At 48.2% G+C, this 71735-nt stretch overlaps 1 protein-coding gene across 1 annotated transcript; it reads left to right on the forward strand.

The window, feature by feature from the left end:
• Nucleotides 1–26364: 26364 nt before the first annotated feature.
• LOC127225626 (serine hydrolase-like protein) lies at nucleotides 26365–54880 on the forward strand. The gene is made up of 10 exons (XM_051189108.1): nucleotides 26365–26371; nucleotides 36695–36844; nucleotides 36925–37038; nucleotides 37398–37439; nucleotides 46109–46128; nucleotides 46439–46513; nucleotides 47851–47960; nucleotides 48953–49032; nucleotides 52095–52129; nucleotides 54794–54880. The coding sequence occupies exons 1-10, from the start codon at nucleotides 26365–26367 to the stop codon at nucleotides 54878–54880; spliced, it is 720 nt and encodes a 239-aa protein (XP_051045065.1).
• Nucleotides 54881–71735: the final 16855 nt, after the last annotated feature.

Here is a 71735-nt window from a genome sequence, read left to right on the forward strand (position 1 = left end):
CACAAACACCACACACACTACACACACACACACCACAGACACACCCACCAACCCACACACACACCACACCACACACACACACACCACACACAAAGACACACCACACACACATACCACATGCACACACCACAAACACACACACAGACACACCACACACACACAGATAAACACATATATATACCACACACACACCACACACACCACACACACCACACCACACACACATACCACACGTCACACACACACAATACACACACACACCACACACACATACACACCACACACACACAGACACAACACTTACATACACCACACACACCACACATACACACACCACACACACACCTACAAACACACACCACACACACATATACACATACATACTACACAGACACAACACATGTATACACCACACACACATATACACACCATACCCACACACTACACCCACACCACATATACACACCACACACACACATCACACACACATACACCACACACAAACACCACACACATCACACACACACATACACCACACACAAACACCACACACATCACACACACACATACACCACACACAAACACCACACACATCACACACACACATAGACACACCACACACACATACACATACCACAAACACACCACACACACAGACACACCACACACAACACACACACAGACACAGCACACACACCATACACATCACAAACACACCCACACTTATATCACACACATACACACACACACCACACACACAGACACACCACATACAGACACTACACACACCACACACATAGACACAACACATACACACACCACACACACAGACACACCACACACAACACACACACAGACACAGCACACACACCACACACATCACAAACACACCCACACATACATCACACACATACACACACCACACACACATACACCACACACAGACACACCACATACACACACTACACACACCACACACATAGACACAACATACACACACACACCACACACACATACACAAACCACATACACACACAGACACACCACACGCACACACCCACACATACATCACACACACACACCACACACAACACACACACATACATCACCCACACACATTACATACACCACACGCACAGACACAACACATACGTACATCACACACACACACACCACACATATATACACACACCACATACACACACAGACACACCATATACAGACACACACACCACACACACATACACACACACACACCACATACACACCCACACACACACACACACACACACACACACGGGGTGAGGGGAAGGATCTTGACCTTTGAGCACATGACCTTGAGACTTGAAAGTCAGAGAAACTTGCCAGTAAAGACACTTTAGAACTCAGCCTTGAGGACAGGAACTAAGTGGGAGGAGGAGGCAACAGGGTTGTCCCAGTTAGGACAATTGGTTTAAGTTGTCAGTGCCAACAAAAGGCAGTGCACGGGAAGAACAGGGACACGTTTGACATGACAACACAGAACAGGCTGCCCACCCCATCCCTGTAATTCTTTATGGTTAAAAAGCAAGCTGGTGGGGCTGGAGAGACAGCTTAGTGGTTAAGAACACTGGGAGTTCTTCTATAGACCCATTTGATTCACATGGCTCAGAGCTGTCTGTAACTCCAGTTTCAGGGGATCTGACACCCTCTTCTGGCATCTGTTAGTACTGTGTGCATGTAGTGCATAAACATAAATGCAGGCAAATACCCACACACATAACTTTTTTTTTTTTTAATTAAGTAAACAGTCCAGGAGTGGTAGCATGCACCTGTAATCCTATCCCTTGTCAGACTGAGACTGAATGACAAGTCTGAGGCCAATCTGGGCTGCATAGTGAGGACCCACCCCTTTCTCAAAAAGGAAATAGGGGGTGACTTTAACTTGTTTAAAGTATACAATTCAATATTTACAGTATATTTACAAAGTTGTGTGCCCATAGCCAACTTCAGACCATTCTATAGGGAAGTACTTTGAGCGTGGCTTTGGTAAAGACCAGGCCTGACCAAATGGCAGTAGAGCCAAAAGATGGTTTGGAGCAGAGTAAGCCAAAGTCACCAGCAATAGTGCCTCTCAGGGAGTGTAGCAATGGGGAAATTTACTATCTCTCATACTCTTCCTTGCCAGGAAAAGAACTGCTCTAGGTCCACTCAAGTCAGTTTTGCTGGCTATTTTAATGGTGCTCATACAAATCAGGGTGATACATTATGTTGTCTCTTTACAAAGAAAAATTGGCAGAGAGGCCACATGACAGAAAAAATGCAGGATTCTGAAGTTAATACAAAACGGGGACAGCCCAGAACACTGGCCTTCAGTTAATTCAGCAAAACCCACTTTGGCACCCCTGGCTGTGCCAAGGAACGCTCCCTGTCCTCATGGGCTCTGCAGGGACTTCATTCAGACTGATGTCGTGATCAGGTTGAGCCCAGTGTCTTGAACAGGCTTGCCTCTGTGTAATGCAGGAGACCCATTCAAGTTCAAGATCCTTCATTGGGGAAAGGGTCTGAGAGCTAAGTGCCCCCGCACCTTGGGGACTGAGGTATCTGGTGTCAGCATGGTGCTATGATAATCATATCAAAAAAATTTTTTTTCGAGACAGGGTCTCTCTGTGTAGCCCTGGATGTCCTGGAACTAACTCTGTAGACCAGGCTGGCCTCAAACTCAGAGATCTGCCTGCCTCTACCTTCTGAGTGCTGAGATTAAAGGCATGCAACACTGTCTAGTATATCAATCTATTTTTATTTCATATGTTTTGCCTACATGTATGTCTGCTTACCATGTGTGTACAGTGCCCAAGGAGGCCAGAAGAGGAGTTACAAATACCGTGAGCTGCCATGTGGGTGCTGGGGATTTAACCCTGTGTCTTCTGGAAGAGCAGACAGTGGTTTATCCACGAAATTACCTCTCCAACCCTTCCTTTTTTTTTTTTTTCTTTCTTTTTTTTTTAATTGCAAGCAGGAAAAACAACAACAAAGTAAGCCGTGAAACCAACTTTTATAGTAAAATGGATGCAGACAAAATTCCTTTACTACACTCACATGAACTCTATACCCTATCACACAAAGACATAGAAGTACTAGATAAAAGAAAAAATAGCTGGATAAAATAGAACCAAATAAATAAATAAATAACCTGCCAGTGCATGGCTGAGTTAGCAAGCAAGAAAAAACAGTATCCCAAGGGACCAGAAACAAAGAAAGGAAAATCTGAGAGGTGATCCCATGATCCAGCCCCACTGTGCAGAGAGCAGAGGCAGAGGAAGCAACTCAGGCACCTTGGTTCTAGAACCTGTGTTGAGACTGGAAATAAGATTTTCGGCTGACAGGAGGGGAAGACTTGAAACTATGCCTCATTGCAAAGCTAGTAGACTCTTGTGAGGGCTGATCTCTCAACAAGGAGTGGGTTAGGAAACCCCCCCACCTTCACCCCCCCTCCCACCCCTGCATGGAGAGATAACAAGGGAGCTTGTTTATCATGGCACAGGCAGAGAGCAATGGGGAGCTTAGACACACCCCTGGGATCCAAACCTCATTTGTGTGCTTGTGGGGGCATGTAAGGTCCAAATGTGTACTCAGGGGGAACAACCCCCCCTTTAGAATATCAGCTCTCAACCAGTGGTCATCTTGGATATCAATAGACCACAAATAAAGGTTAGACGCTCAAAACGGTGAGGTGCTAGAACAGTATTTTTGCTTTGGTTTCACTTGTCTGTTTTAGTTTTTCAAGACAGGGTGTCTGTGTGTAACAGTCCTGGCTGTCCTGGAACTTTCTCTGTAGACCAGGCTCGCCTCAAACTCAAAAGATCTACCTTCATCTGCTTCCCACTTGCTGAGATTAAAGGTGTGTGCCACCACCACCGGGTTGAGAAATATTAATTTTTATTTTTGGCGGCTGAGCCATCTCTTCAGCCCAAGAAATATTAAATTTTTAAATAAAAGAATAACACATTATTAAATGAGAATAAACAGACGAATTTTTTTTCTGTTTTGTTTATCTTTTGAGACACTGTGTAGCTCTGTCTGGCTTAGAACTAAGTAGACCAGGCTGGCCTCTAACTGCCTGCTTCTGCCTCCTCCCAGGTGTTGGGAGTAAAGGCATGTGCCACCACTGCTGGTCTGGTCTGGAACTCATCCTGTAACCCAAACAGGTTTCAAACTCAAGATCCTCCTGCCTCAGCCTCCCAAGAGCTGCCATTACAGACATGAGCCACTGCACTTGGTTGAGATTTGAACAATGTTAACAATGTTAACATCCTGTAGTGTGTTTGAGATTTTAAAATCTCAAAAAATGATCTTGGGCAGGAGCTGTGGAAGGGGCTGTGGGGCTGTGGGAGGGGGTTAGCAAGATCATTGTGGGTCTGAGAAGCTGCTGGCTACTGAGCACACGGATATTAACCATTCCATTATAATTCTATACACATATGACAATTCTCATAATAAAACCATAAAACAAACCATGTTCTAGAACTTCTAGATGCATGCAATTTTCAACTCAGGGCATAGGTGAATGAAGAATTGTGAGCTGGAGAATATGAAAAAAAATCCATAATGCAGAGTATAGAAATGATTATATTTTTTAAACTTCAGAAGATATTTTGAAACACTGAGTTTAGAATGGGAAGGCACAGTGGTGGCTTAGTATAAATCCCAGGGGTAGCCGGGCAGTGGTGGAGCACGCATGCCCTTGCTCCCAGTGCTAGGGAGGCAGAGGCAGGCAGATCCATCCTAACCATGAGGCACTGTTCTACGGGCTGAGTCAGGGGTCTGGATAAAAGGAGAAAGTGAGCTGGTATCATTCATCTCTCCACTTCCTGACTGCTGACATACTGTGACCAGCCACCTCCAGCTCCTTCTGCCATACTTTCCTCTCCGTGGCAAAGTTGTACTCTCGAATCATGAACCAAAATAACCCTTCCTTCCTCCCTCCCTCCCTCCCTCCCTTCCTTCATTCCTCCCTCCCTTCCTCCCTTTCTTCGGTTACTAACACACGCAGCATGCACAGAGCCCTGGGTTTGAGCCCCAGAACTGACTAAACTGGGCATGGTGTTGCATACCTGTAATCCCAGGACTCATGAGGTGGGAGTACAAGGATCAGAAATTCAAGGTCATCCTTAGCTACATAGCAAGTATGAGGTTAGCCTGAGTTACCTATCAACAAGAGACTTTGTCTCTAGAAGGGGGTGGGGAAATACTCAAAGGACTAGCCCAAAGAGTTTTTCCTTTGTTTGGTGTGTGTTTTGGTGATGGAACCCAGCATTTCATCCCTGCTAGGCTGATAGTGTAAGCCCTTTACCACCAAGCTACATCATTCCCTGGATGAGAGTTTTTGAGACTTTGGTTGAAGAGCTCCCTAGAGAGAAACCATGTGATGCAAAAGACAAAAAGACCACCACAGAAACAACTGGAAAGAAAGGTATGCCACCTACAGCAAGGATGCTGACTGGAGCCTCCCTAGCAGCCCAAACCTCAGAAGGCAACTGATAAAAAGTCTCAAGGGAAAATGGCTTGAATCTTGGCTTTGCTAAAAAACTGATCTATTCTTTTCCAAATTATTTTATTATTTTAAGTGTGTGCTTGTTTTGTCTGCATATGCACTACATGTGTACTTGGTACCTGTGGAGGGCAGAAGAGAGTGCTGGATCTCCTGGAAGTGGAGTTACAAATAGTTGTGAGCTGACATTCGGGTGTTGGGAATCAAACCCAAGTCTTTTAGGAGAGAAGCTGAGTTGTCTTACCACTGGAAAGTATCTTCAAATGAAGCTTGAGGCAGGTCCTTTCACTCAGAGCTGAACCAACTACTGACAGAGACTCTGGTGCTTCAGGAAGGGAGGAAAGATTGGGGCCAGCAATAGCAGCACACCATGGAGTTTCATGCTGATAATCCCAGGACTCAGGAGGCTGAGGCAGGAGGATCACCGCAAGTTCATGGCCTGCCTGAAATGAACAGTTAAGTTCAAGGCCAGCCTGGAATACATGGCAAACCCTGTCTCAACAAAAATAAAAATTGTTTACTGATTTCTTGTTTAATACTGAATGTACCTAACACTAGTCTAAGGATCTTGCTTTAAAGGAAGGAAGGAAGGAAAGAAAGAAAGGGAGCCGGCTAAAATGCCTTTAATTCCAGCACTCAGGAGGCAGAGGCAGGCAGGTATCTGTGAGTTCAAGGCCAGCTTGGTCTACAAAGTAAGTTCCAGACAGCTAGGACTACACAGAGAAACCCAGTCTTGAAAAACCAGAAACCAAAAACCAACCAAACAAAAACCCAGAAAGAAAGAGGTGGGGAGATGGCCATGGGGGAGAGCGGGAGAGCGCCCACTCTGCAAGCATGAGTACTTACTTGACTTTGAATCTCCAGCACCCATACAAAAAGCAGGTGTGGCTTCATGTGCCTGTAACCCAAGCATTGCCAGAAAGAAGCAGACCGACCCTGAGAGCTCTGCTGGCTGCCAGCCTAGTCAAAACGGCAAGCTTCCAGATCAGCGAGTGGGCTGGCTGATGTCATGCCAACCTGACACAAGCTAGAGTCACTTTGGTAGAGGGAACCTCAATTGCGAGAATGTCCCACTGGGTCGGCCTGAGGGCCAGCCTGGAGCGCATTCTCTTGATTAGTGATTGATGTGAGAAAGCCCAGTTCACTGTGAGCAGTGCTACCCCTGGGCTGGTGCCATTGGGTGCTATAAGAAAGCAGGCTGAGCCTGGTGGTGGTGGCACACGCCTTTAATCCCAGCACTTGGGAGGCAGAGGCAGGTGCATCTCAGTGAGTTCGAGGCCAGCCTGGTCTACAAAGTGAGTTTCAGGACTGTTGGACTGTTACACAGAGAAACCCTGTCTAAAAAAAAAAAAAAGCAAGCAAGCAGGTTGAGCAGAAGCAAATCAGTAAGCAGCACCTCTTCATGGCCTGTACATCCTTTCCTACCTCCATCTTCCAGCCAGGACTTCCCTCAGCAGTAGAATATGACCTGAGAGTTGTAAGCTGAAAATCTCTTCCCCAGCTGTTTATGGTCATGGTGTTTTACTGCAGCAATAGAAACCGAAACTAAGACAGTGAGAGACCCTGTTTCAAGGCCAGAAGGCAGAAGCAACAGAAGACAAGAGACAGATGGCCTCTGCATGTACACATGTGGGTGAGTGCACACTCATGTGCACACACCCAACACACACAGTTTAAGGACACTTCCAATGCATTTAATCCTCCTGACAACTCTGTGCAGACAAGGAAATTGAGGCACGACAGAGATCCAAAACCTGCACAGTGTCACAGAGCTGGAAGTGGGAGTCTCCAAGGCTGCAGGCTCATAGTCACTCCTTCCAGCAACAGCAGCTGGAGTCGGGGCTCTGTGGCGGAGATGGTGTCTCCCTGACACACTCTAGGATGGCCAGGGACAGGGGCCTTTAGGCACCCTGTGAGAGGTTAAGACTAGCCTCTGGGGATGTCCAGAACAGATTAATTTGATTATGCTAATTGATGTGAGAAGATCCATCTTAATTGTAGGTGAAACCACTCCCCACACAGGGGATCCTGGACTTCATAAAAGGAAGAAAGCCAACTGAGCAGTAGCAAGCATTCTCCTGTCATTTCCTGACAGTGGATACAATGTCACCAACTGCTTCAAGTCCCTGAGCCCTAACTTCCCCACCATGATGAACTGTCCCCCTGAACTGTGAGCAAAAATAAAATCTCTTTCCCCTAAATTGCCTTTGTCAGAGTATTTAATCCCAATGAGTGCAAAAGAGACTGAGACCCTGTCATACTTTGTGGAGAAAGGCAGCTCTCCTGTAGCTCAGGCTAGCCTCAAACTTGCTTCTATTCCTCCCATTTCTGTGGATGGAAAGGGATTACAAGTGTGTGCCGTTCCTGATGTACATGGTGCTGGGGAGTGAACCCAGGACTACTTTGTACCTGTGAACAAATAAGTACTCTAGCAACTGAATTACATCCTCAGCCCTGCCTAGTATACTTCAAACGTTAGAGTCAACCTCCAGCATCTCTCTCTCTCTCTCTCTCTCTCTCTCTCTCTCTCTCTCTCTCTCTCTCACACACACACACACACACACACACACACACATTATTTTTTTCCAGAAGGGTCTCACTATAAAGGCCTGGCTGGGCTATATAGACCAGGACAGGTCTGAACTCGTTTTGTCTCTAACTCCCAAGAGCTGGAATTAGAGATGTGAGCCATCACACCTGTCCCAAACTGGCAATTTAAAGATTTGTTTTGCTTCTAAAAATTATCTTTTTTCTTGGTACACCAACTGATAAAATTTATATAAAGTGTGCTGTGAAGATAGAGTAATTGGTAATTATCCAAACTGTGAAAACAACTCAATAGCAGAAAAAGCCATGGTCACACACTGACAGTGTGGCCATGGTGACATTACCAGAAAATGTTAACCCTTTAACTCCATACAATGGCGTTTCCTGTCCTAGGGTTCTTCTATTTTTTATCTTTTATTTACTCATTGACAATTTCATACATACCTTATGTGTGTGTGAGTCTATGTGAACATGTATGTAAAGGGGCCTGTAGTAACCAGAGTAGGACATGCAATGCCCTGGACAGGTGACTGGGAACCAAGCTCAGCCCTCTGCAAGAGCAGCAAGCGCTCTTAACTGCTGACCTGTCCTGCCAACCCCAATGTAGTTCCATCACATCCACCCCCACTTCTCTGTCCCACTCCCCTGCCCACCCCAACACAGACCCCTCCACCATCATTTCCATGACAATGTTTACTGATCTTTGGGCTTAAGCTTGTACAGCTAACCTTAGCTACAGTGAGTTTATGACTACAACAGCCATGTGGGGTCCAGAAGACAGAGTTCCACACTCTTCCCCACTGCCTCTCCCGGGCTCCCACCTTCTGTCCACCTCCTCTTCCCTGATGCTCTTCGTCCCCTTCAGTGTCCCCTGAGCCCCTGCTCTAAGTCTTTAGTTTTCTTTGTTTTTGCCGTGCTGGAAACTGAATTCAGTTCCTTGAGCATCGCTGGGCCAGACTACAGCCTTCCCACCAGTGTCCAACTTAACACCAGTGGGCTGCTTTGAACAGTCATGGTTCTACTGTGAATGTTAAACTTTAATTCTCATAGGGAAATTGCAACTGACTTTCCTGGAATTCAAGATTTGAAAAAAGATGAAGTTTGATCTAGGGTTCTAGCTCAATGGCAGAACATGTGTTTAGCATAGTAGGTCCTATTCAATCTCTAGCACAAAGACAGAGAGAGAGAGAGGGAGAGAGAGAGAGGAAGAGAGAGAGAGGGAGAGAGAGAGAGAGAGAGAGGGAGGGAGGGAGGAAGAGGAGAGGAGAAGAAGAAATTAAGAAATTGGGAAGGAGTCTGGCATAAAATGAATAAAATGGAACTATTCCACTCAGGAGGTTGTGGCAGGAGTACTACTTCAAGTTCAAAGCCAATCTGGTGGGCTCCAGAGAGTCACTGGCCAGCCTAGGCCACAGAATATGACTCTGTCCAAAACAACCAGCTAATCAGACAGACAGATGAACAAACCAAAACCAAACCAAACCAAAACACCAAACCAACCAAACAAACCCCCCTCCCCTCAAAAACAGGTCACTTGGTATTAAAAACAAAGGCACTGGGCTGCAGATGTAGTACAATGGTAGAGCCCAGAATTCACACACACACACACACGCGCACGCACGCACACGCACGCACACACTCATACATACACACACACACAAACACACACTCACGCACGCACGCACACGCACACTCATACATACACACACACAAACACACACTCACACACACACGCACGCACACGCGCACACACACACATACACACACACACTCATACACACACACGCACGCACGCACGCACGCACACACACACACACACAGAGACAGAGCCGATACTCACACACACACGCACGCACGCGCGCACGCACGCACTCACGCACGCGCACACACACACACAGAGACAGAGCCGATACACGCACGCGCGCACGCACGCACGCACGCACGCACACACACACACACACAGAGACAGAGCCGATACACACACACACACATACACACACACGCACACACACACACCTACACACACCACACTACACACACACACTCACACACACACACACGCACGCACACACACTCATACACACACTCATACACACACACGCGCGCGCGCACACACACACACACCACACACACACACACTGGTGCTTCTTTTGGTTTTGAGGAAGGGTTTCACCATGTAACTCTGGCTGGCCTGGAAATGACTATGTAGACCAGGCAAACTCAGAGAGCTCTGCCTGCCTGGATTAAAGGCCTGTAAATGAAGAAAGAAAAAAAAAAAAAAAAAAAAAAAAAAAAAAAGGAAATAAAAAAGGAAGGAAACAACATGGCTGCTCCTGGGTATGGTGGAGGAGAAAGATTATTGTAGATATTTGGGAGAGCCTAGCCAGAGGCAGGGATGTCTGGGGGAGTCCAGAGTGGACATGGCCTGGCTGAGTTGAGCCATGTGGGAAGAGGGGGAAGGGAAAGAGAAGAGAGGGGAACCAGATGCAGCATCCCAGGAGGCCAAAGGTCCAAAAGGGTGCGGGTAACCAAAATGTCTGGATTATATAGGGAAGAGTCTCTGGGGGAAGGGCAGCCCAGCCCCTGTGATGGAGAGTTCAGGGTAGAGGGTGCGATATGCCATCCATAGTCTGTAAGAGATATGAACTGAGGGATGCTGGGAGAAACTGGTGGCCAGGTCTGCTTTGATATGTTATATAGGCACCTCAGCCATTGAAACTTAACAGTGTGCACCATCTCACCTGCACAAAATGGCACCATTTAATCAATTTCCCTTCTTTCCTTCCTCTCTTTGTCTTTGAGACAGGATCTCATATAACCCAACCTAGCCTTGAACTCTTTCTCCTCCTGCCTCTGCTTCTCAAATTCTGCCATGACAGGTATGTGTTGTCACAGCCAATGTCCTAATTTGCTTCTCTGTCACAGTGATAAAACACCCTGACCAAAAGCAGCTTCTCTGACTCATCCCATCTCAGCATATACACCTTCCCTCGTAGGTCCAGGCTGACCTCACTCCACAGCTACTGCTTTCCTTGGCAAATGTTCCACAGTGCAGGCATCTCCAATATCCCGTGGTCTCCACAGCAACTGAAGATGCATCTTCACCAGTGGCCTCTCCTGGCCTCTTCAGGACCTCCCACACCTGTTACATGAAGCTATGAGAGGCCGTGAAGGGGTCTCCAGAATTTATTTAGGTATACCATAGGGACAAGCACTCATTGACACAGAACCAATTAGATGCCTCCGCTGACCCAGCTGCCATTGTCCGGTCATTCTGTCCAGAGGTGAAGAGCACCAACAGTAAGCCACCTCCCTGCCGCCTGCTCTACTCCAACCATGGAAGAGAGCTCAACATGCTCTCCCTCACTCAGTTTTTAAGCCATCACATAGGTAGATAAGACCACACCCTAGGGCTTGGTGCCTCAAAAGTCATTGGCTAAATGGGTTGAAATCCCATAACACACACCCTCTCCTGTCTCTTCAGGGTCTCCCACTCTACCACATGGTATCAAGATTAAAGCGGCTATCCCTTTCTTATTCACCCCTTTCCTGCCAAGGGATGGCACCACCCACAGTGGGCTGGGCTCTCCTACATCAATTAGCAATTGAAAATGCTTCACAGATGTGGCCACAGACCACTAAGATTTGAGTAATTCCCCCTCCTATATAACACTGGGTTGTGTCTTGTGGACAATATACACAGCCAGCTTGGTTTTCTATATGGGAAAAAATGAAATTTCATCTCCAGACATAGACATGGTAGCACATGCTTTTAGTTCTAGCACTTAAGCAGCTGAGGGAGGAGGAACAATCTGAGCTCCACACCAACCAGGACTAACAACACAGTGAGTTCAAGGCCAGCTCATACCACATAGTGACACCCTGTCTTTAAAAAATTAAATAAAGTTAGATTCTTACTTCAGACAGCATATAAACATCAATACATTAAAGGCCTAAAAATGATAAGAAAATGTACATTAAAACTTTTAGGGCTGAGGATATGGCTCAGTTGGTAAGGTACTTACCATACAAGCACGAGGACCTGAGTTCAATTCCTGAGCACCCACAAGATTCCAGACGCAGTAGCTTGTGTTTGTAATTCTAGTACTTGGGATGCCGAGACAAGTGGATTCCAGGTCAGTTCAGTGATTTATCCAGGTTCAGTAAGAGACCCTTTCTCAAAAAACAAGGAGTTGGGGCTGGAGAGATGGCTCAGTGGTTAAAAGCCCTGGCTGCTCTTCCAGAGGACCTGGGTTCAATTCCCAGCACCCACATGGCAGCTCATAACCATCTGTAACACCTGTTCCAGGTGAATCTGATACTGTCATACAGACATACATGCGGGCAAAACACTAATGTACATAAAATAAAAATAAATAAAGAAAATAATGAATAAAGAGATTGAGGAAGATGTTGTATATTGACCGCTGGCCTCTGCACACTCTCAACTGTCTGTAACTCCAGCTCCTGAGGATTTGGTGCCCTCTTGTGACCTCCTTGGTCACTGCCCACATATAGTGCATACATGTGAGGCACAAAAGTAAATACATTCTTAGAGAGAGGGAGAGAGAGAGGGAGAGAGAGAGAGAGAGAGAGAGGGAGAGAGAGAGAGAGAGGGAGGGAGAGAGAGAGAGAGGGAGGGAGGGAGAGAGGGAGAGAGGGAGAGAGGGAGGGAGGGAGAGAGAGAGAGAGCGAGAGAGACCGAGAGAGAGCGAGAGAGAGCGAGGGAGAGAGAGGGAGAGCGAGGGAGAGAGAGGGAGAGCGAGGGAGAGAGAGGGAGAGCGAGGGAGAGAGAGGGAGAGAGAGAGAGAGAGGGAGGGAGAGGGAGAGAGAGGGAGAGAGAGGGAGAGAGAGGGAGAGAGAGAGAGAGCGAGAGAGAGGGAGAGCGAGAGAGAGGGAGGGAGGACAGAGAGAGAGAGAGAGCGAGAGAGAGCGAGAGAGAGAGTGAGAGAGCGAGAGAGAGAGAGGGAGGGAGAGAGAGAGAGCGAGAGAGAGCGAGAGAGAGAGCGAGAGAGAGCGAGGGAGAGCGAGAGAGAGAGCGAGAGAGAGCGAGGGAGAGAGAGGGAGAGCGAGGGAGAGAGAGGGAGAGAGAGGGAGAGAGCGAGAGAGAGAGAGAGGGAGGGAGAGAGAGAGAGAGAGAGAGAGGGAGGGAGAGAGAGAGAGAGAGAGAGAGAAGAATGCTTTCAGTAGTATTTCTTGCAGTCAGGGAAAGCTGAACATGGGCTAAATGTTCCTCAGTGGCAGAGAACTTACATTTTATATGTAGCAAATTATCATGGAACAATAAACATAAATAAACAACAGCTTTATAAACCAATCTGTATATTTTGTACTTATATGAATAAATCTGTATGTTTGTGTACATATATGAACAAATCTGTATGTTTGTGTATATATATGAATAAATCTGTATATTTTTGTACTTATATGAATAAATCTGTATGTTTGTGTACACATATGAATAAATCTGTATATTTTGTACTTATATGAATAAATCTGTATATTTGTGCACCTAGATAAATAAATCTATTATTTGTGTACCTATATAAATAAATCTCAGAGACATAAAACAGTTTGCAGAGAAATATTTCAAAATGATGACTTTGCTTAAAATGTTTCAAAGACACAATGCACATGGAATGTTCAGGAACTTGAAATTTTAGTACTGTTTGAAGTAAAGATGAAGGGGGGCTCAAAGGTTAAGAGCACTGGCTGCTCCTCCAGAGTTCTACATAGTGGTTCACAACCATCTGTAATGAGATCTGGTGCCCTCTTCAGATGTGCAGACATACATGCAGACAGAACATTGTATACATAATAAATAAATAAATCTCTAAAAAAAAAAAAAAAAGTGAAGAGGAAAGCCAGGCAGCACTCAGGAGGCAGAGGCAGATAGATCTCTAACTTTGAGGCCAGCCTGGTCTACAGAGTGAGTTCCAGGACAACACAGAGAAGCCCTGTTTCAAAACAAAACAACAACAACAAAAAAAACATCATGTCAAGAATTATCATAGAAAAGAAAATGGGAATATACACAACAGAACAAAACACACAAAGGTTTGTCAGGGTTAGAGGAAACTGAGAAATCCACTATTGGTAGCTTGTTTGGAGTCTCTCTGATTTGAAGGTAAAATGTCCCCTGTGGGCTCGTGCACTGAGCACTTGGTTCCCAGCTGCTGGAGGATTCAGCTTCCTCCCTCTCAGCTTCCTTTCAGCAGTGAGGTGAACAACTGTCTCTCCATGCCCCAGCTGACATAATGTTCTGTCTCTTAGTGGGCCTAGAACTGACGGAGCCAAGTACGATGGCGGGAGCCCTCTGAAATGTGAGCCAAAATCAACAGCTCTTCCGTGGCTACATCTTAAGAGAGCCAGCAGATGGTCAGCAGGTAAATGCTTCTCCAGCTAAGCCCTGAGTTCAATCCCTGGGACTAACTTGGTGGAAGGAGAGGACTGTCACTACACACACACACACACTTACACCCCCACACACATAAACCATCTTTTAGAATATTGTTTATGTCACAATGACAGGAGGTGTGACCAACACACAATCTAAGAATCAAATACCAAGACATAATTAGATCATCAGACACTGGAGGGGGCTCTGAGGGGCAGCAGGGAGGGGCTATGGGAGAGACTGCAGAAGACTTGGAATCATCTGTGAAAAGACAAGGGAAGGAGAAAGGAAGGAAAGGGAATCTCAGGCTCCAGCAAGGCTCACAGAAGGTGGTACCCAGGCCAACCAACAGCTGCCGATTTACATGAGTCTGGTGCCAGTTAGAAATGGCCCAACTCCAGGACTCCCTGATGACTGGTTACTGGCTGGGAGCCACCAGGGCCAGAGGAACTGAACTGTGGTTTTGACTTAAATGCCTAAGTGACCTGTAGGTGTGGCAGTTGGTGGCTGTCAGCCAACTGTGCCTCCCTCAGCAGGAGCCTTTGAAGAGGCCCTGAGTAGCACAGTGTCCATGGCCACCACAGGTGCATCACAGACAGTCACACAACACACTCTCCACCTCTCAGTACGAGATAACTGAGCAGCTTAACATAGAGACAGTAAGATGATTGGACAGCAGCAGGCAAGTGTCCACAATCAGGACACAGGAAGTCTTAAACAAGTGTATATACAGCAGGTCACAGCACAGCTCTGAACACAGTACCTGATACTTGGCCACAGTGCTGTGCAATTAGCAATAGATCATAAAACTGTTGTAAACCCAGATTTTGAAATTGAAATTCATGAATTGCCTAGTGTATAAGTTAAGAATAAGCTGGTGGAGCAGCACACATCTGTAATTCCAGAACTTTGGGAGCTGGAAGCAGGAGAGAGTTCAAAGCCAGGGCTGGGGAATGTCTCAATGAATAAAAACACCTGCCACACAAGTGTAAGGACCTGAGTTCCAATCCCCAGAACCCATGTAAACACAAGCACAGTTATGTGTGCCTGCAATCTCGGTGCTCCTAGTGGGAGATGAGGGCCAGACAGTCCCTGGAAGCTCTTGGGCCAGCTAAGCCTGGAGTGTATAGCAACAAACAACATCCCGTCCCAAAAGGTGGAAGGCAAGGACGGACACCTAAGACTGTCCTCTGACCTTCAAATGTACATTGTGGCACACACACACACACACACACACACACACACGGACAGCCTTGGCTACAAAAGGTAGGGAAGATCTCATGAGAGAGAGAACAAGAAACTATTTAGAACTCAAACAGAAAGGTCATCACAAGATGAGCCCAGAAGGACATATTAAAGGAGGAGGGCATAGAGATGACACCTTCAGCACCCATGATAGAACCGAAGATAACTAATAACTGACAACCAAAAAGAGATCAGAAGAAGAGAAATTACAGAGAAAACAGATTCGTCAAAGTTAAGACCAAGAGATTATCAATGGAGCCATAGCTGGATCTTTGCAAAAAAAAAGACAGTATCGACAGATCTCTGGCAAGAGTGCCCTGTGCATTCGAGGAATAAACAAAAACCTCATAAGACAGCCACAGCAGATTCAAAACCAACAATAGCTCACATTTACGAGCTGGCTTCACGCCTCATTCAACAGCATACTGTCTATTTACAGGTGAGATCGAATCGCACATCCTCTCTGCAGATCCCCCCCCCCAACCTCTGTGCTACCAGCAGCCAGCCAGCCACTCCTGCCAGTCCCGCCAGGCCGCTTAGGCACTATTACTTCCATGCCTGTGGATAGGCTGTTTCCTGAACTGGGAATGGCCTCTCCGTCCTATGCAAACAGTAAGATTCACTGTTCCTGACAGTGTGCCTCTGACCATTCTGCCTTTCCTGTAACTAGGAAGACCCTGGTGTGTTTCAGGATAGCAACATGTTCCATTTCAAATGTCCTCAAGTGGGTGGAGCTGGGGGGGGATGGCTCAGCTAGTAAAGTGCTTGCCACATAAACATGAGAATCTTACTTTGAACCCCTAGAACTCAAGGAAGAAGGAAGAGGAGAAGGAGAAGAAGAGGCCATATGTGCAAGCCCATAGTCCCAGTGCTAGGAAGGTGGAGGTGGAGGGAGAGATCTCTGGAGTCTATTGGCCACTGAACTGAATGGAGTCTATAAGTCTCACTGAACTGAATGGATAAGCTTAAGATTTAATGAGGGATCCTGCCACATAAAAATAGAGAGACATTGAGGAAGACAGCCAGTGTCAACCTCTGTCCTCCACATGAATGTGGATATGTGTGTATGTGTGTGTCTGTCTGTCTGTCTACAGAGAGGATGTGCGTGCATGTGCACACACACACACACACACACCTGAAGACTTGGCTGGGGTGAAAGCTTCATGGACAGGAGAGCTCATTCCACAAGCACAGGGACCTGAGTTCAAATCTACAGTAAGCATGTGAAAAGCCAGGTGTGGCTATGCACATGCTTGTAATCCCAGAGCTAGGAGCAGGGTGGAGGTGGGGACAGGAGGACTGCAGAGGCTTGCTGGGGTCAGCCTAATTCAGGGTTCAGTGAGAGACCATGTCTCAAAAGAACAAGATAGAAATAGACAGAGTAAGCCTGGTGGTGGTGGCATATACCTTTAGTTTCAGCACTCGGGAGGCAGAGATCTCAGTGAGTTCAAGGTCAGCAAGGTCTACAGAGTGAGTTCCAGGACAGCCTGGGCTACACAGAGAAACTGTCTTGAAGAACCAAAATCAAGAACAGAAACAAACAAAAGAAATAGAGTAGAACACCTGGTGTCTTCCTCTGACCTCTGTGTATGTACATACACCGCGCGCGCGCGCGCACACACACACACACACACACACACACACACACACACACACACACAAGAAAACAAGTAAGTGATGATATAAAAGCATAAACCCAAGTACATACACAATTCTGCTCAAACCTCTGTGAGTTTTAGTAAAAGCCAGTGATCTTGGTGTGGCCTTCCAGGTCATCCCAAACCTGTCCCCTTCCATCTCCCAGCTCTAGAGATTCAGCTTCTAGACTTTACTTCTCTGGAACATACCACCTAGTTGATAGGAGTTTTTGTTTGTTTGTTTTATTTTTGAGACAAGTCTCTTGTAGCCCAAGCAGACCTCATACTATACTACAAGGAGCTTAGTTGGCTTCAGAAGAGAAATGAGTCCAGAGTGACTACACTGACCAAAAGAGAGGGGTAGTCCCCCTGAGGCTGGGAGGGAGGGAGACTGGAGAGTCAGATAAGCATTTATTCCTTTCTTCCAGTCTTTGGGTGTATGATTCCCATGCTCAGCTCTTTGTGGGGCAGGGTTCTAACACTCTGCAGTTCTTGTGGATTTGTCTTTCAGCGCTATTTGAAATCTGACTGTGGAACACAGGCAACAGCTATTCATAAATTAAATGAGCCAGTTCACCTGGATTTGTTTTCAAACTACCTGGAGTCAAAGAGATCAACGAATGAGACTTGAGATGGTCTTGGGTATTTTTACTGGGTCACAATGAAACAAACACTACCACCCACAGGCTCAACACACTTGTGCCCTGGCTTCCCGTGAGACACTGGCTGCAATGTGAGGCATCATCCTCTGGCCTTCCCAGGGAATGTTTCAGACTGTGGCACTTTAGACAGAACACCGAGGAGGTGACTGTGAAGGAGTGCAAGGGAAGGAGTCAGCGGCCACCTGGGGAAGTTCTGAAGTCCCCATGGGGGTGGAAGAGGGAAGAAGAGAGAAAGGCTAACCCTAACCTTAACCCTAACCCTACAGGCATCAGGAGTTAGGCTCCATGTGCTCTCCCAGCTTTCCTGCACTAATGGGTGAGCACACACCAGGAGGCTAAGAGGAAAACACAAGTGGATGCTCTCCTCTAGAAGCTCCCGAGGGCAGAAGCCAGGAAGGGATCGACGCACCAGGTCAAGGAAGGCACCCTCTTTCTTCTTCTAGAGCTGATGCTTCTCCGCTATTACAGAATGAATTTGTGTCCCTCCCAAAATTCCCTTATGGGCTGCTGATATAGCTCAGTGTCCTAATGATCTGAGCTAGTTGGGGAAGAGAAGCAACTCCTGCAAATTGTCCTCTGACCTACACACACGCACGCATGCATGCATGCACGCACGCACACACATACAATGGTAGTTTGAATGTAACTGGCCCCCATAATCTCATAGGGAATGGCACTATTAGAAGCTGTGGCTTTGTTGGAGGAAATGTGTCACTGTGGGGGCGGGTTTTGAGGTTTCCTATGCTCAGGACAGATGCTCAAGTGAGTCAGTCAACTTCCTTCTGCCTACAAGATACAGGACTCTCAGATGTTTCTCCAGCACCACATCTGCCTGTGTGCCACCATGTGACACCATGATGATAATAGACTGAACCTCTGAAACTAAGCCAGCCACTCCAATGAAATATTTTCCTTTATGAGAGTTGCTGTGTTCATAGTATCTCTTCACAACAATTAAAACCCTAACACACACACACACACACACACACACACACACACACACACACACATACACACACACAGAGGGAGAGAGAGAGAGAGAGAATAAATAAATGTAAAACAAAGTAAAATATGTTTATTTTTTTTTCTGTACTGGAGGAGGCCTCCAGGGCCTCTTACATGTTAGGCAAGTACTTTGCCACTGAGCTATGTCTCTAGCTCCGTCCAAAATTCATCTTAGAACCCCATATAATGGTATAAGAATTAGAGTCAGGTGGTGGTGGCACAGCTTTTAATCCCAGCTCTGGGGAGGCAGAGGCAGGCAGATCTCTATGATTTCGAGGCCAGCCTGCTCTACAGAGTGAGTTCCAGGACAGCCAGGGCTACACAGAGAAACCCTGTCTTGAAAAACAAAAATAAAAACAAAATCAGAAACTTTTGGAATAACCGAGTTCTAATGAGGTCTCCCAGGATGTCAATGCCATTACCTGAGGACAAATGGGAGACTTCCTCCTTCCTTCCTACCCTCCCAGCCTCTCTTCTACATATGAAGGCCCAATAAGAAAGCAGATACCCCTAAAGCTAGGAGGCAGGCTCTCACCATACACATCTGTCAGCACTCCATCTTCACCTTGCCCAACTCCAAGGAGAAATAATGTGTATGCCCTGCTCCTTCCTGACACAGCAGCTGAGCAGACCAGACTCCATGACCCTTGGCATTCCTTGGCTTGTGGCAGCATCACTGATCCCTGCTTTCATCTTTCTGTGGCCTCTCCTCTCTGAGGCCTCTTCTCATGACACCAGCCAGGCTTAAGGGCCACACACTAATCCAGTGTGACATAGTCCAAGCCTTGATACTGCTGCCAAGATCCTATTTCTAAATTAAGTTATACACTCTTGAGATTCAGGTAGACTTGAAGTTGGGCAAGGGATGCTGAGCAACCCCGTACTGTCATTTCCAGATGCCTGTTCTTGGTTAAGATTCCTCAGACTACTGAGCCCCAACATCTACTCCCTCATCCACCTGTACCCCCACCCACCCCTGCCTCCTTACCCCATCCCTTCACCCACCCCATCCCTCACCCTCTCCTACTCCCTCACCCACCCACTCCTACCCTCTACTCTTCTTCCCCCACCCACCCCTGCCTCCTCACCCACCCCTACCCCCTCACCCATCCCCTACCCCCTCACCCATCCTATCCCCTCACCCACTCCTTCCCCCACTCTTTCTTCCCCATCTCATTCCCACCTCCTTACCCACCCCTACCCCTTCACTCACCCCCACCCCCTCACCCACCTCCACCTCATCACCCACCCCTACCCCCACCCACTCCCACCCTGTCACCTGCCTCCATCCCCTCACCCACTCCTACTAGCAAACAAAGCTACTAGCTCAGAAAGGCTTCTCTTAGTTATGGCTCTGCACATAGGCAGCCCCTCCCCAGCCTTGGATTACCAAAGCACTTCTACCAGTTCATCCTGCAGCCCAGTTTGAGAGCAGACCACATACAGTTACCATCCTGAAGATGCCCCCTTCCAGCTTGCTTCTCCCTGCCATGTGCTTACCTTAGAAAATCCAACAGAATCTGCATTTATCTTGAGGATAATAAGAATCATCTACCAGGGTCTCTTCACCAAATGGTTCTGTTTGTCCCCTCGGTGTCTGCCTGACATCAGTGCAGCACAAAGGAGGCTGGGGCAAAGGGAAGCCACTGTGCTCCCTGAATGTTAGAGACTGTCCCCATGGACACTCAGTGTTCTTTCGGCCATTCAGGTCCTCTTAGAACCCCAGGCGGAACTGGCCTCTTCTACACCTCTCTCCCAGACAGAAGCGGACAGACCTCTGTGTTGTTTGAGGCCTGCCTGCTATACATAGTGACATAGAGAAACCCTGTGGGAAGGGAGAGAGCGCTATGCCCAGATCATAGAGTTCCCCCAAAACCAACAAGGAGACCAAATCCTCTATGTAAAAGCAAAAAGCCTTTATTCAAGCTCAAGCTTGGACTCTATCTGTCTGACACAGTGATTGAGAGCTCAGCCCAGGTGGGGTTTGTCATAGTAGAGGTTGGGGGGGTTGAGGTAATTTTTAGGGCTAAAGACTTTGATTGATTGACATTTGTCTAGGGGTGTCTTGGTAAAAGAGATTGGGTGTGTGCCAGGCTAAGGGACATGGGGTGATCCTGTCCACAACAGCTGGAAGTTAGGAATTGCTTTTGGACCATTAGGTACGTTTCCCTCGGATAGTCCATTCCTGGGTGGTCCCAGCCTGTGGTCTCTCCTGGAGTCAGGTGTCCCCCAGGGTAAACTGAAACTTCAGGCCGACTTCCTGGTTGGTCTCCACTGAGCCTTGGCACAGCAGCGGTGCAGCAAAGCGGCAGGAGAATACCAAGTTACCCTGGGCCCCACAAGAGCACCTATGGGCTCTTAATTGGAACCATACTAGGCGCATTCTCTTTGCCAGCACTGTCACCATGTGCATGCTGCTCCTGTGGCTCCTGTGGAATGTGTAGGTGACATGGAATGTGTGGGTGTGGCTCTGGTGGGGATGAGGATGCAATGGGGGTACGGCACAACAGTGGTGTCATTCCCTCTCTGTACGGAAGGTGGCGCTGCTGCTCCCCTTGAAGAAGAATTCAAATCCTGGCAAGCCTGTACTCCTCTACCTCCCTCCTCCTAAATGGCCTTGAGGCTTTGTGGCATCCTTGTCACATAGCATAGGCATCTTCACTAGTGTGTGAGAGACTAATGCTGCTTCCAGCACTATGTTCCTGAGGGGCACCCATTTCTCATGCTTTAAAAATCCCCCCCCCCGAAGGCCAACGAGATGGCTCAGAGGGCAAAGGCACTTGCCTTGTGTGGTGGTTGAAAGAAAATGGCTCCCAAAGTGAGTGGCACTATTAGGAGGTCTGGAGTACATGTGGTCTTGTTGGAGGAAGAGTGTCACTGTAGAAATGGGCTTTGAGGTCTCATAGACACTCATGATGCCACCCAATGACACAGTTCACATCCTTTTGCCCTCTGATCAAGAGGTAGCCAGCACCATGCCTCCCTGCCATGATGATAATGGACTGAACCCTGAACTTAAGCTGCCTTACAGTGTCTCTTCACAGCAGCAGAAACTCTAAGACATCAGGCAAATCTGACAGTTGGAGTTCAATCTCCAGAACCTACAGTGGAGGGAGAAAACTAACCCCTAAAAGTTGAGAACCAACTCCCCAAAGTTATCCTCTGCCTTCCACATGTGCTCTCTCTCTCTCTTTCTGTGTCTCCTCTTTCTCCTTTCTCTGTCATCTCTCCTTTCTCTCTCCTCTTTCACACATACACAGACAATAAATGAATTTAAAATTTTAAAAAGTTCCTGAGGATCCAGGCATAGTATCGAATACCTGTAATCTAAATACTCGAGAGAGCCAAGAGGATCAGGAGTTCAAGGTCATTCATAGGGTTATATGAGTTAGAAAATAGCAGGTGCTGCAGAAGATCTGCCCCAGAACAAACATACAAGGAGAATCCTGATTTTAAACAACAAACAAGAACACCCACAAATCCAGCCACCACGACTCCACCCTTGGTTGCCTTCCGTTCTTTGCTTTGAATTCACTGCTGAGCCAGCAGGGTCACCATGCCTGCTGATCTGCAAACTCACAGGGTCAGGGCTGCTGAGGTCCTTTGAGGGGGACAGGCCAGTTTAGTCACTGAAGCAGAAATTAAAACTATGACTGCTTAAAATGATCTCTTCATGCCAGGCACGGCAGAGGCCGGTGGATCTCTGAGTTCGAGGCCAGCTTGGTCTACAGAGTGAGTTCCAGGACAGCCAGAGCTATTACACATAGAAACCCTGTCTTATAAAAACATTAAAAAAATAAACAAATAAATACATACATTCTTGCTATCCTGCAAATAAAGCCTTTTTTTTTTTTTTTTTTTTTTTTTTTTATCCAGCTTCTGTATGCCTTGTGTGTGGTAGGGACAGGGGACTTGGGGGTAGGGGTAGAACCTGGGGTCTTAATCTGCTGGGTTGTGCTCTACCCCTCACCCCAACCCAGCCCCAGCCATTCTAAAACAATGAGACACAAGGGGTAACCCGTAGACAGCTCTTAGTTCAGTTTCTTGCCCTTCAACCTATTCTTACCAGTGTTTCACAGGTGGGAAGACAGAGGCAGACAGGTCCCAGTTGCCTAGGTTACAGGGAGATAAGAGACAAGGCTCCTTAAACACAAGAATCAAGAGAACAGCCTGGTGGCCCGGTTGCTTTGCTGTGATAAGGGATCTGATAAAAGTGACTTTAAGGGGAGGGTTGACTTTAGCTCACATTTCCAGAGGGATACAGGTCATCATGTCAGGAAAGACATGGCAGCAGGATGGGAAAGCAATGGTGATGGGGGCAAGAGGCTGCATGGCCACAGTTTTTCCTCCCAGAGAAGAGATCAAAGAGTGCAGCTGCTCAAGCAGGCTAGGCTGCCTTCACAGTCAGGGAGCAGGTACCACCCCCATAGCCAGTCCCAGTTTCTTTTCCTTCCTTCCTTTCTTTCTTCCTTTCTTTTTAAAATTCAAAACGGGGTATCCCTGGCTGTCCTGGATCTCACTCTATAGACCAGGCCACCCTTGAACTCAGAGATCGGCCTGCCTCTGCTTCCCAGTGCTGGGTGGAACTAAGGGAATGTGCCATTGCCCAGCATATTTTCTTTTTATTTTGTAAGACAGGGATTCATGTAACCCAAGCTGGAACACGCAATGCACACACACACACCAAACAAATGAGTAAGATGCTGAAGTTAGTAATAACATGATAATACTGCTTTGGGGGAAGGAGTTGCTTTTGGCTTTTGCTTGCTTACTGGGTGGTTAACATGGCAGAGGTTTTCTGTGTTCTGATAACTGATTAGGAGCTGGGTTCTTTCCTCCTCCTTGTTGCACTTCCTTTGAGCAACTCCATCCATCTTGTGTGATTGGCATATATGTACTCTAAGCCTGCCAGCCAGAGCGCCTCTCCCCAGAGACCCAAGAGATTGGATGTCAGACTGGGAGATAGTGGTGTGACATTGTTGCTACTGGAGCTTCCTCCCCAGCTGCATGGAGAGGAGCAAAGGGGATGGACTTCACAGGAGGCCCTGGACCCCAGTGTTGCTACCATATGTCCATCCTTGGAGGCCCCATTGTCTTCACTGAGACCAAACATAATTGGTGGATAATTTATAAAGAATAGTTTATTTGGTTCCCTGCTCCAAGAGGTGGGACAGCAAGCTGGAGGGGCAGCCCCTGAGGACGGCCTTCAGCCGAGACACACAGTGATCAATCGCAGAAGTGCCTAGTGTGTTTTGATCAGGACCCATTTTCTCCAAAACCAGTCTGAGACAATCACACAAGACCAATCCAGCTGGGTGTGCTGGTACACAGCCCTTTGATCACAGTGCTAGGGAAGTAGAGACAGGTAGATCTCTGACTTCAAGGCCAGCCTGGTCTACTAGAGGATTCTAGAGGCACATGAAGATATTCTGTCTCAGAAAGAAGAAAGGAAGGAAGGAAAGAAGGGAGAAAGAAAGAAAGAAAAAGAAAGAAAGAAAGAAAGAAAAGAGGGAGGGAGGGAGAAAAGGAAGGAGGGAGGGTAAAGAGGTGGGGGCTGGAAAGATGGCTCCATGGTTAAGAGCAGGTACTGCTTTTCCAGGGAACCCCAGTCCTTTCCTGGCATTCACATAGCGATCAGGAAACAGTGCTCTGTGACTCCAGATTCCAGGGGATCCAAAGCTTCTGGCCTCCATAGGCTCTGGCACTCGAAAGCACCGCTCCCCCCAGCACACTTAACATAACTCTTAATATACATTCTTAATATAGTTAAGAATATTTTTAAGCACTAATATGTTCATAAGAGCCCTGCCTTAATCACTGTCTGGTTTCCACAGTTTGATGCTGCAGCCCATAGTCCCACACCAGATGCCAGAGCCAGAGCTTGAAAACAAAATGTGTTCCTTAGATTCTCTGACTCCAAGCAGTCAGTGCACATCTGGAAAACCTCACCTGCGCAGATGCTTGATGCTATTTACTCATGTAGAGAAAGCAGAGCCCTTCTCGGCCTTTCTCTCTGAAGGGTCCAGGAACATAGAAATATAAAATTGTAAGCCTAAACGTATTTTGAAAAAGAAAATAAAGCCTCATCCACTGTTAACCTTTAACAACCACTTTCTGCCTTAAGAGCAGATGACACCCTGGCAGCCACTGTGTACAGAGGTAACTTTAACAGTTGTCTCCCGCCTCCCGGCTTCCCAGCAGACAAAGGTTAGCGTCTAACCATTTCCTCTGTGGGACCCTCTCAGTTGCAGTCCCTTAATTTTTAACTGTCCTCCTACGTGACTCTACGCTCTGCCTTGCATTCTTTCTGGAACAGTGAAAAGCGGATGTGTCAGCCACAGGCTTTCCCAAGCATCCTAAGTTAACATCCTACCGTCCACTAACCAAAAGTTGCAAAACTTAAAATGTAATGTGACTTAAGCCTGCCCTCAAGGTTGCAAAAGCTCTTTGACCACACTGGTGCTTGATTTTCCTATAAGAGGAGGCCCAAAACCAATCCCCATTGCAGTTTCAGAAGCCATATCTCTGGCTGTGGTCCCAGTTAACTGGAAAGCTTTTTGTGCCCCGAGGTGATTTTCCCCCTCTGGAATAAAGCTTGCTTCTGGTTTAATAGATTTTGGTGGTCTGTCCCCAAAGCAGTCATTGAGCAACCAGGACCCAACACCTCCAAATGAAGGTGAAACCACTGGACTGGAAGATACTGGCAAATTAGCAGCTAGAAGCACCAGGCTCTCTTGGGGGACAGGCCCTGAGGTCCCTCCTCCGGTAGTCTCAGACTGATGATAAACTTAAGGATACCACTAAGCGACCTGGCAGGCACCCTGGCCTCTGAGCACTTGTCAGGGCCAGCAAGGGACTGCACTCAAGACTGGTCCTGGCTGTGGGTGGTGGCTGTTTTGGGGACTCATCTTGCTTTCTAAATAGCAGCAGAGAGCCCTGGATGAAATATGTTTCTGGGGCACTTCTGAGGACTCCTGAGTAACTGTGATGCCTTCAGCCTCAGGCTTTTCCAGACTCTATGGAAACTGGCTGTTTGCTGGCTTGGAAGAACAAGTGCCAGGTGCCAGGTGGAAACATTTGAGCAGCTGCTGTGTTAAAAGCGGCCCGGGGATCACTAACTGCAGTCCTAGTGGCAGTAAGCCCTTCCCGGAGTGCCTCTAGCATAGGCAGGGGCCCTTGAATCTCAGCCCTAGCATAGTGGACTACTGTGGAGCTGGGGACAGCTGAGGGAGTTTAATCTACCTTGGTGTGTCTGAATTGAAGGTCCTCACTCAAGTTGCCTTTCTTTAGTAAAGGTTAATTTATCCAGGACCAGCAAGGACAAAGGCTTCTCTGGGCGCCATGACTGGTGAGGTGATGCCTCCAGATGCTATTTCCTCAGCCCCTGGGAGCCAGACTCCACATGTGGCCTGAGATTCAACTCTCAGAGACTCTGTCTGTGAGATGGACATGAGGAGGCTTGTTGGGCTCCTTTGAGGTAGAAGAGGATGCACATGTGTGGGAATGCAGCTGGTGTTCTTCAGGTTCTCAGACTTCAGGGTGCTCTGGAGTTAGGGTTATCCTTCTTTGTTATCCTGAGCCAAGGGCAAGGTCTGTGTTTTGTACCACTGTACCTACTGGTTATTGCTGTGAGCTGCTTTTGGTTGAACATATAAAACCCAGAGCAAGACTCTCTGTAACAGGCTGGGCGGTGGTGGTGCAGGCCTTTGATCCCAGCACTTAGGAGGTAGAGGTAAGCAAATATCTGTGAGTTCCAGGCCAGCCTGGTCTACAGAGCTAGGTCCAGGACAGCTAGAGCTATTACACAGAGAAACACAAAAACACAAAACAAAACTCCCTCCAGTGAAGGGCAGTTCCGGGAGAGCTAAGAGAACGTTCTGTAGTAGCTGAAGGAAGGGTTGTGGGTTGTTTCCCTATGGACCCTGAGCCCAGCTTTTCCACACTCCACCCTTCTGAATGCTTGACTTACTATTTCTTTGCTGTGTAGCTTGTAACGGCTTCTTTTGAAAAGGGGGGGGGTGATGGATGCTTCTTTTTCCCAGACAGGTTAGACTTGGAATATGAAGCTTAACTCCTAACTCCTGGGACAGAGACTTTGATCCAAGGGTCAAGTAGCCAACCCTGGTGACTGGTACTGCCTGGTGATAGTCACAATATATAAACGTGACTCCTTAGTGCCTGAATAGAATTTGTGACTATGTGGGTGGAAGGAGACAGCATCTCCCCCCAAAAAGAAGAAGTTCTATGAATTAGACACACATCGAAGGTAAGTTCTGTATTCTAAAAACAAAACAAAACAGTCAGCTTCCAGGCTGAAGAAATACCATCTGCCCAGGCACAGGAGTGTGAAGAGGTGTGACATGTTCGGAAAAGTCATACATTTATTCATTCAACAAATATTTACTGAGCACCTGCTATGCTCCAGACACGATCTTGGGCTGGAGGTACAACTGTGAAGAAAACACAGCCCCTGCCCTTGGAGAGCTGACATTCAAAAGAAACACAAGCAACAAACAGGTGGTAATTGGATGGCCGTAAGCCCCTTAGATGACCAGAAAGCCTTGGGAATGGAGGACTCTATGTGGCTGGCAAGGGTCAGTGTTGCCAATCCCTCAAGATCAGGGAATTTGGTGTGACAGAGGCATTTGAGCAAGTGGCTGCAGAAAATTACTGAGAGGGCCTGCTAAAGTGCCTGAGTTAGAGCTAGGAGGCTGAGGCCTTGCAGGAGTCCAGGGCACTCCAGAAAGCAGGGCTAGTTTTCTGAGGGCCTGGAGGACAGAAAACACTAGTGTCAGCTAGAGCTGGGATAGGAGACTAATGAGTCAGGGCCAGGATCACCCATCTCACCAGCATATTTCAAGTACAGGACGAACTCACACCCATTGTGGGGACTGGGAAGCAGACATCCTCAAGAACACTGAGTGTTGGGCCAGGGAATGAACGCCACCAGCCATGCCTGGAAGAATATTTTGTGAAAAAATGTAGCGACATGGTCTGAGTGGTTCCTTTTCTGAACATGATTGGGAAGAAAAGAAAAACCCGCCTCCCCCATTAGATGGTAGGAGCTGGAGATTCTACTCAGTTACCTAATCAACCATACACAATGCAAGTCTCCAAGGGTTACTGAGATGAATGCCCAGGATGCAGGATGCCTGCAAAGGCTGTGTCTGAAAGGCAGGGAGTGTGAGGCACATCAAGCAGCATGATGATTTGTGTGAGGTTTGTGCTATTATTTCTCTTTGGTGAAGGAACTAGGAGCAAAGAGAGTTACAGAAATAAGTCCATTTTGTTTGTTTGGTTGATTTCAAATTTATTAATTTATGTTTGGTCTGCAAAGACATCTGTGTACCATGTGTGTGCCTGCTGCTCTCTGATATCAGAAGAGGGCATTGGATCCTCTGGAACCAGAGTTACAAATGGTTGTGGGCCACCATGTTGGTGCTGGGAAACGAACCCAGGTCCTCTACAAGAATAGTCAGCGGTTTTGGCCACTGAACCATCTCTCTAGCTCTCATTGCACTGTTTTGTTTTTAATTATGTGAATATGCCTGTGTTGGTGCACATTGAGTACAGTTTCCATGGAGGTCAGAAGAGGGCTTTGGATACCCTGAATCTGGAGTTACAGATGGTTTTGAGCCTTTAAGTCAAGGGCTGTCTTAACCTATGGATTGCCCCCTGGGGATCAAATAACCCTTTCACATGAGCATCTCTGACCATCTTCACATCAGGTATTTACATTATGATTCATAACAGTAGCAAAACCACAGTTATGAAGTAGCAATTAAATGATTTTATGGTTGGGGGTCACCACAATGTGAGAACCACTGCTCTATGAAGATGATGAGAATTGAACCCAGGTCCTCTAGAAGAACAGCCAGTGCTTTTAACTGCTAAACCATCGAACCATCTCTCCAGCCTAGTTTTTTGTTTGCTTGGGGTTATTTTGGGATGAGGGGCATTGCCTCACTGTGTTGTTCAGGCTGCCCTACAACTCTTGGCCTTAAACAATCCCCCTGTCTCAGCTTCCTACATTGTGCCTCTCTCCTTTTCAGTTTTTGGAAAGTGCTGGGAATTGAACCTAGTGCCTTGAGGTGCTGAGCAGGCTCTACCACTAAGCTGCTAGCTTTTATTGGGACTTGTTGCTGTTGTTTGTTTTTGTTTTCTTGAGACAGGGTCTTACATGTATTCCTGGCTGGCCTGGAACTCACTATATAGACTAGGCTAGCCTAAACTTCACAGAGATCTACCTGAATCTGCCTTCCAATGCTGAGGATGAAGGCATAGGCCACTATAAATAGCCCAAGCCTTTGTTTTGAGGTAGGATCTCATGTATGCCAGGCTAGCCTTAAAGTCCCTACGGAGCCTAGGTTGGTCTTGAACTTCTGATTCCCCTTCTTTCGCATTCCCAAAGCTGGGATTAGAGGTGTTTGGTGCCCTGACTTCTGGTTTATGTGGTGCTGAGGACCAAAACTCCAGGCTTAATGAATGCTAGTCAAGCACTCTACTGAGCTACATCCTGAACTCAAATTTCCCCTGATTCTTACAAAATTTATCTCTGGCTTGTTGTTGTTGTTGTTTGTTTCTGAACAGTGATCCATCAAGTATCAGGTAGGACCACTAAATATTTTTTATCTAGAACAGCCAACCTCCCCCAACTTTCTTCTTGTGAGATCAGATCTGTGAAGAGATGTAGCCATTTACCTTAGGAACTTTTTTCCTTAACATTTATTTGGAAGGCTGAGAAATGGGGCAAAGGTGAAAAGTCTTTGCAGGATATTCACCTGAAGATTAATATTCAAAATATGTAAAGAACTTATACAACTAAACACTGGAGATCCAAAAAAATCTAACCAATAAAGGGACAAAAAGAACTGGACAGACAGTTCCCAAAAGAAGCAAGAATGCAGACCAGCCAGGTGGCAAAGCAGGGCTTGGGTCCCTGAACTCAGGTGGCTGAGGCAGGAAAAGCAGTGAAGGGAGGAAGGGGAATGGGCAAGTCAGTAGTATCTGAGAGAATAATAAGAGCCCCACGGGTATCACTCACAATAATCAAAGAAAGAGAAAAATTTAATCTAGAGCAAAGAAATTCACCAGACTGAGACAGAGGGTTCCTGACTATCTGAGACCAGCCTGGGCTACATAGTGAATGGGCCAGCCTAGACTACAGAATAAGACCTTGTGCTGAGAGAGGGATTAACACTTTCTTGTTTTGTGTCAGGGTCTCAGTATGTTCTCCAGGCTGGGCCTGAACTCACCAGATGGGCTTTGAGGATTCATGTATGCTCAAGCCATGCCCAGTGACTGTGGGCCTTTGGATCACTTCCTGTGGCCTTTGGATCAAGATGTAAGGACTCTCAGCTCCAGCACCATGTCTGTCTGCACGCTGCCTTGCTCCCTACCATAATGACAATGAACTAAACCTCTGAACTGTAAGCCAGCCCCAATTAAATGTTTTTCCTTATAAGAGTTGTCATGGTCATGGTCTCTTCACAGCAACAGAAACCCTAACTAAGACACACTTGATTCTGTTCCTTTGCTAAGAGTTTCTATCATTTCCTTCACTGTTCATGTGGTTTTTCTTATGACTTATTTCAGGGAAAGTGTGCCCCAAAATAATTTAGCACCCAAACTCCCGATAAGGTTTGTTTTGAGATAGGTTCTTGCTATATAGGCCTTGGCTGGCCTTGAACTCACAGTCTTCCTTCCTCACCGTGCCCTCTGAGTACAGGGATTATAGTCCCATCCCAAATACAAATTCTAGAACTGGTGCCATACCTGAGACTTAAAATGCATTGAATGAACTCAACAATGACCCAAGATGACAGAAGAGTCAATATATTTGTAGACAAAGTCATAAAAAAAATTATGCTACCTGGGAGTCATACATGCTGCTCAGTGGCTGAACTGAGTGCCTGATCTCCTGCCTCCATCCCTGTCAGCAGCAGATAAACAAACTACATGTGAAGATCATGGAAAAAGATGGAGTAAGGTGCACTTGTTTTGTTTGTGCATCTAAGAGTCTCAGGGACCACAGCACAGTCCCCTTCGTCCCGAGACAGTATTTGGGTCAGACTTTGGAACTATGGTGTTTTTGTTTTGTTTTGTATTTTGTTATTTGCTTGGTTTGGTTTTCGAGTCAGAGTAGTCCTGGTTGTCCTGTAACTGGATCTGTAGACCAGGCTGGCTTCAAACTCACAGAGATCCACCTGCCTCTGCTGGGATTAACCGTGTGACCACTACCAGGCTAGAACTGCAGTGTTTTGAGTGAGAAATGCTCCCCACAGGCTTAGGTATTTGGACTCTTGCTCTCTAGTTGGTGGCACTGCCTGGGGAGGCTCTGGAAGTTTTAGGATACAGAGCTTTGCTGGGAGAAGCACAGCATTGGGGTGGGCTTTGCAGGGTTACAGGCCGGCCCCCCCCACTGCTTCTTGATCTGTGAATGAAAATGTGACCAGTCAGCTTCATGCTCCACCAACCATGCATTCCCCACTACAATGGACTCTGTCCCTCTGAAACCATGAGCCAGACTAGACCCTTGGCTCTGAAGCTGCTTTGGTCATCACAGCAGCAGAACAGTAACTAATACAGAAGAAATCATGTTGGCTCACAGTTAGAGTATACAGTCTATCATAGCAGGAAGCAGAGAGAGATGGATACTGGTGCCCAGCTGCCTCCTTTTCATTCTGCCTGGAACTTCAGCCCATAGGTAAGGTGGGGGGTTTCCATCCTTAATCTAACTTTAGAAAATTCCTCACAGACATGCACAAATGTCTATTCCTATTATGACTCTAAATTCAGTCATGTTGAGAGTGAAGATCAACCACCTGAGACAACTAAGGTGATGAACACACAAGTTTTTTTTTTCTTCTCAACAAATAATCCCCCAATATAACAAGCCCTTTCTGACTAAACACTGTCTCAAATAAACAAATAAATAAGATTTTATTTTTTAAAAGTCTTCTCATTTGAATTTTTTGACTTGTCTTATTTCTTGAGATAGGGTCTCACCATTTAGCCCTGGCTGGCCTGTAACTCATAGAGATCCTCCTGCCTCTGCTTGCTAAATGCTGGGATTGCAGATTTGTGGCACCATATTTGGCTAAATTTGTTCATGTTTTGAAACAGAGTATCCCATGCTGAGAATATTCCTGGCTGGGCCCCTCAACCTCTGAGATTAGAGACTTGCAAGGCTCTGGTTTGAATTTCTTTTTGCAAAAATAAACTTAAATTTTGGTAGAATTTTAGATTTACAGAGGGGAAAAAAAACCTGCAATGAGAGTCCAGAACTTCTTTATACACCCCGCCCTCTCTTCCTGCACAGTTAGCCTCTTACAAGCCACAGTCAGTCAGAAATAAACACTGGTCTGCTGCTGTTAGCTATACTCTAGGCTTCATGTAGACTCCTCGGGCTCTTCTTCCAGTGTTCTTTCTCTGTTCCAGGATCCAATCCAGGATCCCACGCTGTGTTTAGTGTCAGGGGTGGTTTCCATTTCACAGACTTAACTGGGGCTTCCTCTTGCTGATGAAGAAGGGACTCCTGGGGAACTCTTGTCTCTCTCAGCTGGGATGTGAGCATTTATGAAATCCTTCCACCTCTCAGGATGTGCCTGCTATTCCAGTCCCGGGAAGCTTAAGCACCAGGTGAGAACCTTAAACGCATTCTCTCCACCCTCTCTGCACTGTTGTTGCTGCTTGTGTGAACCCCTAGGGAAAGCCTGGGGCAGCCTGACCTTAGTAGTTCTCAACCAATCCAGTCCTCAGTCACTGACTGAATCTGTCCTGTGTGCAAGGCCCTCTGGTAGATGTTAAGGGGAAATAGTTTTAAAATGACCATATCCCACTTTTAAGAAGCCTATGAGAGGTGGCGATGCACCCCTTTAATCCTAGCACTTGGGAGGCAGAGCTGTGAGAGTTAAAGGCCAGCCAGGTCTACAGAGCTATTTTCAGGACAACCAGAGATACACAGAGAAACCCTGTCTCAAAAGAAAAGAAGAAAAAGAAAAAGAAGGCAGCATGCAGAGAGAGAGAGAGAGAGAGAGAGAGAGAGAGAGAGAGAGAGAGGGAGAGAGAGAGAGAGAGAGAGAGAGAGAGAGAGAGAGAGAGAGAGAGAGCTGGACCCAAGTCCTGGTGAGAGGCAGGTAGCAACAGTGTGAACACAGGCAAGGTGACGTTTCCATCTGGGAGGACTGAAGAAGGCCTCTGGGGAAGCTGACTTTTGAGACCAAGCCTTGAAAACAGGGTAGAACTCACAGAGGAAAGGTGGAAGAGACAGCATTCTGGAGGGATGAATAGAAAGCAAGAGTCAAGTGCAGAGAATGGACTGTAGGGGGGCTATTATTTAAACTAGGCAAGGATGTGTTCCATTTGTTTGTGCTGTGGAATATTACTTTAACTGTGCAAAGCTGTGTTCCTTTTGTTGATGCTGAATTTGTTTAATTTTGTAAAGATGTGTTGCATTGATTTCGCCTTGCCAGCCTAAGGCACCTGATCAATCTAATAAAAAGTTGAATGGCCAAAAGCTGGTTAGGAGAAAGGCTATGAGAAAAAGAGAGGGAGGGAGAAAGGAAGGGAAGAATGAGAGGAAGAAGAGAGGAGAGAATGAGGAATATACACAGGACCAGAAGCCAAGCATCTGTCAGCCAGCAGATAGTAATACTACATACAGAAAAAAATAATTAAAAAAAGATAACCCTCCCAAGGCAAAAGGTAAAGAAAAATAGGATAATTTAACTTAAAAGAACTACCCGAAATGAATGTAAGCTAGGCTAAGTACTCATAACTAATAAAAAGTCTCTCTGTGTCAAGATTGGGGTGCTGGTTAGTGGCTGGTATGGTTGACAGCATAGGATTCTCATAGAAATAAGGGCCCCTAACATCACCTAACACTGCGGAAGGAGATGCATCTCTCCCCAGCCAGCATCGGAAAGCATCCGGGTTCTTACACAGAGATTAATGCAGAGAGCTGGGATAGGGGGAGCAGTGGGAACTTGTGGGATGGGATAGAGGGCACAGCGGGAAGTGGTTTGTGCTATAGGGCCATAAGTACTGAATCCAAGGGGATCACAGGAATGGAAAGGGGAGAGGCAGGCAAGAAAAAAGACTGGATAATAATGGAATGTGAGGAAGAGCTGAGGATGAGGATGAGGCTGGAAGGAGCGAGGGAGGGTGACTGAGGTCTTAGCCATCAGGACAGACAGCAGCCAGCTGAGGCCATGGCTGTTGAAGGATCTGGTTGGCCCGAGGCAGTTTTGAGGTCAAAGGTACAGGAGATGCCAACCCAGGAGTCAGGCAGCTGGAGACTGGTGCCCAAGTGCAAGTGTCTGTGGCAAAGACACCAGCCTGCCTGGCAGGCACCACGAGGATCTGTGCTCCTGCATAACTCAGTAAAGATCCATTTCCTCAGGGAATGAAACCATTTCCTCAACTCATAGGTAGCACTGCTTGTACAGCACAGAAAAGCTCTCATGGGGCTGGGGGTGTAGCTCGATTGCTAGCCTGTGTGCCTGGCATGCATTAACCCTGGGTTTGATCCCCTGCTTTGCATAAACCAAGCAAGCCTGGGACCCCAGTATTGTGGAGGAAGAGGCAGAAGGCTCACAGTCATTCCCAGCTACATAGCAAGTTCCAACCCTGTCTCAAAGAACAAACAGAACAGAAAATTGTCATTGTCCCAGCTCCCAACTTCCCCAGGGTCAACTCACTCAGAAAAGTCCAGGCTCAAGTGCTGTGACTCCTTACTTCCCAGTCTCAACCTTCTCTACACAGTGCTCTGCCCAGCCCCCCTTACCTCCTGCAGCCTGTGGTCCTCTATCCACAGGGTCTGTCCTGTCACCCCTTTGGGGAACTCCACACAATGATTTCCCTCAGTGTCTTGGTCTGTGGCTCACTGGTTAGGACAGTGAGCCCCTCTGTGCCTGGGATCACCTCCTGTTCCCTCCAGAGGTTGGCCTGGAAATTTTCAAAGGAGCACGAGGTGCGGATTTCTTCTTTACTGTAAAATGTGATGCTTGCATTTGCTCATTTGGGAGTGTTTTGTGGTTTGGGTTCCTAGGGTTTTCTTTCAGGGTGGATATGACAGGGTTGAGTCTTAAAGCATATCCCAGGCTGGCCTCCAGTCCCCATTTTCCTTTACCAGCATTCTGATTGTGCCATGCTCACAGCCTGACTCAGGGTTGTTCATCTTTCCTTGCCTGGGGGCAGTTTCCACAAACCCCTCAAATACAATACATTCATTTATTCATTCAATTATGAAAGCTTGATGGTGTCTGGCACTATTGAGGTACTGCAGACACAGTGGGTTGGGAATGACATGAAACACTGTGACACACACTCTACTTCTGTGGAAGGCAGAGGGGGATCCTCAGGATGCTTTGATCACCATGGGGCCACTGGGGACTTATTAAACACCTAGTACCACATAGGCATGCTCAGGAATTTTCCTGCCACCTACATGTCCTTCAGATCTTCTCTACTCTCTCCAGCACAGCCCCATCACAACACCCTCCTTGGCAGCTCAGCCTGAGCCAGGAGCTGGGCTGTGCCAAATCATTGTGAATCTCCCTGGCCAGAGACCACAGGAAGGTGGGGCCTAGGTGGGGTGGGACCAATGTGATGGGCTCCAGGACTATAGTTGGAGCTTGCAGAGGGGGAACCGGGATTTGGACAAGGACTGTCTGTGAGGACACCTGCAGGGATGGGGCAAGTATGGATGAAAAGGAAGTAGGCATGGATCTAACTGCTGAGCCCTTCCCATCCCTGTGACCTCCTGGACGTGGAGTGACAGCTCACGGACACAGAAATGGGTGAAAATGCCCCTCAGGGCCTCCTAGATCTGTGTGGGAAGGGGGAGGCCCAGCGAGATTCCCCCAAGCACCCACTCACTTTCTCTAGCGGGTGGAGCTGACACCGCCCTAAACTGCCTGACCAGGCCCAGGCATCAGAGTCTGGATTCAGCAGAGCCAGTCCTGAGGATCCAAATGAGTCACAAGGCTGCTGTGTTCAGATAGCCCATAGATTAGAGGAATGTGCTTATTGCTATTTGGGGTTGCACTTCGGGGCCAGCAGCATGAGAAGGTCAGCTCTGGGACACACCTGACCTGAGTAGGCCCAGCTGGAGTCGAGGAATCATGCTGACTAGCTTAAATCCTCTCTGAATGAGTTTGGTCATCTTCTGTATCTCCTTGTTTCTCAGGCAGGATGTGGGCAGAGATAAAGAAAGCATTGGTCCCATTCATTGTATGGGGTTCATTAATGCTTGAAGTTTCAGGCACTGATGGAGGTTCTTCAAAAGGGTGCCATAGTGAAGAGGTATTGTAATCTATTTACTCCAGTTTAACAGAAAGGGACTGATGATGGAGAGGAGTGAAGAACACAATCCAAGGGCATACAGCCCCAAGTGGCAGGGTTCAAGGCAGCAGCCACCAACCTACTCCTTCTGTTCTGGTCCAACACCAATTGGTACATCCAAAAACCCTATTCAGCTATATCTGTCAACCAGGGGACCCGCTTGTCTTTCCCTCCTCATAGCATCTTGCAGTCTGTCTGTCTGTCCAGAGCCAGGACATAGGCTGGTAGCACGAACGCCCATGCATGCTGGAGCATACACAGATGAGGGTCTGAGGAAGTCCTGGGTTCATGGATGCAGGGGCAAATGTCTGCTTCTACCTTACAGGTCTGTTCTCAGAGTTGAGGCTGGCTGTGCCTTGGGGCCACATTGCTGTCAAAGTCTGGGGCTCCCAGAAGAACCCTCCAGTCCTCTGCCTGCATGGCTGGCTGGACAATGCCAACTCCTTTGACAGACTCATTCCTCTTCTTCCACAAGGTGGGGCTATGGGCTGAGGGACTGTGGAGGGGTGGAAGCTGCCATGCAGCCCCTGCCTCTCCCTCCTCTCTCTGCTGCAGACTTTCATTATGTGGCCATGGATTTCGGAGGTCACGGGCTCTCCTCCCATTACAGCCCAGGGCTCCCGTATTACCACCTACATTTTGTGAGTGAGGTCCGAAGGGTAGCAGCAGGTGAGCGAGAGACAGAGTGGGAGTCATGTAGGAGTGAGTGTGTGTGTGTGTGTGTGTGTGTGTGTGTGTGTGTGTGTGTGTGACTCTGCCACAACCCTCTCATCCTAGGAGGTAAGATGCAGTGTCTGGGAGACAGGAGTGCTGGGCAGTGGATACCTGGGGTCTGGCTCCAGTTCTCCCAGCAACTGAGAAGAGCTTGCTTCCTCCACTAGGAGCTTCCCACAGTGGAGCTGAGCCCCTCAGCTGGTCTCCTGGGTGGGGTGCTGCAGGTACTTGGAGGGAGTCCAAGCCAGGAATAGGAAAAAGTTTAGAGTAAGGCTGGACTGTGCAAATATTCTCTTTGAATTTGTGTTTTCCAGCATTTAAATGGACTCGGTTTTCCTTCATGGGCCACAGTTTTGGTGAGTCAGCTTTACACTGGCCCTGGGTTCTCTGGAGGGCTATAGGAGAGAGAGAAAATTTGACACAGTGGTACCTGGTACCTTTCCCTGCCCTTCTAAGGAGGAAGGGAGTCCTCAAGCGCTTACCTTAGGGACTGGGCCTCTGGTCTCAGAGGAGTGTGCAGGGTGGCCTTACAAGGTTTTCAGGTGGAGGGACCTTTGTGGCCCAGGTAGGGGCTCCTAGTTGAATATGCTGAGTCCCAACCCCATGGTGGGAGAGGCGCTGGGGTAGGACAGAGCACAGGAAAGAGCTGGGGGAGGATTTGGAGCTGGAGAGGGGACACACAGACTTCAGTACTGTTCTCTTGCCTGGCAGGTGGCACTGTGGCCGGCATGGTGAGTACCTGGATCTTCTGGGGTCACCTGGGACCTTTCTGGGGGCATGGGGAGGAGACCAGCAGGAGGTAAGATAGGAAGAACCCCTTCATGCAGTGGATGCAGTAGCCAGCACCCCTTAGTCAGAGGCAACTTCACGTGTCCACTGTGTCCTGGGCATGGCTCCCTATGGAGTTTCTGCGTGTCTCATCCAAGCTGGCTGCGGTCTGCAGCTAGGTCAGGGAGAAGCGCACCTGGGAGCAGCAGGCTCCAGCTCTGCTGAGGCCTCTGCCTTCACACACTCACTTGTGGCTCTCTTGTCACTTTCTAGTTTGCCTGCATCTTCCCCGAGATGGTGGACAAACTGATCTTGCTGGAATCAACGCCACTTGTCCTGGACTCTAATGTAGGGAGAGGCTTCCTGGAGACTGTCATGGGGTCCCCAGACTTTAGGGAGGTTGCCTTCAGCTCTGTCTCCTGTGGACATTAAGGAAGCAGGAGAGTGTGGCAGAAGGGGACAATTAGAGGGCAGCATTCTGAAGCTTGTGATCCTGAGATTGTCAGGGGCAGGGCATGGGAACTCTTGGAAGGCCTGCTCTGTGGCCTGCATTCTGGAGAATGTGGGTGGATCCAGCATAGACTGTGAAACTCAGAATGAGGATGAAGGGGCAGCCATGGGTGGAGGAAGTTCTGGGCCACAGGAAGCTCCCTGCCCTAACATCTAATCCATTCCTTTGTGCTGTGCACATGGAACCCACTGTGAGTGTGGCTGATAGAAAAATACCACCACCAGCATTCACAACAGCCAGTACTGACTCTGTATGTGAGACTAGGTTCTGTCCTTTACCTACTGTGTGACCCTAAGGGAGTTAGTTTCCTCCAGAGGACTTCACTGTGTCCACTTCCACCTTCTCTTTTCTTACTTACAAAATGGCCACACGTTCCTAGAGAACAACTCATTCTGTCTTTTTTGATGTAGGATTTCATTCTGTAGTCAAGTCTGGCCATGAACTTCTGGCAATCCTCTTGCCCCAACCTCATAACTGTGTGGATTACTGTTCTTGTTTTTTGGTTGGGGTGTGTGTGTGTGTGTGTGTGTGTGTGTGTGTGTGTGTGTGTGTGTGTGTTTTCTGTTTTACTTAGAAAGGGTTGGTCTGTATGGCTGTATTGGAATAATGTCTGTAGATGATACTGGCCTCAAACTCATAGATATCCTCCTCCTGATGCCTGCCAAGTGCTGGAATTAAAGGTATGATAGATCTGGCTGGCTGGACATCGTATTTTATCCCCATGTCTCCCATCCCTGTACATTGTAAACACTTAGTAATTTTCCATTGCAAGAAACATTAATGCATGGATTAGTGTGGAACCCTATACCCAGGCTTTGCCCTTTGATCTCTGTAGTGTCCCACAGATGAAACAAGTACTTCGCCTTGGGACATCCTCCTGAGTGCTGCTGGGTGGCAGTGAGCCACCAAAAACAAGAACCTATGGTCTTCGCCACTGGGGACATGTGGTATGACAGATGGAATCTCAGACCCATCTACCTCAACTAGCAATGACAACATTGTGGAAGTCAAAGAAATACTCTACCCTTAGTGGAAACGTAGTATCACTTCTACAAAGCACTACCCTGTCTTTGTGCCATGCAAGCCTGTGCTGGATGAGAAAGCACAATGAGCAGGATAACTACCAGGGTCTGATTCCCCTCAGAGGGGCACCGAGGGCAGGGGCAGGACCCAGGAAGGGGCTGGAACCCCTCGACTGGCACGTTCTCTTGACCAGTTCTGCTTAATCCGTAGGAAACAGAGAACATGCTGACCTACAAACAGAGGAACATAGAACACATGTTGCAAGTGGAAGCTTCTCAGAATTCCTGGAGGGTGTCCAACATGGAAGACTTGTTACAGAGGTGGGTGCTGGCAGCAGGGGCAGGGCAGAGGAGGGCTGGGACAGCTGTGCCCTGGGTGGAAACTCTCCAAGTCAGGGAGAAGGTAGAGCCTTGTCCACTCCCCTGCTGCTTCCTCCCCTCCTTACAATGTCATTCACCCACTCCTACCCCTCTCCCCAGTCTTCCTTCCCTCTGGTTTGCACTCAGCACCGGCCTCCAGGACACTCCTCAGAAGCCCCTTGCTGTCACCGCCCCTCAGTACCATGCTTTACAGGGGTCTCTTTCTTGCCCCTCAGGTTCATGCTCTGTTGGCTCACCTCTGCCCTCTGGCTACCAACCTTAGCCTACTGAACAATTACCTGCAGTTCTCTCCCATCTCCTGCTGGAGCTGTCTGGTGGCTTCTACCGTGGACAATCCACACTGCCCTGTGTTAATGTCAGCCTCTAAATTCTGCACCCCTGGCCTGACTGGGAATGCCCTGGTCATCTTTGTAACCACTGCATCTGGCACTCTGCACAGTAGCACAGGGATTCACTCCTTTGTTCTTGTCTAGAGGAAAGAACACACACACACACACACACACACACACACACACACACACAGAATACCAGGCAGACACGCTGATGCAGCAAATACCCCACTGGTTCAGAAGGACACACAGTTCATGTAGCCTCCCTTCCCTCCATCTCCCCTTCCTCCTCACTTCCATACTTCCTGGAGTTTGAACCAAAGCCCTCAAGCACTTTACCCCTGAGCCACATCCCTGGCCGTTTCTGTTGTTTGTTTGTTCTTTTTCCAGGGATTTAGGTATAATTCAGGCTGGCCTTGAACTCAGATCATTCTGCCTCAGCCTCCTTAAGCTCTGGAATTAAAGATGGGCACACCACATCCAGCTGCCTGGTTTCCTTTCTTCCAAAACCCCCGGGCTTGATCAAGGCATGGTTCCCTTAGTGTCTTTCTGTCTCCCCAGGCTCCTGAATAAAAATAGCCACTTGAATAAAGAGTGTGGGGAACTCCTGCTACAGAGAGGAACCAGGAAGATGGGCACAGGTAAGGACTCACTGACTTTATTACTGAGGGAAGACATGGGGGGCTTCATGGGCCAAGCTGGTTCTTTGTGCCTGAAGTGTTTCCTTAACTCTTCCATTGCCTCTCACACGCCCTGTGAGAGCAGGGGAAACTGAGGCTGCACATTGCCGAGTGCCTAGTACAACGTCACATAAGCGTTGTAGAAAACCACACTCTGTGTGAAGGCTGGCAGCCATTGGCACTAAACTTGGTGATCGTCATGGCCAGGGTTGAGAGCTGTGCCCATCGCTGCCCACCACACTTGTTGTCAGCGAGGTCACAGAAGCTGCCCTCCCTGGGAGGCAGCTTTGCCACAGATCTCAGGCAGATGCTCTGTGTGAGAACAGATGAGACACTGGAGGCTCAGAGCTGATGTGGAAACCTTTGTTTAGAGAAGGTACCCATGGTGCTCTTAATCTGAGGAGCAGGACAAGGAGTGACTTTGCTGTGTGTGTCTGTGTGAGCACGTGCAATGGGCATGTGCAGGTCAGAGGTCAACGTCAGGTGTAGTTCCCCAGCCACACTCCTCACAGCCATTTAGTATCTATTTTTTGAGATGGTCTCTAACTTTCCAGAGAGGCTAAGCTGGTGGCCAGCACACTCCAAAGATCCTCCAAGCCCCCTCTGCCTCTTGAGGGTGACATTGTAGGAACGTCACAACATGCCCAGTTGTTTGAAATGAGAAGTCTTAGGATTGGTTCAAGTCTTGTCACGAGGACTCTACAGAGACATTTGTCCACGCCAGGAGTGAATGTTTCATGATGTGTATTAGACTGGGTATCAGATACTCCCCAGGGCCCAGTACAGAACATCCAGGCCCTCTGCCACTGACTGCCAGCTGTACTGACATCATTATGTACCTTTATTAACTGTATCATTTCTCCTAGGGAGGCTCCTGATCCTAGCATGCATATCACACCTGCCATGCATGTGACCTACAGTGTTCATCAGTAGCTGCCCACTCTTCTTATGAGTTATCATTGTTGTTTTGATGCAGCTATGGGAGATGAAACTTGGTTCACCTTTTTTAAGATACCCACATGGAGTATATTTGGGAAATATAATTAGCAATAGAGGTGAGGGAGTAGTAGCACACACCTTTAATCCAAGCACTCGGTAGACACGGGCAGAACAATTTTTGTGAGTTCAAGGCCACCCTGGGCTAAAAGAGATTGAATCAGTCAGTCTAAAAGAGAAAAAGAGCTAAAACCTTTGATCCCAGTATTTGGGATCACACACCTTTTAAAAATATTATTTATTGTCCTTTGGGTTTTGCTTGCTTGTATATCTACATGCAAATGTCATTTGCCCCGCAACTGAAGCTACAGACTGCTGTGAACTACCATGTGTTATTGGTAATTGAGTCCTGGTCCTTTAGAAGAGCAGCCAGTACTCTTAACCAGTGATTCAACTCTCCAGCCTGGGATCACACACCTTTAATCCTAGCACTAGCAGGTGAGACAGGAGTGATATGGCTGGGCAGAGAAAGGAATACAAAATGGGAGGAGACAGGAGTTCAGGGCATTCAGTCTGAGGATTCATAGGGACAGGAATGCCCCTTTGGTCTAAGGATTTAGTAGAGATAAGACCTAGTTCTTGGCTGCTCTGCACTCTGATCTTTAGGCGAGCTCTATTTCTTACATGACAAACAAAATATCAGCACAGAAGGGCATGGCAGGAAGTGGTTTGTGTTATAGGGCCATAAGTACTGAATCCAAGGGGATCACAGGAATGGAAAGGGGAGAGGCAGGCAAGAAAAAAGACTGGATAATAATGGAATGTGAGGAAGAGCTGAGGATGAGGATGAGGCTGGAAGGAGCGAGGGAGGGTGACTGAGGTCTTGGCCATCAGGACAGACAGCAGCCAGCTGAGGCCATGGCTGTTGAAGGATCTGGTTGGCCCGAGGCAGTTTTGAGGTCAAAGGTACAGGAGATGCCAACCCAGGAGTCAGGCAGCTGGAGACTGGTGCCCAAGTGCAAGTGTCTGTGGCAAAGACACCAGCCTGCCTGGCAGGCACCACGACGATCTGTGCTCCTGCATAACTCAGTAAAGATCCATTTCCACAGGGAATGAAACCATTTCCTCAACTCATAGGTAGCACTGCTTGTACAGCACAGAAAAGCTCTCATGGGGCTGGGGGTGTAGCTCGATTGCTAGCCTGTGTGCCTGGCATGCATTAACCCTGGGTTTGATCCCCTGCTTTGCATAAACCAAGCAAGCCTGGGACCCCAGTATTGTGGAGGAAGAGGCAGAAGGCTCACAGTCATTCCCAGCTACATAGCAAGTTCCAACCCTGTCTCAAAGAACAAACAGAACAGAAAATTGTCATTGTCCCAGCTCCTAACTTCCCCAGGGTCAACTCACTCAGAAAAGTCCAGGCTCAAGTGCTGTGACTCCGTACTTCCCAGTCTCAACCTTCTCTACACAGTGCTCTGCCCAGCCGCCCTTACCTCCTGCAGCCTGTGGTCCTCTATCCACAGGGTCTGTCCTGTCACCCCTTTGGGGAACTCCACACAATGATTTCCCTCAGTGTCTTGGTCTGTGGCTCACTGGTTAGGACAGTGAGCCCCTCTGTGCCTGGGATCACCTCCTGTTCCCTCCAGAGGTTGGCCTGGAAATTTTCAAAGGAGCACGAGGTGCGGATTTCTTCTTTACTGTAAAATGTGATGCTTGCATTTGCTCATTTGGGAGTGTTTTGTGGTTTGGGTTCCTAGGGTTTTCTTTCAGGGTGGATATGTCAGGGTTGAATCTTTCCTTACCTGGGAGTAAATTCCACAGAGCCCACAATTACAATACATTCATTAATTCATTCAATTCACTGTCAGGTGAAATTGAGGGGCTGCAGACACAGCAGACATGGATCACATAAAACACCATGGAAACACAGTCACTACACTTCTGGAAGGCAGAGGGGGATCCTCAGGGCTCATTGATCTTCACGGGGCCACTTGGGACTGTTTTAACACCTGGTACTGTGTGGACCTGCCCAGGGAGATGTCCTGCCACCTAAGTGTCCTTCAGAGCCCTGTCTACTCTATCTAGCACAGCTCTGTCACAACACCCACCTTAGCAGGTCAGCCTGAGCCAGGAGCTGGGCTGTGCCAGAGTCCTTGGGGATCTCCTTGGCCAGAGACCTCAGGAAGGTGGGGCCTGGGTGGAGTAGGGCCAACCTGAAGGGCTGGCACAAGTAGGTGGTGATGTGGGGGTGGAAATGGGACTACAAAGGAGTCACCTGCAGGGCTGGCCAAACCTGGAAGAAAAGTCAATGAGAAAGGATCCAGCCTCAAGTCCTTCCTGCGACCATCTGGACGTGGAGTGACAGCCACAGGGACACAGCAATGGGTGAAAATGCCCCTCAGGGCCTCCTAGATCGGAGTGGGAAGGGGGAGGCCCAGCGAGATCCCCCAAGCACCCACTCACTTTCTCTAGCCGGTGGAGCTGACACTCACCGCCCTCCCCACTGCCTGACCAGGGCTGGTCATCAGTGCCTGGATTCAGGAGAGCCAGTCCGTGGGATCCAAATGAGCCACAAGGCTGCTGTGTTCAGATAGCCCTTAGATGGGAGAAGGGAGCATATCACTATTGGGGGTAGCACTTTGGAGCCAGCAGAATGAAAAGGTCAGCTCTGGGACACACCTGACTTGAGTAGGCCAAGCTAGAGTCTGGGAATCACGCTGTCTAACTTAAATCATCTCTGAAAGAATTTGGTCATCTTCTGTATCTCCTTGTTTCTCAGGCAGGATGTGGGCAGTTAGTTTGTATGAAGACAGAGATAAAAAAAAAAAAAAAAAAAAAAAAAAAAAGCATTGGTCCCATTCATTGTATGGGGTTCATTAATACTTGAAGTTTCTCAGACACCAATGGTTGTTCTTAAAAGGATACCATAGTAAAGAGGTACTGTAAAATATTACTCCAGGTTAACAGAAAAGGATTGAGGATGGAGAGGTTTGAGGCAACCAGTCCAAGATCATACAGCCCCAAGTGACAGGGTTCAACCAACTCCTTCCTGTTCTGGTCCAACAACAATTGGTACATCCAAAAACCCTACTCAGCTATATCTGTCACACAAGGGACCCGGTTGTCTTTCCTTCCACAGGGCATCTGGCAGTCTGTCTGTCTGTCCAGAGCCAGGACATAGGCCGGTAGCACGAACGCCCATGCATGCTGGAGCATACACAGATGAGGGTCTGAGGAAGTCCTCGGTTCATGGATGCAGGGGCAAATGTCTGCTTCTACCTTACAGGTCTGTTCTCAGAGTTGAGGCTGGCTGTGCCTTGGGGCCACATTGCTGTCAAAGTCTGGGGCTCCCAGAAGAACCCTCCAGTCCTCTGCCTGCATGGCTGGCTGGACAATGCCAACTCCTTTGACAGACTCATTCCTCTTCTTCCACAAGGTGGGGCTATGGGCTGAGGGACTGTGGAGGGGTGGAAGCTGCCATGCAGCCCCTGCCTCTCCCTCCTCTCTCTGCTGCAGACTTTCATTATGTGGCCATGGATTTCGGAGGTCACGGGCTCTCCTCCCATTACAGCCCAGGGCTCCCGTATTACCACCTACATTTTGTGAGTGAGGTCCGAAGGGTAGCAGCAGGTGAGCAAGAGACAGAGTGGGAGTCATGTAGGAGTGAGTGAGTGTGTGTGTGTGTGTGTGTGTGTGTGTGTGTGTGTGTGTGTGTGTGACTCTGCCACAACCCTCTCATCCTAGGAGGTAAGATGCAGTGTCTGGGAGACAGGAGTGCTGGGCAGTGGATACCTGGGGTCTGGCTCCAGTTCTCCCAGCAACTGAGAATGAGAAGAGCTTGCTTCCTCCACTAGGAGCTTCCCACAGTGGAGCTGAGCCCCTCAGCTGGTCTCCTGGGTGGGGTGCTGCAGGTACTTGGAGGGAGTCCAAGCCAGGAATAGGAAAGAGTTTAGAATAAGGCTGGACTGTGCAAACTTTCTCTTTGAATTTGTGTTTTCCAGCATTTAAATGGAATCGGTTTTCCTTCATGGGCCACAGTTTTGGTGAGTCAGCTTTACACTGGCCCTGGGTTCTCTGGAGGGCTATAGGAGAGAGAGAAAATTTGACACAGTGGTACCTGGTACCTTTCCCTGCCCTTCTAAGGAGGAAGGGAGTCCTCAAGCGCTTACCTTAGGGACTGGGCCTCTGGTCTCAGAGGAGTGTGCAGGGTGGCCTTACAAGGTTTTCAGGTGGAGGGACCTTTGTGGCCCAGGTAGGGGCTCCTAGTTGAATATGCTGAGTCCCAACCCCATGGTGGGAGAGGCGCTGGGGTGGGACAGAGCACAGGAAAGAGCTGGGGGAGGATTTGGAGCTGGAGAAGGGACACACAGATTTCAGTACTGTTCTCTTGCCTGGCAGGTGGCACTGTGGCCGGCATGGTGAGTACCTGGATCTTCTGGGGTCACCTGGGACCTTTCTGGGGGCATGGGGAGGAGACCAGCAGGAGGTAAGATAGGAAGAACCCCTTCATGCAGTGGATGCAGTAGCCAGCACCCCTTAGTCAGAGGCAACTTCACGTGTCCACTGTGTCCTGGGCATGGCTCCCTATGGAGTTTCTGCGTGTCTCATCCAAGCTGGCTGAGGTCTGCAGCTAGGTCAGGGAGAAGCGCACCTGGGAGCAGCAGGCTCCAGCTCTGCTGAGGCCTCTGCCTTCACACACTCACTTGTGGCTCTCTTGTCACTTTCTAGTTTGCCTGCATCTTCCCCGAGATGGTGGACAAACTGATCTTGCTGGAATCAACGCCACTTGTCCTGGACTGTAATGTAGGGAGAGGCTTCCTGGAGACTGTCATGGGGTCCCCAGACTTTGGGGGGTTGCCTTCAGCTCTGTCTCCTGTGGACATTAAGGAAGCATGAGAGTGTGGCAGAAGGGGACAATTAGAGGGCAGCATTCTGAAGCTTGTGACCCTGAGATTGTCAGGGGCAGGGCATGGGAACTCTTGGAAGGCCTGCTCTGTGGCCTGCATTCTGGAGAATGTGGGTGGATCCAGCATAGACTGTGAAACTCAGAATGAGGATGAAGGGGCAGCCATGGGTGGAGGAAGTTCTGGGCCACAGGAAGCTCCCTGCCCTAACATCTAATCCATTCCTTTGTGCTGTGCACACGGAACCCACTGTGAGTGTGGCTGATAGAAAAATACCACCACCAGCATTCACAACAGCCAGTACTGACTCTGTATGTGAGACTAGGCTCTGTCCTTTACCTACTGTGTGACCCTAAGGGAGTTAGTTTCCTCCAGAGGACTTCACTGTGTCCATTTACATCTTCTCGTTTACAGTGTGGCCACACCTTCCTGAAGGACAAGAACTCTATCTGTCATTTTTGAGACAGGAGCTCATTCTGTAAACAAGACTAGCCATGAAGTCCTGGCAATCCTGCTGCCCCAACCTTTAACCTCTTAACTAGAATTTGTTTTTTGTTTGTTTGTTTTTTGAGACAGGTTTTTCTGTGTGGCCTTTGCTCTCTTGGAACTAGTTCTGTAGAACAGAGTGGCCTCAATCTCATAGATATGCTCCTGCAGCTGCCTCCCAAGTGCTGGGTTTAAAAGTGTGCTACCGTTACCTGGCTGGAAATAGTTTTTACCCCCATGTCTCCAGTCCCTGTACATTGGAAGCACTCAGTAATTTTCCATTGCAAGAAACATTAGCTCATAGGTTAGTGTGGAACCCAGTAACCAGGCTTTGCCCTTTTTCTCTGTAGTTTCCCACTGATGAAACAAGTATAGATATTTGGGACATTCTCCTAGGTGGTGCTGGGCGGCAGTGAGCCCGCAAGGGCCTGAACCTGTGGTCTTCTGGCATGGGGACATGGTGTATCGCAGATGAATCTCAGGACCATTTACTTTGCCTAGCAATGACAACATTGATTGAAGTCAGTGAAGAAGTCTGCCCTGAGTGGAAACGTAGTATCACTTCAACAAAGCACTGCCCTGTCTTTGTGCCATGCAAGCCTGTGCTGGATGAGAAAGCACAATGAGCAGGATGACTACCAGGGTCTGATTCCCCTCAGAGGGACACCGAGGACAGGGGGCAGGACCCAGGAAGGGGCTGGGACCCCTGGTTTAGGGGGTCCGTATTCATCAGTTCTGCTAAATCCATAGGAACCAGAGAATATCCTGACCTACAAACAGAGGAACATAGAACACATGTTGCAAGTGGAAGCTTCCCAGAATTCCTTGAGGGTGTCTAACATGGAAGACTTGTTACAGAGGTGGGTGCTGGCAGCAGGGGCAGGGCAGAGGAGGGCTGGGACAGCTGTGCCCTGGGTGGAAACTCTCCAAGTCAGGGAGAAGGTAGAGCCTTGTCCACTCCCCTGCTGCTTCCTCCCCTCCTTACAATGTCATTCACCCACTCCTACCCCTCTCCCCAGTCTTCCTTCCCTCTGGTTTGCACTCAGCACCGGCCTCCAGGACACTCCTCAGAAGCCCCTTGCTGTCACCGCCCCTCTGTACCATGCTTTACAGGGGTCTCTTTCTTGCCCCTCAGGTTCATGCTCTGTTGGCTCACCTCTGCCCTCTGGCTACCAACCTTAGCCTACTGAACAATTAATTACCTGCAGTTCTCTCCCATCTCCTGCTGGAGCTGTCTGGTGGCTTCTACCGTGGACAATCCACACTGCCCTGTGTTATGTCAGCCTCTAAATTCTGCACCCCTGGCCTGACTGGGAATGCCCTGGTCATCTTTGTAACCACTGCATCTGGCACTCTGCACAGTAGCACAGGGATTCACTCCTTTGTTCTTGTCTAGAGGAAAGAACACACACACACACACACACACACACACACACACACACACACACACACACAGAATACCAGGCAGACACGCTGATGCAGCAAATACCCCACTGGTTCAGAAGGACACACAGTTCATGTAGCCTCCCTTCCCTCCATCTCCCCTTCCTCCTCACTTCCATACTTCCTGGAGTTTGAACCAAAGCCCTCAAGCACTTTACCCCTGAGCCACATCCCTAGCCGTTTCTGTTGTTTGTTTGTTCTTTTTCCAGGGATTTAGGTATAATTCAGGCTGGCCTTGAACTCATAATATACCCATGACTGGCCTTGAATTCAGATCTTTCTGCCTCAGCCTCCTTAAGCTCTGGAATTAAAGATGGGCACACCACATCCAGCTGCCTGGTTTCCTTTCTTCCAAAACCCCCGGGCTTGATCAAGGCATGGTTCCCTTAGTGTCTTTCTGTCTCCCCAGGCTCCTGAATAAAAATAGCCACTTGAATAAAGAGTGTGGGGAACTCCTGCTACAGAGAGGAACCAGGAAGATGGGCACAGGTAAGGACTCACTGACTTTATTACTGAGGGAAGACATGGGGGGCTTCATGGGCCAAGCTGGTTCTTTGTGCCTGAAGTGTTTCCTTGACTCTTCCATTGCCTCTCACACGCCCTGTGAGAGCAGGGGAAACTGAGGCTGCACATTGCTGAGTGCCTCGTACAAGGTCACATAAGCATTGTAGAAAACCACACTCTGTGTGAAGGCTGGCAGCCATTGGCACTAAACTTGGTGGCCGTCATGGCGGTGCCCTGCTGGGCCTTTGGGAGCAGGTGCCGTGGCCCTGACAGCCTCTCAGGTGATAGTCTCTTCTGCATTACTTCTCCCATGTTTTGTCAAGAAACCCTCACCAAGCTGGGAGTTGCATTCCCCATGAAGGCCAGTCTCCAGTGTCCAGTGAGCCAGTGTCCCCGTCTCAATGGAGCTGCCATCTGTAGAGGTGGCACAGCTCCCGAGGGCAGCACTTACAAATGCCTCTGTGGAGCAGACACCTCCTGGGCCTGGGCAAGGAGGAGCCTTCAGAAAAAGTAAACTTAGGAAGAAAACAGGGGATAACAAAGCATTAGGCACATGTCTGTTGCTGAAGCAGAGAGGATGTAAGGGTTTGTTTTGGCTCTCAGTCACAGGGAACTGTCCACCTGGAAGGGATGGGTATGGCGGCAGGAGCAGGGGGCAGCTGGTCATATTGTGAGCACAGCAAGGAAGCAGGGAGAGATTAGTGCTGATTCCCAGTTCACAGTTGTTCAGTCACTGAACCCAGGCCACAGGGTAGAATTGCCCAGAGTCAGGGTGGACCTCCCCACCTCAGTCTCATCTAGAAACTCCTCAGAGACAAGCCAGAGGTTTGTTTCCATGGAGATTGCAAAGCCTGTCAAGTTCACATTAACCAAACTCAGAAGTAAACCATGAGTGAGTGAGGAAAGCCCTGGAGCAGGGGCTTGGAGACTCTCTCAGGTGAGGTAAAAGCTTGTGTGGGGTGGTGTGATGAGACACATAGGGCCCCAGATTGGCACAAAAACCAGGATTCAGTTCCTGTTGGTGCTCTCTTAGTCACAATGGGACTCCCCGCAGTGTGTTAGGAAACAGACAAGTTCAATAGGATGTTGCTCTCACAGCCTGTCCAGCTCAATTGGGCTTGTGAAAATTAATTTCCGCAGAACCAAAAGAAGTATGTATCCCTTAACCTACCTGGGGCAAGTTGTGGAACCCTGTTGGCCAAGAGGAGGGCAGTAGGGAGTGCTGAGCACTTTAGCCAAGATACCCCCTGGCAGAGACAGGTTGTCATGTGGCAAACCGGTCCTGTGTTGCTAGAATTCCAAATGCTGAAAGAGGCCATCTGGCCTACACATTGCCCCTGTAGGTTAGGATATAAGAGCACAGTGTGGCCCACAGGGAGCAGGTCTGGAGAGTTCAGGTGCAGACTGCCTTTCAGATCTATCAGAGTTTACCCTGATCCTGTCCCTTCCCTACAAACACTTATGAAGGTGAGGGTCTAGGCTCTTGTGCCCCACAAAGATGGCTTGTACAGAAATGGCATTATCCCATGCAGACCAGGGAATCTGACAGTCCTGAGTTGCCTGAAATGTGGGCACAGATGCTGAGTGGTCACTAAGGAGACAGTGGCCATTGCTGAGAAGGTGATCCTCTGTGCTGGGGAGCAGGCAAGGGGTGGGAGCACTGTTGTGGGAGCACCCCTCTGTAGCATAATTAGCTTAGGAGAAGGTAGATTCAGATCCTGCTGGCTCTCTGGATACAATGTTTGGAATGCATTGTTTTGGGCCTCTAGCTCCTGCTCTCTGTCTCCTTACCCCTCCCTCTCTCCATTCTCCTCCATTCTCACACAGATAAACAAGGACAAGGGCCTTCTGGAACTTCTGAATCCAGGAGGCAGGTTTAACTAGTCTGACAGGAGCGATCTCTGTGGGGAACTGTATTCAGGCTGTATATACCAGGGGCAAAGTGGGAGTTATGGTGAGCAGTTCCTGCACATACTGTCAATATCCACAGTGAGACCAGAGCAAGGCTGTACCATTTTCCTTGAGTCTTAGGGGAACTTGGTGCGGACACTGTGCCTTTCCTCCATGGGTCTGAGGCTCTGGCTCCTTGAAAAATGGTCATGCCCCTGTCAACAGCACACATTTACTCAGGACCTCATCCACTCAGGCTTCCCTCTGCTCCCTACATGTGTGTGTGCATGCTTGGACACGTGAGCAAGCCATGAACCTATGTGGAGCTCAGAAGATAATCTATAGGGTTCAGTTCTCTGACCTCAACTCCACTTGTAGGCAGGTCTCTCCCAACCCTGAGTCTTGTAACCCTTCCATTTTACCTTGTTGGAGCAGGTCCCCACAGTTGGCTTTTCCATTCCCTGACAGCTCGTGGAAACTTCCAAGGCTTGTGAGTTCCTACATGACAGCTGAGGCTGCTCTGCCCACCACACACACTCCTGAACACAGTTCTCTGGAAATCATGGATGTGGCAGAGGGTAGGGCATGGCTAAACCTTTCTAGTTGGGTAGAGTTATCCATCAAACATGGTAGGGACCAAGTCTGACAAGGATACCAGGGGTCTCCATTACTCCCTGTTTTCTAGTGTTTAAACAACCAAATGAACAGTCTCTTTCTCTGAGATGAGAGTTGGAGACTAGAGTGCAGCCAGTGTCTTTAATCTTGGAGGCAGAGACAGGCAGATCTCTGTGAGTTGAGGCAAGCCTGGTGTACAGAGTGAGTTCCGGGCCATCAAGGGGCACATAGTGAGATGCTGTCTACAAACAACAGAAAGAGAGGGAAGGATGAGAGAACCTGATTGTCTCCATCATCATCCTTCGCTGTCCCTTGGGGTCTGAGCAGATGCCCATGTGCTGTGGTCAGACAGCCTTGACCAAGCTCTGCTGTGCTCTAGAAGAATCCCAGGACAGAAGGACAGGGCTGCCTGATGACAGGGTGGCTTTTGCCAGCCCAGATGGGAGCACTGTGTGAAAAGACTGGGACTTCCCTGGGAAGCCAGGTGAGTCCCTTCCTGTAACAGTTGTCACTGAAGCCACCATGCTTTGTGCTTTCCCCAGGTGTGGTGCTGAACAGGGACCGGAGGCTGGCTATGGTAAGTGCCACTGTCTTCCAGCTTCCTTCAGGATACATAGCAGAGATACAGAAGAGAGAGCCCCCATTGTAGATGCCGGGGTAGTATTAAATATATTGTTTTGTGGAACTGTCCCCAACACCTATAACCCAGCCTCTGTCACCCTCAGTAAACACTGAACCCATTAAAACACTAAGTCCTCCCCAGTCTCTCCAGCAACTCCTAATTTACTTTTCTGTAACTGTGAAATCCACTGTTTGATTCTACTCTCATGAGGTACCTATGCTTATCCTTCTGTGCCTGGCTTCTTCTCCCTAGCATCATGCTTTCCAGATCCTTCCATGTGAAACACACATGCACTTTCACACCTGTGTGACACCAAAGACTAGCTGTTTCAACCTGGGGACTTTAATCCCCTGATGCTGAGAAAGAAGCAAGGAAGTCTCTGGGAGGATTTTTTTTTAAACATCTATTTGACATCTATTTTTCACTTATTTAATATTATTTGTCTGTGTGTGTGAGTGTATGTGCAAGGGCCGGGGATGCCACTGTAGAAGTCAGGACAACTCTTGGGAGTGTGTCCTCCCTTCATATGAGTGTCATGGCTCACACTCAGTCAGCTTGGAGCATGCGTTTATCCACTGAGCCATCTTTCTGGCCCCACACCACCTTTTCCATGTCTAGCCCTCTGACGATAGACATTGGGGTTTCGTTTTGGCAATTGAAAACAAAGTTACTGTAGTATAAGTTAGAAGTGTCTGAGTCCTTGTTTCCTGAACTTGGATATGCTGGAAAAGAATTGCTGGGGCCCAGGGTAACTTGTGACTGATCTTTTAGAAGTTGCTAAACTGTTGTCTCCAGAGGCTGCACTGCTTTATCTTCCCACCAATGATGCACAAGTGTTCTATGTCTTCCCCAATCTGTCTGTCACGTACAGGGAAGACAGGTGTACAGAATAGACCTTGTACACACGAGGCATGTGTTATACCAATGAGCTACATCCACAGATCCCTTTCTCCCATTTATGTCTGTCATCCATTTGTGCATGCATTCACACAGTTGCAGTGAAGGAAGCTGGTACTGGAGCAACAGGGTTAGAGAACATAGCCAGTCTCCCCTTGAAGAGGACTCCAGTGGGATCAGGATCAGCAGAGCACATTGACCTGGGTCCAGTTCTCACATCCTGTGTCCTATGCAAAATGCCTCAGAGCTCTGAGTTCCTTGGACTTTCCTCTTGGCTTAATCTTATTACAAAAAAAAAAAAAAAAACCAGCTATATGTTTAGGAAATAAAATTGGCAGAAGTTAAATTTAAAAACAAAGAAAAAAGGAAAGAAAGGAAAGAAGGAGAAAACCGTGCCATGGTTTCACGCACCTATACTCCCAGCGCTTAGGAGGAGGAGTCAGGTGAATTTCTGTGAGTTTCAGGCCAGCCTGGCCTTCAAAGTGAGTTCCAGCACAGACAGGATTCTTACACAAAGAACCCCTGTTTTGAAAAACCACAAAATCAATAAACAAACAAATAATTAAAACCAGAAGTTAAGACACATTTAGCGGGACAGGCAGCTGACTAAAGGGGACAGGCAGGGGCCCTCACCGTGGTCAGCACACAGAAAACATAAGCTGCCATAGACACTCAGAAAAGCTTCAGGTCTGCAAGCATGGGCAGACACAGCATCCCCTACTCCTTGACTGGCACAACTTTAAGTTAAGGTTCAGGCCTCATTGTAGCCTTGAGCCAGACATTTCCAGTTCATGAGGAAAAGGAGGGAGATTAGAGGCCAAGGCCCGAGTCCCCTCCTAACTGAGCGTGATGCCACCTCCTGTTAGCTGCTGGCTGTGGCCAGGGTTGAGAGCTGTGCCCATCGCTGCCCACCACACTTGTTGTCAGTGAGGTCACAGAAGCTGCCCTCCCTGGGAGGCAGCTTTGCCACAGATCTCAGGCAGATGCTCTGTGTGAGAACAGATGAGACACTGGAGGCTCAGAGCTGATGTGGAAACCTTTGTTTAGAGAAGGTACCCATGGTGCTCTTAATCTGAGGAGCAGGACAAGGAGTGACTTTGCTGTGTGTGTCTGTGTGAGCACGTGCAATGGGCATGTGCAGGTCAGAGGTCAACGTCAGGTGTAGTTCCCAGCCACACTCCTCACAGCCATTTAGTATCTATTTTTTGAGATGGTCTCTAACTTTCCAGAGAGGCTAAGCTGGTGGCCAGCACACTCCAAAGATCCTCCAAGCCCCCTCTGCCTCTTGAGGGTGACATTGTAGGAATGTCACAACATGCCCAGTTGTTTGAAATGAGAAGTCTTAGGATTGGTTCAAGTCTTGTCACGAGGACTCTACTGAGACATTTGTCCACGCCAGGAGTGAATGTTTCATGATGTGTATTAGACTGGGTATCAGATACTCCCCAGGGCCCAGTGCAGAACATCCAGGCTCTCTGCCACTGACCGCCAGCTGTACTGACATCATTATGTACCTTTATTAACTGTATCATTTCTCCTAGGGAGGCTGCAGTGTCCATCAGTAGCTGCCCAGGGCTGCAACCTCCGTTTTGGGCACTGCAGCATAGCCATGCTAAACAGCAAGGACAGCAGGGAGGGCTGGGTGGAGGCACAGTATGGAGGACTCACTCAGGTGCACATGGGACTTGGTAGCAAGGATTTCCCCTGGTTTTGTTTCTGCAGCCAGAACACAGCTTTGACTTCGTGAACAAGGAGATGCTTGTGCACTTTATCAGACACCTGCGGGCCAATGTGCTGATGATCATGTGAGTCTAGAACAAGTACCCTTAATGACCCAGAGACCAGGAACAGTCGAGGGAATGTGGCACAAGGTGTCAGTTCTCCCAGAGTGACACCACACCATAGTCCACTCAACCTTTCTCAGGAAGAATCTATGTCAACCGGAGCTGGGAGGAGGAAAGCAAAACAAGAGGAAGCCTGGGGACAGGGGAAAGGCATGAGGATTGCAGGGCAACAGGGGGCAGGGGTGAGGACTGCAGGGAAGAAGGGTGAAGGAGTGAGGATTGTTGCACAGATCATCAGATCTTTCGGGAAAGTGCTTATGATTCCAGTTTCTCATGCTGATGAAGCAGAATGCACATCACAGAAAGGGCACAGGCAATCTTGGGAGCTTGTTAAGTCCCACTCTATTAAGGAAGATTGTCCTGTTTGAGGACACAGCATCAAGAAGGATGCAATTGGAGAGATGCAGGAGGGTTCATGCCCCAACTAGATCAGCCAAATTATGCCTGAAGACCAATGGGGTGACAGACATCACATGATTGTGTTCACATTGGGAAATGTGAAGTTTTCCTCACCTAGCAACACACAGTTAGAGTCTATCCTTATCCTTCCCTTGATGCTTGGTGGTGGGACAACAGCAGGAAAATAGGAGGAAATTTGAGACTCTACTATTGGCTGGTACTAGAAAGTTTCAAAGTTTAACTAATACCTTTTTTAAGTAAAATTTTTAACCTGTTGTGGAGTTGAGCATGTTAACCCTGTTAGAAGTTTTGGCAAATGGGAACTAAAAGGAGCTGGCTGGGCATGGTGTCTCACACCGGCAATTCAGAACTAGGGAGAGCATGGCAAGGCTGTGACAAGTTTGAGGCCAACCCAGGCTACACTGTGCTTCAAACAGGGGGGAGGGTTGTGATATGTACATTACACCTCCGTAGGTTGTATTTTAAAGAAAATCCTGGCCTTGAGAGCCAGTTCAGCTCTGACCTCAGCTTGTGGGCCCCCACTTTACACAGTACTGGAAGCTACTTCCCAGCAGGAACTCTGATTGTGCTCCCCTGGTACCAGCACTAAGAAGAAGCTGGCACTAAATGATTGAACTTCAGCGTCAATCTAGGCTCACAAAAAGGGAGGCAGCCCAGGCTTGGGCTCTGTTGAGATTCAGCAATGAGAGACACCCCAACTTCTTGCTTCCAGGGCAACACAGGGGTACTATGATCTGAGAGAAGCCAACGATGAGATGAAGCCCCTGCTCATCATGGTGGACACACTAAGAACCATCCTAAAAGAGGTAAGGTGTGTGCCATGGGAAGATGACAGGATGGGCATGTCTTCTCCTTTGAACCCTATGTCATAGGAATTGGATTTTCATTCCCGAGTTAGACCCAAACCAGTCCATAACCACTACCCACACCTGGGACACACAGAGTTCATGAACCTAACCCCTGGCCAGGCCTTCTGTGGGGCCCACCTCTTACAGGCAGCCCTGCACTTGCCTTCACTCATCCTGGAACCAGCACATTAGCAAGTGTGATGGCCATGGGGAAGGGGAGGCCAGTCCTGGAATTAGAGGTGTGTGTAGTCATCATCCACTTAAATCACCTGGGCCTGTGTCCTTTGCACACAGCCCGGGCATGCTACCAGGAAGGGGGTCACCTATTCAGGGCCTTCTGCAGTGGGAGCTGTCCTGAACCCTGGCTTTCATGGCGATGACAATGCTTCATCTCCATCAAAACTGGCAGAGACCCTGACTGTGACTCCTCTGTTCAGCACTGTAGTCACAGCTCAGATGCCTACATTCCTGGAAGGGCCTCCATGTCCCCAGGCTGCTGGGAACAGAGGTTGTCCCTGACCCACTTGGAGGCAGTCATCTATGGGAGAGTCTGCTGAGTGGGCAGCATCTCACCTCCTGCCCCTTTCAACAGCGGTTCCAGTATGTGGAAGTCCCAGGCAATCACTACATCCACATGAACGACCACCACCTTGTGGCTGGACTTGTCAGCTCCTTCCTCCAGAGCCAACCCAGGACAGCTTTGATGCTGTAGCTCTGTCTTTGGAGCTTGGTCACACAAAGGTGGGTGGGTCTCGAAGACTGGGCTCGAAGACCAAGAGAGGCAGCAGAGAATCCTGTGTCAGAGCTTGGGGCAGGGGTAAATGTTTCTGATCTTTAATATCTGACTTCAAGAAGGGGACAGGTGAGCTGGTGACAATCACGGCCAGGACTGGGGAGGGGTCCCTGGAGCTGGTCCTGGTACCACTCAGTGTGGCAATAAAATCCTCTCCCATCTTCACTGCATTCCAAATGGCTCTGTTTCGGGGAAGGGCTTTATAGAGGGCAAAGTGTGGGAGCAGATGCTCAGTCAGCTTTCCCAGGTGTGTCTTTACAGGCTGGAGGAGGAAGGGCCAGCTCTCTGAAGGCCATGTCCTGAAATGGCCTGCATCTCAGCCTGTGGGTACAGGGACAGAGCTGGGGACACAGAGGCAGTTCCTTGGCCTGTGATCTGCTTCCCAAAGCACAGTCCCTAGGGAGAAGTCCTGCTGGTAGTTGTGTTCTCAAAGCCTGCTCTCCAGAGACAAAACAGCTCAGTAGGGCCGGAATTTGCGTTGGGCACGCATTGGTTCAATCCTCTGCTTGTCCTCCTCAAACTTATTGTGCAGCTGTGCTAGATCTGGGGGTTGAAGGGACACAGGAGGGGTCACACAGAGTACCTGTGCATTAACTGCCTGGTACCCACTGAAGGGGACTCCATCCCTCATGTCTCAGGGCAGCTCTGCACATGCTCCTTCCCCACCCCATACCCCCTCTACTCCTGCTGTGCTCTGGGTCAATTAGGATCTTCCCAGGACACAGAACTGCACCCTTAACTGCAGCCACTCTACAGGCTGAGCAGGGAGGATAAAGTGTGAGGTTTTGAGAAGAAAATGTACCAGGGAGAAGAGAGGCCCAGAGAAAGCCGGACTCCTAACCATTCTTCTGCTCCCTGAGAAGCAGCAGTCCCAGGGACCCCTTCCCCTAGATGAAGCCTTGTCCTGGGGGCCCCAGAATCAGCAGGTAAACAATCGCCAAGTGCCCCAAGTCCAAGGTGGCACCTGCATCTGTAAGGTCGGCTTGGGATCTAGGACAGGGCAGGAGCGTGTGAGGTGTGGGGGACAGTGAGGCAGGTGTCAGTGCCAACAAAACTGGGGTCTGAAGGCAGCTGCTGAGTGCACCCCATGCTCGGGGGAGGACAGGGGCCCACAGAAGTGTCCAGTGAGCAGCATGCGTGCTGACAGCAGCAAGAGCATGTCCTCCCATGTGGGACACTCAAGCAGGCTGCCCTAATCCCCCCAACCCCACTATCCTGCCCTCTTCCTCTGTAGTCAGACACCTCTGGTTGGGAGCTGACAGATCTCTGCCCCAAGTGCTTCTGCCCCTGGGCAAATACTGTCTATGTCTGGGGAACAGTAGGGGCACTGTGGACAGGGACACAGACCTGAGCCTGTAGAGGATGTGCCTGAGGACACCCTACTCCCTGCCCCAGGCCTGTGGGGTGCCCTCAGCTGTGCCTTACGTTCCATCTTGGTCTCTCGGTGCTGCCAGGCATAGAAGTTGAGCAGCTCCTTGCGGGCACGCTTCCTCTTCTCCCTCTCCAGAACACGCAGGCTGGCCGCTTCTGTTCGAGGGAGCACAGGCCTGCGGCCCCTGCGGGTCACCTTCACCCAGCCCTCCTCATCAGGAACACCTTCCTCCTCCTTGGCCTTGGTCTCCTCCTGCATGGAAGAGACTTTGATGGGCAGGCTCAGCAGCAGCAGGATGCCTGACTGGCTAGAGGCCCACTGCCCCCTCCTGCGGTCAACCACCTTGGGCACACACACTCTGCTGGCCCGGATGCCACACTGTAAGTGTTGAAGAACACACATATCAATGACGCTTCCTCCACATGCAGACCATTTAGAGTCACGTCACACAGCCTGGTGGCCCAGGTTTCAGCTGAGCTAAAATAGGAGCCTGCACTCCCTATGGTAACCAAGGAAAGGCTGCCACCACCATTCTCTCACAGGCACCACAACCACCACAGAATACTTGTGGTGCCAGCTCCTCGTGGCCACGCACACTGATAAGCGGGGCCTACGACAGCCCCTACCTTGAGATCAGAGGGTAGAGCTAGCCACTTATTAACCATAGTGGTATAAATGTCTGTACAGACAGGAGACAGGAAGTTGAAGCTGGGCAGAGACAGGAGCTTGGCTCTTTTCAGTCTGGGGAGTCTGAGAGTTAAGAGGTGACTGTGCCTGGCCCTTTACTTCTGATCTTTCAGCTCTGCCCTAGATTTCTGACTCCACGTTTTTATTATTGGGACCAATTAGGGTCTTGCATGCTTCATCAAGTTTCAGTTCCAAGCTCCAACACAGTGGCTCACAATCACCCATAACACCAGATCCAGAGATGCACCCTTTTCTGACTTCCTTGGATATGAGACACACAAGTGGTGCTCAAACACACAAACGTAAAATCTTTAAAAATTGAATGGAAGGTCCCTGGTCAGAAGCAGTGAATGAATTTTAAATGGAAAAAGAAAGAAGAGAAAGAAAGAGCCTTTATATGTCTCCTCTAAAACCTCTCTGGCTCTGTAGCCTGGTGAGGGAAAAACAGCAAGCAGCTAAGTACCTGAAAACAACAGGAAAACTAGTTCCAGCTAATGGCACTACTTTTTTATACTTAGCCTAGGAACAAAGCAAAAACAAACACACAAAAACCACCACCAACCAGTGTGGGTACAACCCTGGCTGTCATGGATCCGGAGCTAGTAGCCCAGGCTGGTTTCAGGGCCTGTGCCTGCCTCTGCCTCCCCAGTGAGGGGTTAAAGGTGTGCACCAGCATGCCTGCCCTGGAATTTTAAATTTTTACAAATTGTAGGGAGCTCAAATATACTTTTCCCAGATGGGCATGGCTGTAATCTCAGCTGAAGCAGGAGGATACCTGGGTGTTCCAGACCATGTGAGGTTACAGTGAGACCCTGTGTCAAACCTTTTACTTTGAGCCAGAAGTCTCACTTAGCCTAAAGGGGCCTGAACACCGATACTCCTGCCTCCATTTCCCCGAGTGCTGGGATAAATGTGTGCACCACCAGGTGATTTATGTACTTTGCTTCATGCTGCTAGATAAGCACCTTAACCAGTGAGCTTATCTCAGCCCAGTTTCTAGTGTTCAACCTCCAGGTTCACTGCCCTGTTCCTCTTTTCCCTCCTTTGCCTGTCATCTTTTCTCATCTGTTTGTTTATTTTCTAGCAGGGTATTGTGTGTGTTTGTGTATGTGTGTGTTGTTTGGAGTCTGTTCTGGAACTCACTGTAGACCAGGCTGGCCTGGAACTCACAAAGAGCTGCCTGCCTCTGCCTCCCACCAGCTTTGTTATCTTAATTCTAAAGGGCTTTACTGGTTAAAACTTCCAAATTCCATTCAAGTGTTACAAATGGATGTTCCTCTCTTGCCTGCCACTTCCCAAATGACCACTCAGAGGCTTAATATGAATGATAATGTTTGGCCGATGGTTGGGGAATATCGCTAACTAACTCCTATATTTAAATTAACCCATTTTCATTAATCTAAGTATTGCCATGTGGTTGTGGTGTTACCAGGGGGTTGGCATGTTGTTCCTTGGGTGACTGGATGGTATGTCCAGGCTCCCCCCTTCTGCTACTCTATCTTGCTTGCATTTCCTGCCTGGCTTTTTCCTGTCTTGCCACAGGCCAAAGCAGCTTTATTCATCCACCAATGAGATCCACACATGCTCACAGCACACACAGAGGCATCCCACATTTCCCCCTTTTTATGTCTAACCAAAAAGGAGAAAGGTTTAACTTTAACATAGTAAAATTACAAAACAAAACAGTTACCAATGGAAATTACAGTTACTATATTTAGTCTATTTGTAATTCACAAAATTAGGGAAAATATTCCATCATTCCTTCTATCTTTGTGAGTCTACAGTTTCACATCTAATTTATCATTTGTCAAAACTGAGGAAAACTATAATTATACTTATATAGCCTTCAACTCCATCAGAGACTCCAGAAGTATATACTATTACTACAGTAAACAGGAAATGCATTACAAACACCTTCCAGAATACTGGAGAGGACAGAGACATCTGGCTGCCAGGACAGTCACCCAAAGTCCTTCTGCAACACTGGGGCATCCGTCTTTAGCCTATAGTCCTTGAGTATTAGCAGACTTTTCAGTGGAGCAGGAAATTTGAAGGACTGTCCCACCTATATTGGCAATGTTCATCGAACACTTTCCTCTGTGTCCTGCAGAATGTCTGGCAATTTGTTCTGTGAAGCAGGAACCTGAAGGACCACCATGCCCTGTTTTGGCAATGTTTAGTGGCCATTTTTCTGTGGGTCCCGCTTGTCTCTCAAGCAGTCCAGGCGAGAGCTGTTTCTTGCCCAAATGGCTAGCTTTGCCACACTGACAGTAAACTCTATAACGAGTTTCTCTGATGCTCATCATCCTCTGTTGTAGGGAGCCGTTAGATGTAGGGAGCCATTACAAGATGGCGCCTGCATCTGGCAGGCACCAAATGGTGAACAAGCTAGTGGGCAGGCGCTGGGTAACTTTCCATCCCTTGGGCTCCGCCTCTCCCGTGGCATCATATGTTCCAAGGAGCTGCAGCCAGTCAGGGGGTGACACGTCCAAGGCGGCGGTTGCCATCCTATATAAGGGATGGGTTTTTGAGAGTTTGGGGTCTTCGTTCTGTAAGCTTATGCTCTCCCTCTCAAGAGGCATTAAAGCTTTACTGCAGAAGGATCCTGAGTGTGCTGCATCGTTCTTGCTGGCAAGACAGTAGCGCGGGACAACTGGTGCCAAAACCTGGGAATCTGAGACCTCGCCATCGTCAGCACCATCGGAGACCCCTTGACTACAAGGAGGATTCAGAACTGCAGGCAGATATGCTCGGAGAGATATGTCTTTTCTGGACCTTGGTTTGGGAATATCTCCACCGTGGGAAGGTAGTGTTGAGGCTTTTGTGATTGTACTAGGGACCCTTTTGTGCTTTCTTGCCATTATGTTTTGTTATCACTGTTACCGTAAACTAGGCAAAGATCTTGACTGCAAATGGGCAGACGGAGACTTGAGACTAGGGACAAAGGCGATTTGGAAGCTTGTTAAGAATTGCCTCGAAGATGAAGCCTGTAAGGGTGCCATAGCAGAAGGTAGGAGCACCCTTGAAGAGGTTCAGGATAGCATGTCAGAAACAGAGCGTAGTGAGAGGTTGGGCGCGCGCAAGAAAAAATCCGTCCCTAAGAAGGAAAAAGGTCCCCCCCCCCGTAAGTCTGAAGACAAGGGGGTGTATTTGCCAGACCACAGGGATCCTCCCCCTGTTGTTACATCAAAGGGAGGAGCTAGCTTATACCCTGTACGTGAGCTTGAAGCCTTAAATTTAGATAGCTCCGATGACTCCAAGGAGTCAGGAGATGAGGTTTTAGATACTGAGGAAGAGGCCGAATTTGAAGAAGAGGCTGCTAGATATGAGGAAGAAAGATACCACCCGGATGGTTATGGACAAAACAGCAAAAGGTCTCAGGGACCGCGGCGTCAACCAGTCCTCTCGCAGGCTGTCCCTTCGGCGCCCCCTGCCTATGAGATGCGTCCGAACTCGTACTCTTTTCTCCCAGATAGGGTAAAAAGAAAGTTGCACCTCACTTACCCTGTCTTTGAAGGCGCTGAAGGAGGACGGGTTCATGCACCGGTGGAATATAATCAGATAAGAGCTGGCAGAATCAGTTAGAAAATATGGGGTTACAGCTAACTTTACTCTTGCACAACTAGATAGACTGGCCATGACAGCTATGACGCCAGCCTACTGGCAGACGGTCGCAAAGGCGGCACTTGTCAGCATGGGTCAATACTTGGAATAGAAAGCACTCTGGCATGAGGCCGCCCAAGAGCAGGCCAGATCTAATGTGATGGCCTTGACTCCTGAACAGCAACAATGGACATTTGACCTACTAACAGGCCAGGGTCATTTTGCAACTGATCAAACAAACTACCATTGGGGCACCTATCAACAAATCGCCAGTTCGGCCATTAGGGCCTGGAAGATGCTCTCCAAGAAAGGAGGGATTGATAAACAGCTCACTAAAATTATTCAAGGGACCCAAGAGCCATTTTCTGACTTTGTGGCCAGAATGACCGAGGCTGCCGGTCGTATTTTTGGTGATTCAGAACAAGCCATGCTTCTAATTGAACAGCTAATTTTTGAACAGACCACCCAAGAATGTCGTGCAGCTATAGCCCCGAGGAAGAATAAGGGATTACAAGATTGGCTTAGGGTCTGTAGAGAACTTGGAGGACCCTCACTAATGCAGGGTTAGCTGCTGCCATCCTACAGTCTCAGAAGCGCCCCCTTAAGGGGCCTGACAAAAGAACTTGCTTTAGATGTGGAAAAGCAGGACACCTAAGAAAAGACTAAAATGTCAGAGAGGGAGAGAGATCCACCGACTCTTTGCACTCGTTGTGGCAAAGGCTATCATAAGGCCACCCAGTGCCGCTCGGTGAGAGATATAAAGGGCAGGATTCTCCCTCCCATGGAAACACCAACAAGCGAGATTCCAAAAAACAGAGCAATGGGCCCTCGGTCCCGGGGCCCACTAAAATACGGGAACAGATCCGCCAGGGTGATGGACGAGCCCCCCCACCCAAGACAGAACAAGAATGGACCTGCGTGCTGCCTCTGACTTCTTATTAATGCCTCAGATGGGTATACAGCCCATCCCTGTCCAAACCCCCGAACCATTGCCGAAAGGGAGTATAGGTCTCCTTCTCGGTAGAGGGTCGCTCACATTACGAGGTCTGATTGTTCACCCGGGCATCATTGACAGCCAGCACTCTCCTGAGATCCAGGTGTTATGCTCTAGTCCAAATGGGGTCTTTTCTATCAGTCAATGAGATAGAATAGCTCAATTACTACTCCTCCCAGGCAGCCCCTATCAAGGGTTGGGGAATAGGCGGATGGGCTCTTCAGGACAGGACTCAGCCTACCTAGTTGTTCAACTCCATGATTGGCCAAAATTGTCTCTATGGGTTAATGGCAAGAAATTTGAAGGTATTTTGGATACAGGGGCAGATAAGAGTATAATTTCCTCTCACTGGTGGCCAAAATCTTGGCCTGTTATAGAATCATCACATTCTTTACAGGGATTGGGCTACCGTTCTCACCCCACTATTAGCTCTTCTACACTCACCTGGAAATCAATGGAGGGCCATCAAGGACAGTTTGCCCCATATGTGCTCCCTCTCCCTGTTAACTTATGGGGACGAGACATAATGCAAGGTATGGGGCTTATTTTATCTAATAAATATTCACCACAAACTATTAACATCATGAAGAAAATGGGATATGAGTCAGGAAAAGGATTAGGACGTCTAGAACAAGGGCAGATAGACCCCATTTCCCCAGATCCAAATCAAGGAAGACAAGGCCTGGGTTTTTCCTAGGCACCATTGGGGCAGCACGGCCTATACCATGGAAGACAGAGGATCTGGTATGGGTTCTCCAATGGCCATTAACCTCTGAAAAACTAGAGGCTGTAACCAATCTTGTTGCAGAACAATTGGCCTTAGGGCACATAGAACCATCAACCTCCCCTTGGAATACTCCAATTTTTGTTATTAAAAAGAAATCAGGGAAATGGTGTTTGCTCCATGATTTAAGAGCCATTAATGAGCAAATGTATCCTTTTGGTGCGGTGCAGCGAGGCCTTCCCGTGCTTTCTGCTTTACCCAGGAATTGGAATTTGATAATACTAGATATCAAAGACTGTTTTTTCTCTATTCCCCTGTATCTTCCTGACAGGTCGTGTTTCACGTTCACTGTCCCCTCCATTAATCATATGGAACCTGACAGATGGTTCCAATGGAAGGTGTTACCTCAAGGCATGGCAAATAGCCCTACCATATGTCAATTATATGTACAGGAGGCTCTTAGACCTATCAGAGAACAATATCCAAGTTTAATTGTGATTCATCATATGGACGATGTGCTCATGTGCCATAAGGATTTAAGGATTCTTCGAGAGGCTTACCCTTTGCTGCTTAAAACATTACAAGTTTGGGGTCTCCAGATTGCCACGGAAAAGGTCCAGATTGCGGATATCGGACATTTCCTAGGTTCTGTGGTTCTCCCAGACAAGATTCTTCCGCAAAAATTAGAGATTTATAGGGAGAACCTGCACACCTTAAATGATTTCCAAAAATTATTGGGAGACATAAATTGGCTGCCGCCGTTTTTAAAGATTCCCTCTGCCGAATTAAAGCCTCTATTTGATGTTTTGGAAGGGGACACCCATATCACCTCCCCTAGATCATTGACACCCGCAGCGGAGACGGCCCTCCGTTTAATGGAGGAAGCCATTAAAGAAGCACAGTTGAGTCGCATTGATTTACTTTATCCATTCTCCCTTTGTGTGTTTAAAACAAAAAGATTACCTACCGCAGTATTATGGCAAAATGGGCCTTTGTTATGGATCCACCCACATGCATCTCCTCAGAAGATTATTGATTGGTACCCTGCAGCGATAGCTCAGCTTGCCCTTAGGGGCTTGAAGGCCGCTGTCAGCCATTTTGGCAGACATCCCGCAGCTTTAATTGTTCCCTACAATTCTTTTCAAGTGCAGACATTGGCCGCTACCTCTGATGATTGGGCCATATTAGTTACCACCTTTTTAGGAAAGATTGATACCCCTAAACACCCTCTGTTGCAATTTGCTGCATCTCACCCTGTTGTGTTTCCCTGGGTAACCTCTCCCATTCTGTTAAAAAAAAAATAGGCCAGTGGTATTCACAGATGGCTCCAAGACTGGCCTGGGAGCTTATGTTGTGGGCTCCCAGGTGGTCTCACGGCAATATGCCGAGACTTCCCCTCAGGTAGTAGAATGTTTAGTAGTTTTAGATGTTTTTGAAAAATTTCCAGGTCCTCTTAATATTGTTTCTGATTCCTCCTATGTGGTTAATGCTGTAAACTTATTGGAGACGACTGGTGTCATTAGACCCACTAGCAGAGTGACATCTTTATTCCAGAAATTACAAGATTGCTTGCTAACCAGACAGGCTCCCATGTATATTACACATATTAGGGCTCATTCGGGACTTCCTGGCCCGATGAGCCAAGGCAATGATTTGGCAGATAAAGCCACAAGACTGGCTGCAGCGGTTTTTGTCCCCCCCCTCCCCCGCTACAGGCCGCTAAAGCTTTCCATGACAATTTTCATGTTACCTCTGAGACTCTATGCAGGCGCTTCTCTCTCACCAGGAAAGAGGCACGTGATATTGTTACTCAATGTCACAATTGTTGTCAGTTTCTCCCTGTACGCCATACTGGTGTAAATCCAAGAGGGATTTTGCCATTACAAGTATGGCAGATGGATGTCACTCATGTTTCTTTCTTTGGGAAACTTCAATACGTGCATGTGTCAATAGACACCTGCTCCGGCGTTCTCCATGCAACACCACTCACTGGAGAAAAGACCTCCCATGTAATTCAACATTGTCTTGAGGCATGGAGTGCCTGGGGAAAGCCTAAATGCTTAAAAACTGACAATGGACCTGCTTATACTTCTCAGAAATTTAAACAATTTTGTGCACAAATGCAAGTCACACATATTACAGGCTTGCCATACAACCCTCAAGGGCAGGGCATCATTGAGCGAGCACATCGCACGCTCAAATCATATTTAATTAAACAAAGAGGGGGAATAATAAAGGATTTGCCCCCCGTACCACGAGTCGCCATAGCAGTGGTACTCTTCACCATAAATTTTTTGAATTCAGATGAGCATGATCAGACCGCAGCAGAACGGCATTGCTCAGACCCACATCAACCTAAGGAATTGGTGAAATGGAAAGATGTGTTAACCAATGAATGGAAAGGCCCGGATCCTATTCTAATAAGATCCAGGGGAGCTGTTTGTGTTTTCCCACAGAATGAAGAAAATCCCTTCTGGGTTCCTGAAAGACTCCAGGACAGTCCTGGAGCAGAAGGATACAGCAGACCAGACATATGAAAGGGGGGAGCGAGCTGCTCCTCCTAATGTCACTGATGATGATCGAGATCTCAGCTGTCCAGGGGGAACCACGTTGGGGAATCATGTCAACGTTCCCACTTCCGATGCCGGTGATGTATAATGCACAAGTTTTTCCCCGATTCTTTGCCACCAATAAAGAGCTGGGCTTAGCTTTCCTGCCTAAGGATGAACAAATTCAGGAGCTTTGTGAAGGGCTTGTTCTCTTTCTCCCCCAATATGGGTATGGGAACTAATTTCACATCCTTGGATCCCATGCGATCCAACCTTAACCCTTTTGACCAATGGCTGCTCTGTGGCATTAATGGAAGCTGCACGGATCTTACATCTATGGCAATGCTTAAAGGGGGCAAAAGTGAAAAGGGGCAGTTGGAGTTTGACTGGAAAGGGTCTCTTGGGAGCAGCCTCCAGTCGGGTCACAACTCTGGGTCATTTAGTTGGACTGCCTCTGATATAAAGTATCATTCCTTCAAACATACAGATTATGATGCTACACCAGTGTGTGTCTGGCCTTCTTTTATTTGGATTGTGAGCAATAATACTATTAATAATACTGAGCTTGATTTAGATTGCAAATTAGGGGGCTGTTACTATACTTTGTGCTGGGATGCTGATAAATTTCCTTTAGCTGTAATAACTCGCATGCCACGCTTTGTGCCCGTCCCGGTGGATACACCTAGCAGTATGAAGCTTTTTAGAGAAAAAAGAGATTTTGGGATCTCTGCAATTATTGTTGGTATAGTGGCCGCCACAGCAGTTACTGCAGCCATTACGGCTTCTGCCCTTGCATTGTCCACTTCAGTACAAACTGCACAGACCATTAATGGTCTGTCGGCCACTGTCTCTGAAGCCTTGGATAGACAGGCCTCGGCAAACACTCAGATATAGGGAGGCCTGATGTTGGTGAACCAACGTATTGACCTCGTACAGGAGCAATTAGATACTAGGCTGCGAGCACAAGCTCCCTGGCCTGTGCGTCACCTCCATCCAATATGAGAATTTCACCAAAGCGGCTAATTTGTCTAAAAGCCTTTCTCAGTTTATGTTGCAGAATTGGATCTTTGAATTTGAGCAGACGCTACGTGAATTGAGAGCCGCTATTATTCAGATTAATTCCACGCGCCTGGATCTGTCATTGACGGAGGGATTGTCATCATGGATTGCTTCAGCTGTCTCCTATTTTAAGGAATGGGTGGGGGTGGGATTGTTTGGTGCAGCCATCTGCTGCGGATTGGTGTTGCTTCTCTGGCTGGTCTGTAGGCTCAGGGCTCAAACTAAGAGAGACAAGGTGGTTATCGCCCAGGCACTTGTGGCTTTAGAATAAGGGGCTTCCACTGACATTTGGCTAACTATGCTTAAGCAATAGGCCGCCGGCCAAACAGCTCTTGCACACCCGGAGCCTAGGCTCATTGCACAGGATAGAGTGTCTGGCTTGAGCAGCCCATGAGGGATGTCGAGCAGGGCATCGCACAGAGAGTTGCCCTGTATGCAGGCTTCTCTGGGAGGCACGTTGTCCTGCATAAGGGTTGCCTGCCCTAGTCTCCCTTTCCCAGAAAAACGGCAGAGGACAGGTCGAGAGTGCTTTGAGTCAAGCTAACAGCCTAATGGCGACTCTCGTACACAGTCTTAATGTTTGATTGGGAAGGTACAACCTCTGCCTCTATCCCTCAATATATGGGTGACCTATTTGCTTGTAAATTTGAAGCCTTTTCATTAATTAATAAAAAAGGGGGAGATGTAGGGAGCCGTTAGATGTAGGGAGCCGTTACAAGATGGCGCCTGCATCCGGCAGGCACCAAATGGTGAACAAGCTAGTGGGCAGGCGCTGGGTAACTTTCCATCCCTTGGGCTCCGCCTCTCCCGTGGCATCATATGTTCCGAGGAGCTGCAGCCAGTCAGGGGGTGACACGTCCAAGGCGGCGGTTGCCATCCTATATAAGGGATGGGTTTTTGAGAGTTTGGGGTCTTCGTTCTATAAGCTTATGCTCTCCCTCTCAAGAGGCATTAAAGCTTTACTGCAGAAGGATCCTGAGTGTGCTGCATCGTTCTTGCTGGCAAGACAATAGCGCAGGACACTCTGTGAAGTAATTGGTGCTGCCAGGAACCAATGTGTCTCGCTTCAAGAAAAGTCTAAGTTATTAACACATTTGTAATGCCATATGCTCTATGTTTTGAAGCATTTGAAGATTACATGTCTATCTGAAATATACCTCCGTATTACCTTAAAAACATGACTAACATGACTATAAGTTTGATAGATATGAGTGACTATTAGCTGGTACTTCTTAATTATCCTGAATAGCTTTTAAGGACTAAAAATTCACATTGCATAATTAAGCAAGAATTTAAGCTAAAATAGAAATAGATGTGCTGTATAAGGACAATAACCTTAAATTTGCATCAATATACAAAAATCCTTTAAACAAGAATAGAAACATATATACAGTATGAGAAAATTAACTTTAAATTTTTATCATTGTATCAAAATTCATGCCAGGGCAAAAATATGAGATATGTGTGTGTGTGTGTGTGTGTGTGTGTGTGTGTGTGTGTGTGTGTGTGTGTCTATTTCTCCTTTATTCCTATATTCCCCTGAATATACCAAACATCCATGACTCACCAAAAAACCAACAACCATCCATGCCACCCAACTCTTGGGAATGTGGGCATCATTTTCTCCAGGCTGCTTCCTGTTGTCTGCGAGCAAAGGCATTTTTAGGGTCCCTGAGAAAATTGAGATAATGACCACGCCCTAAAAGACCAGTTTTAACCCTTGTTGATGGATATCACCTATCAAGGTTCAGGACGTCTCTCTTGGTCAAATTTGATCCATCTTAACCTGGAAGGAAGGAATCCACCCCCTTGTTTCCTTGGAAACAAAAGGAAAACCACTTCTGCAAAGCAATGCATATTTTACATTCCATTTTACAAATACCATTTTCACTTATATTTTGAAGTGAAGGCATTTTAAAAATATTTAAGTGGGTATATTTTAGTAGTCTTTCTTTTAATCCTATGTCTCTCAGCAGCTGTTGTTCGCTTGTCAGCAGTCAAATAATTCAAGACCATAATACTACACAGGGTCTGCACTCCCTGTGCATTTCCCATTTCTGTGTTGCTTATTTATTTAATTTCTCCCAGTAAAGGCTTTATTATATTATTTTAACTATATATTTATTTCTATGGCTGTCTATAGCAATATTATTTCTTTCTTAAGCCTGCACATATTATAAAACACTGGAATCTGTTTAGAGGTTCTTCTGTTAATCTTTTAGGCTTTTTGTTTGTATGAGCAAAAGCTAAATTCACCACAAACCTTAAAGCTGATTAGTTATTCCATTCCCCTGAAGCTTAAGCACCAGGTGAGAACATTCACCACACCCCCTGCACAGTTGCTACTGCTTGTGTGAGTCCCTAGAGAGAGTCTGAGGCAGCCTGACCTTAACCTTTCTCAGCCAATCCCTCCTGTGTGCAAGGCCCTCTGGTAAACGGTAGGGGAAAATAGTTTTTGAACAACCATCCTAGTTTTAAGAAGCTGGTATGTGGTGGTGGTGCATGCCTGTAATTCTAGCACTAGGCAGACAGAGAGAGATCTCTGGGAGTTGAGGTCAGCCTGGTCAACACAGAGAAACCCTGACCCAAAAAACAGATCCACCTCTCCCCAGTCGACATCGAGAAGTACCCTGATTCTCACACAGAGGTGAAATCAGAACTAGGGCAGAGAGACATGTCAGAGCTTGTGGTAGTAATGGGGTGGAAAGGAGGATGTGATGATGCTTTGGTTTATTTTGTTGTTGTTGTTGTTTTGTTTTGTTTTAATTAACGTGCATTAGTCTTTTGCCTGAAGCAGTTCCCTGGAACTGGAGTTATAGGCATTTGTGAGCTGCCCTGTGGGTGCTGGGAGTTGAACCAGGGTCCTGTGGAAGAAAGTACTTTTTACTGCTGAGCCATTTTCCCAGCCCCTTATGATGATACTTTGTTTATGATTTAACGAATAAAGCTTGCCTGAAGATCAGAGTGTGGAGCTAGCCACACCAGTTGGCCATAGAGGACAGGCAGTGGTGGCACACACCTTTAATCTCAGCACTAGGGAGACAGAGGCAGACAAATCTCTGTCAGTTCAATGTCACCCTTTGCTACAGGATATTGAATCAGTGTAAAAGAGCTTTGATGCCAGCACGAGGGGTGGAGACAGGAGTGATATGGCTGGGCAGAGAAAGGAATACAAGGTGGGAGGAGACAGGAGCTCGGGGCATTCAGTCTGAGGTTTCATAGAGACAGCACTTAGTCTGAGGATCCCTAGGAAAAGGAGCACCATAATCCCTATGATTCTCTCTAGGCCAAGGTGGAGAGGCCCTAGGTGATGGGCATGGCTTAGAGATGCTGCTTGTCCTGGGCTAAACTGGGACTATGGTGGAGGCCAGAAGGGGTGGGGCTGGACGACTGTCAGTGGACCTGGAGTTTCTGAGTCCTTCCTGTTCCTGTGACCTCCTGGACGAGGAATGACAGACGCACCAACAGAGCAATGGGTGAAAATGCCCCTCAGAGCCATCGTAGATCGGTGTGGGAAGGGGGAGGCCCAGCGAGATCCCCCAAGCACCCACTCACTTTCTCTAGCCGGTGGAGCTGACACTCACCGCCCTCCCCACTGCCTGACCAGGCCCAGGCATCAGAGCCTGGATTCAGGAGAGCCAGTCCGTGGGATCCAAATGAGTCACGAGGCTGCTGTGTTCAGATAGCCCATAGATTAGAGGAATGTGCTTATTGCTATTTGGGGTTGCACTTCGGGGCCAGCAGCATGAGAAGGTCAGCTCTGGGACACAC

This window comes from Phodopus roborovskii, unplaced genomic scaffold, assembly GCF_943737965.1.
Source record: "Phodopus roborovskii unplaced genomic scaffold, PHOROB, whole genome shotgun sequence".
NCBI lineage: Eukaryota > Metazoa > Chordata > Mammalia > Rodentia > Cricetidae > Phodopus > Phodopus roborovskii.

Bases quoted from the DNA above. Each gene is read 5' to 3' on its own strand.
- LOC127225626 (XM_051189108.1), top strand. The intron at 46,514-47,850 runs GTAGGGAGAGGC...CTAAATCCATAG, and splicing joins CACTTGTCCTGGACTGTAAT to GAACCAGAGAATATCCTGAC. The intron at 52,130-54,793 runs GTAAGTGCCACT...TTGTTTCTGCAG, and splicing joins GGGACCGGAGGCTGGCTATG to CCAGAACACAGCTTTGACTT.